The sequence below is a fragment of the Botryllus schlosseri genome, chromosome 5 (genome assembly GCF_051294905.1).
Source record: "Botryllus schlosseri isolate E-star chromosome 5, Bs_hap1, whole genome shotgun sequence".
Classification (NCBI taxonomy): Eukaryota; Metazoa; Chordata; class Ascidiacea; order Stolidobranchia; family Styelidae; genus Botryllus; species Botryllus schlosseri.
Window position 1 is genome coordinate 28,132,360 of NC_137240.1, and position 72,089 is coordinate 28,204,448.

The following is a 72,089-nucleotide window of genomic DNA, read 5'->3' on the forward strand; positions in this document are numbered from 1 at the left end:
CAATAAAGTTTGGAAGGGACTCGTGTTTGTCGGAATCGGACTGACATCTATAGCAATGGCATTATCAAGATAATGGATGTTCGTATGTTTTGTCTCATGTATAATATTTTAAGAATAAAATTCTTCATCGTTTAATCGCATCCATTTTACTGTAGGATGTATACAGTTTCTTCTGAGAATACTCGAAGGATTGCGCCATATGGAAACCTTCTTTATACTTTTAATTTTTTCAAATTTCTACAGATATTGCAGTCGAATACCGACTTTTACGCAAATCTGTTTTGCGAGAACATAACAGAGACCTACACATAGTCAATTTTATTTAAATGCATTGCGACGCTGTCACTTGGCTCTTAATTGGGTTGCTTCATCTGAAAGAACTAATTTTGTCTGTTATAATACTTTATTAGACTTGTATGGCGAGGCGTCTGGTATCGAGAAGTGAGATCGCAAGCAATCATTGAGTCAGTCGTGATGTCTGATTGGGAGTGTCGACCTCTTATATCCAGCAAGTGTAATGTGCCATATTAGCCCATAAGTATCGTAGGCCCCGCGTGAAGTATACAAATTTCGATGTTGCGCAAATACCACAAACTTTGCTTGCTTTCAGAGCCGGCAACTAAATGCAAGACAGACTTTACGCAAAAGTTGCTATTCTGAAAATTTTGTCAAGGTAATGGTTTGAAAACTTATACTTGAGCACTCGTACTTCTTGAGAATACCCAAGTAGGTTTTTTGCCTAGATGCACCACATAGTCTCAAGTCCTTATGATATTGGAGTACATCAACTTCATGATAGCTAGAGTATTAAACAGTAATATACCTAGAGTACTAACGTTTTACTTACTCGGAAATGACTACTTCTACCTTATTTTAAAGGATACCTCGTTCGAAGCGAAATTGTATGTGGTTTTGGATAACATCCAAGATGTAGGCTCACTTTGAAGGTTACTTCGTAAAACTCAGATATTGCGCAGTGAGAGTTCGCAAATTCTCGAAGTAGTTTTGTTATTTTTATTGCGATAAGTCATTCTGCAGCGCGAAAATGCGTCGTAGGATATAGATGAAACTAGCACCACTCATCAAGACGCTGAAAACAGTACGTTTCAACATTTAGTAGCAGTAAATTTCTAGTAAAGTACAAGACGTGATGATTTCTGAGTGAGTTAAAAAGTATTGCAGGTATAGTTTAGTTGAAAACCGAATACTCTGAAATAGAAGTAGATGCAGTGTAAATAGTTAATCACTTGATTAAGTTTAGCGCAAGCAGATAAAACCTATACTTGAGTAGTACAAAATGCACGAGTACTTCGCTATCGCCTCCCTGCACGTAATGAGTGCTTTTACCGATACTCGTCGGTTTCAGTTTAGATCGAATTCAGAAACCAAATAATTTCATAAACATAAGCTAATTTAATGAATTTACTCGAATGTACTATGCCGCGCTGATAAGATTAATTATAATATACTTATCATGTTACAGCGATTTTTCTAGCGTAGAAAATCTTTAAAATGTAGTAAGCAGGCCAAATGAAGATATTCGTTGAGTTGAATAAACATAAAAAATACTCTAGACCACTTTATCGGTACTTTACAGTTTCAGTTTTAGATAAAATTTGTCCCTTTCACCTATAATTACAACTCCTCGCTATCTAAACATGTTTAGAATATATTATTTGCGATGATACGAACCCGTGAAGTACTCAAGTAGCTTTTCGTAGGATATAGATGAAACTGACAACACTCACCAAGACCGCTGGTCCACTGAAAAAAAGTACATTGTAGCAGTTAAGTCCTACTAAAGTACAAGAAGTAATGATTTCCCAGTTAGTTGAAAAGTAAGTATTGAAGGTATAGTTTGCTGGAAAAAGCGAAAAACTCTGAAATCGAAGTAGATGCAGTGTAAATAGGTAATCACTTCATTAAGTATAGCGCAAGCAGGTCAAACCTATACTTGAGTAGGCCTACTGCAACATGTACAAGTACTTCGCTATGTTCTCCCTCCACGTAAAAAGTGACTAGGTTTTAGACTACTTTATCGGTACTCGACAGTTTTAGATAAAATTTGGTAAGACTTTAAATTTTAAAGTATTTGAGCTTACGATTGTATCACCTTGACAAGTAACATTATCAGACATGAAAATGATACTATCACCTAATATAGAAGTTAACACGCGTCAATGTGCTTCGGAATTCACGAGAAATTGCTTACTAAGAGAAGTATATTCTTGTATACACAATAGTGAAGAGAATCTTTAAAATGTAGTAAGCAGGCCGATGGGTATTCGTTTAGTTGTATAGGCATAAAAAACATTCCCGCGCGCTCTTAAACAAAACACTTCCCAACCCTACCACCTAATACTAAGGCGCGCGGGAATGTTTTTTATGCCTATACAACTAAACGAATACCCATCGGCCTGCTTACTACATTTTAAAGATTCTCTTCACTATTGTGTATACAAGAATATACTTCTCTTAGTAAGCAATTTCTCGTGAATTCCGAAGCACATTGACGCGTGTTAACTTCTATATTAGGTGATAGTATCATTTTCATGTCTGATAATGTTACTTGTCAAGGTGATACAATCGTAAGCTCAAATACTTTAAAATTTAAAGTCTTACCAAATTTTATCTAAAACTGTCGAGTACCGATAAAGTAGTCTAAAACCTAGTCACTTTTTACGTGGAGGGAGAACATAGCGAAGTACTTGTACATGTTGCAGTAGGCCTACTCAAGTATAGGTTTGACCTGCTTGCGCTATACTTAATGAAGTGATTACCTATTTACACTGCATCTACTTCGATTTCAGAGTTTTTCGCTTTTTCCAGCAAACTATACCTTCAATACTTACTTTTCAACTAACTGGGAAATCATTACTTCTTGTACTTTAGTAGGACTTTACTGCTACAATGTACTTTTTTTCAGTGGACCAGCGGTCTTGGTGAGTGTTGTCAGTTTCATCTATATCCTACGAAAAGCTACTTGAGTACTTCACGGGTTCGTATCATCGCAAATAATATATTCTAAACATGTTTAGATAGCGAGGAGTTGTAATTATAGGTGAAAGGGACAAATTTTATCTAAAACTGAAACTGTAAAGTACCGATAAAGTGGTCTAGAGTATTTTTTATGTTTATTCAACTCAACGAATATCTTCATTTGGCCTGCTTACTACATTTTAAAGATTTTCTACGCTAGAAAAATCGCTGTAACATGATAAGTATATTATAATTAATCTTATCAGCGCGGCATAGTACATTCGAGTAAATTCATTAAATTAGCTTATGTTTATGAAATTATTTGGTTTCTGAATTCTATCTAAACTGAAACCGACGAGTATCGGTAAAAGCACTTATTACGTGCAGGGAGGCGATAGCGAAGTACTCGTGCATTTTGTACTACTCAAGTATAGGTTTTATCTGCTTGCGCTAAACTTAATCAAGTGATTAACTATTTACACTGCATCTACTTCTATTTCAGAGTATTCGGTTTTCAACTAAACTATACCTGCAATACTTTTTAACTCACTCAGAAATCATCACGTCTTGTACTTTACTAGAAATTTACTGCTACTAAATGTTGAAACGTACTGTTTTCAGCGTCTTGATGAGTGGTGCTAGTTTCATCTATATCCTACGACGCATTTTCGCGCTGAAGAATGACTTATCGCAATAAAAATAACAAAACTACTTCGAGAATTTGCGAACTCTCACTGCGCAATATTTGAGTTTTACGAAGTAACCTTCAAAGTGAGCCTACATCTTGGATGTTATCCAAAACCACATACAATTTCGCTTCGAACGAGGTATCCTTTAAAATAAGGTAGAAGTAGTCATTTCCGAGTAAGTAAAACGTTAGTACTCTAGGTATATTACTGTTTAATACTCTAGCTATCATGAAGTTGATGTACTCCAATATCATAAGGACTTGAGACTATGTGGTGCATCTAGGCAAAAAACCTACTTGGGTATTCTCAAGAAGTACGAGTGCTCAAGTATAAGTTTTCAAACCATTACCTTGACAAAATTTTCAGAATAGCAACTTTTGCGTAAAGTCTGTCTTGCATTTAGTTGCCGGCTCTGAAAGCAAGCAAAGTTTGTGGTATTTGCGCAACATCGAAATTTGTATACTTCACGCGGGGCCTACGATACTTATGGGCTAATATGGCACATTACACTTACTGGATATAAGAGGTCGACACTCCCAATAAGACATCACGACTGACTCAATGATTGCTTGCGATCTCACTTCTCGATACCAGACGCCTCGCCATACAAGTCTAATAAAGTATTATAACAGACAAAATTAGTTCTTTCAGATGAAGCAATCCAATTAAGAGCCAAGTGACAGCGTCGCAATGCATTTAAATAAAATTGACTATGTGTAGGTCTCTGTTATGTTCTCGCAAAACAGATTTGCGTAAAAGTCGGTATTCGACTGCGTTATCTGTAGAAATTTGAAAAAATTAAAAGTATAAAGAAGGTTTCCATATGGCGCAATCCTTCGAGTATTCTCAGAAGAAACTGTATACATCCTACAGTAAAATGGATGCGATTAAACGATGAAGAATTTTATTCTTAAAATATTATACATGAGACAAAACATACGAACATCCATTATCTTGATAATGCCATTGCTATAGATGTCAGTCCGATTCCGACAAACACGAGTCCCTTCCAAACTTTATTGTAGTCGAGAGCGGTATTATCAAAGAATCCTACAAAGCCATCCTGCAACAAAAATAGAAGCCCTAATGATCGTACGGAGGAAAGTTATCGTGTCGGGAACCGAATTGGAGGGTAAAGCTGAGTTTCATCATCGAGAGATGATATGGGCTCTGGAGAGCAGATACACTATATATCCATGCTAAAAGATAATTTATAATTCCTAAGCAAAGCATGTAAATCACCTACCCATCCTCCATTTTTCATAATCCACTTTAGTCTTCTGCTAGCAATGTAATTTCCGACTGTCTGTATGATAGCTTCTATATGGTCCCCGTGATGTTCATCCTCGTTCTTGCGAGCAAGAATGCTACCGAGCACAAAAAGGGAGACAATCCTTCCCCAATTTTCTTTGGTATCTTTGTAAATTTCATCAGCTATCATCAGGAACATTCGCTCATCGGGTAAATATTCTTTGTATTTTTCATTGACTTCGACATCACCATAGCGGAGACGTTTGGAGACTGCGTTTAGGACAGTTCGATGTCGCTCGAACATTTCATCCCCAACTCGACGTAAGGTTCTCTCTGCTTTCGTATTTACCTTAACGCATGAGCCGTCGAGTTCGTACATGATAAAATTCCTGGTCAAGGAATATGCTTCGGATATAATTTCATACTTTTCTTCAGTGACCGAAGGTGATACTCGTGATAATTCCATGCTTTGAGGAGAATAGCGAGTCAGAGCTTATTTCGAGATCTAAGCTACTTTGAAAATGAGTATCCTAGGATTTGCATAAGTTTCATCTATATCGTACAATGCGTTTTCGCGGTCCAGAATGACTTATGGCGATGAAAAATAGTAAAAATGGTCTCTTAAGCATTGATCACGGTTTTGTTTTCGAAAGATGTCGGGATGTCGGTATCATATTTTCTAAAACTTAAACTAGGACCCGGATCCGGAAATCAACTCTGAATCGACAAACCAATGAACAATATTCAAACATATTACACCCCCATGTTTCCATGAAAATAACAAGACATTACACATCCAGTATACTTCACGATTGTTCATAGATACCAAGTATTCGCGTAAACGAGGTGTGTGACATTACATACATCATGGATAACATCATGGTCGGCACTACAAGCATCATGGATTACAAATTCATGTTCTGAAGTCTCATACATGCACCGACTCTGTACATTCAATGTGGGGGTAGCTGACTTGGAGACAGAAAAACACACATATTTGACCGTGACATGGTCTTAGTATGAAGCGACATGCATTCGACTTGTGGAAAAATGTGTCGCACACTATTTCACCGAGATTACAACCCTTTCACGGTTCACAACTTGATATATCAACTTCACAGGGTGGTTCGGATTCTCAGGTAGACTTGAATCGTGATCCGGATCTCGGAATATAGTAAAATCGGGGTATGTAGGATAATTACTCACTCACTACTCTATATGTTGGTGGTGGTCATACCCTGCAAACTTTTTTGCTGCGAACGTAGTGTTTCACCTTACATCAGTTGGTTCAATGTATGTATCGGGTTGTGAAAACTGTCGCTGTTTTGACTATGTGTCACAATCAATACCAAATACGAGAATTCGTTACTCGTCGAAACGCCGCAGTCAGACATCGTTAACAGCGATTCCGTGTATGGCAATCTTGAGTTCAATTGCGGTTTTGTGATGTTAACCAAGCGGCTGTGTTTCTGCGGTGTGAAGACTGAATTCGTGTTGTTTCCCCGCAAGAGTGCGATGTCTATTTCACACCTAGAGCAATTATAAAACACATCTTCGAAACTTTTGGTCTAGTTCATCCGCTTGCATTTCGAAACGGACCATCACGACAAGACTCTAACCCACCACATCCGTGGTTTCAGTTGATCATATCGAAGAATATCATGTCCATCCGTGTTACCACCCATAGATTTCGCTATCCTCACACGGTAGTGCTAAGACACAGACAAGACGCGGTGGTGGAAATATTGAAAATGAGAAAGCAGACCTTGGTGTCATTTGATTTGGATTTTACACCCGATGAACCCACCATTCGTACTGCGCATTGGGATGAGGATTCTATCATTGATGTCGAGGGAAAGGAGATGTACAGATTTGTTGGTGTCGTGAATATTCAACGAAAGTCTGGGTATATGGTTGTGCATGGTTCGCGTATTTGACTGATGTGGGTGTGGTTCCAATACGAGAGAGGTTTTGGTTGTGTGAGAGATGACATAGTTCCAGTCCAGTAACGCTGAGATATTTATTACGTCATTGCGTAAGTTGATTACTTTCAATTGCGTATTGCAGCATGTTCATGATTACGTCACATGCGATTACTTTAGATATTACGAGAGCGACTTTGCTTAGTTCCAGTAACGCTGAGATATGATTACGTCAACATTGCAGTTGAAGCAAGTGCAAGGCAATATATAACGTATAATATTTATTACATGATTATTCGCTGTACGCTGTAGATTGAATATGTCAAAGATTACTGCTAATGATATATACGTCATAATGGATCGAATTGACCTGATGAACTGGTATAGGTTTGCACGCGAAAAACTTGAGCTATCTGACAATGAAATTGCCGAATGTCAATACATGGATTGCTATAACTTAACCGAGCAACGATATCAAATGATACAGTTATGGATTCGTAAAAATGGTCGTTACGCCACAATGAACAAACTTGAAGAATTAGTTCACAGTTGTCAGATACTTTCAAATAGCAATTCAAATGCTCTGTTGAAAGACATAACGTACTAAGAGGGAAATTGCGTGGACTAGAGAATAATGACGATGCTCTCAGAAGACTTCAATATCGGTTTATTCGTAATCATATGCTCATGTATGCGAAACTGTTATTGCTTTTACATCGCAAATCAAAAAAGGGATTCTGATATCAAAAAAGTGTGTCAAGATCTCAAAGAAGCTCTATGACTTGTTCTGAACGATTAGTAAATGTGCTTGTTCGTTATTAATAAACTGCACATGTGTATTTGATTGTGTAAAATGTGTTATAAAAGTCACTCAACGGAAGTGAATAGACAAGTCTGAACCTGTCTATATTGCAGCTCATTGGTTTGTCGATTCAGAGTTGATATCTCAAAAGTTGCTATTCTGAAAATTTTGTTAAGGTGATGGTTTGAAAACTTATACTTGAGCACTACGAAATGTACAAGTACTTTATCTTTACACGGCGTTTTTTGTAAAATGAATACTAATTTTATTGAAAAAATAAAAAAGAGCGAAAAAAATTACATTTTATCCCGGAGCGCTTAAAGTCTGTCTTGCATTTAGTTGCCAGCTCTGAAAGCAAGCAAAGTTTGTGGTATTTGCGCAACATTGAAAATCGATAAAGTAGTCTAAAACCTAGTCACTTTTTTCGTGGAGGGAGTACATAGCGAAGTACTTGTACATTTTGGGGCACTCAATTATAGGTTTGGTCTGCTTGCGATATACTTAATGAATCATTCCTGTGTCATAACTACTTGAGTTGTTGGTGCGTGTAGACAAAAACCTACTTGAGAACATAATTTTTATTGGGAGACAATCCTACCCCAATTTTCTTTGGTATCTTTGTAAATTTCATCAGCTATCATCAGGAACATTCGCTCATCGGGTAAATATTCTTTATATTTTTCATTGACTTCGACATCACCATAGCGGAGACGTTTGGAGACTGCGTTTAGGACAGTTCGATGTCGCTCGAACATTTCATCCCCAACTCGACGTAAGGTTCTCTCTGCTTTCGTAGTTACCTTAACGCATGAGCCGTCGAGTTCGTACATGATAAAATTCCTGGTCAAGGAATATGCTTCGGATATAATTTCATACTTTTCTTCAGTGACCGAAGGTGATGCTCGTGATAATTCCATGCTTTGAGGAGAATAGCGAGTCAGAGCTTATTTCGAGATCTAAGCTACTTTGAAAATGAGTATCCTAGGATTTGCATAAGTTTCATCTATATCGTACAATGCGTTTTCGCGGTTCAGAATGACTTATGGCGATGAAAAATATACGATTAGTTTTACTTTTCAACTAACTTGTTGTCTGTCGTTATATTCATTAGACTCGCTTTCATGCGGCTAATTTGTCCCTATCATTATAACGTCGGTGATCGCGTACCTGCGGCGAAGGTGTTCGTTTAATTATAGCAACGAGAACCGGGTCCCTGCGGCTATTCCGTTGGCATTTTAGTGCCGAGTTAAATACCCTTATACTCGACATGCAAACATTATACAGGTAGCGGTTATACTGCGAGCTGATGAATTCGTCATCTATTCGCCTAGCGTAGTTGTTCATAATCCCGACCTTCCGCTCGTATCGTATATACTACAAGCCAGTGATCGCTACATCAAACAAAACGGTCAGATCGAACGCAAGAACTCGGATCGCAGTGTCGGACGGCAGCAAAGCGGTGTACCTCGAAACATCAACCGATCTGGAGGATTTCAGCTAGTGAATCGACGCAATAACGATCAACGATATCATTGATATGCTCTTTTTTCGAAATAAAATGAACTCGTACACTATACAATGCTATTTCAAGGAGACTGAGTAAAGTGCCAATGTAAGTTTTGACGCGGCAATCAGAAGTCGTAAAATGTGGAAACTGCAGAAACCGTAACTTGTACACATAAAATCAAGTTTAAAAAATATGGATGGATGATATTAGTCCTAAATACACATAATGCAATATCTGAGAAAAGTATCAAGATGCGGCAATCAATGCAGCGATGATATAGCAATGGATGGATGATGTGGCACTATAGGCGTGGCGCTTGATGATGTGGCACAGATGACGTAGCAGATGAATGTACCCTTAGGGTATGAAAATGGGCGTGGCAATTAGGATGACGTGGCGCTCTCTGATTGGACGGTACCAACTAAGGATCCCCTTACTACTGAGGAGGTAGAAATAGAATACGTGCCGAACCTGTCTTTTGATGGCTCGGACACAGACGAGGGAGAGAAAGAGGAGAAGGGAAGTAAACAGGCTGAAAACGAATGTGACAGCCCCGTGGTAAAAAAATTCACTGCGGAAGAAAAAGAACAAATCTTGCAGAGGTGGCAACAGTCCACCTCAAAGCGAGGAAGCACAGGAACAGAAATAATCGGCAACCGAAATTTAGGCATCAAGATCAAACAACGCCAACGCAGAACAGATTCACCCCTCTTACCAAATAAATAAATTCAAGATCGTAACAATCAACATAAATGGTATGCACAGAAGTTGGAAGAAGCTAAAATTAATACTAGAAAAGAGAAAATTAGACATACTGTGTATACAAGAAACGCATAAATTAGACAAGGAATCGATAAAAAAGGGATGCGACCAATTGAACTATATAACATATTTTAACTGCTTGAATAAAAATGAAACTTGGAACGCTGCGACAAACGACAAAAAGCTGTACTTCCAAGGCACAGCAATATTAATCAGAAAAGAGCTAGCAGAGAAGTACCAGATAAAAGAGAAAACAATAGTCAAGCATAGAGCACAAAAAGTAAGCTTAAAGAACCAAGACAACAATACAGAAATCTGGAACGTGTATGCTCCCGCAGAGGTAGGCAAGCAACAGACAGATTTCTTTAAAACGATTAATAGAAAAATGAAAACAAAAATAAATAGAAAGGTCATATGCGGCGACTTCAACATGATCTGCCACAAGCTAGATGCTCGATTTGTTGATAAATACAGACCTACCGCTGCAGCAAAAAGCTGGAAGGACACTTGTAGGGAACACAACCTCATAGATGTCTTCAGAACCAGACACCCCTTGAAAAAACTTTACACAATTAAAAGATTCCATCAAGAGAGAAGGATTGACAGGGTGTACTGCTCCAAAGAGATACAACAAGAAATACAAGGATTTGAATATAAAATTAATTTGATGTCAGACCACTTATACATGGGAATCTTGACAATTAGAAAACTTAAATCAAACAAATGGGGTCCAGGAATTTGGAAAAATAATGTTGAATTATACAAGAATAAAGCGGTTAGGTCTGAGATAACACAAATATACGAGTTATATGCAGAGCAAAAAAAAAACGAACAGTCACATCACTGAGTGGTGGGACGGAATAAAAACCGTTATAAAGAATGTATTAATAAGGAACGGGAAAGAACTAAGTACGGAAAGGAAAAAAAGAATGAGAATCCTAACAGCCAAGATAAATAACGTAGAAAGGAATTCGGCAGAATTTCACGAATTAGTTTCGGAACTAGGAGACCTAGAGAAAGAAGACTTCAAAAAATCATTAATACAAACAGGTATTGGTGATAGAGAGATAAATGAAAAACCAAGTAAAGAATTCTTCGAAAGACTGAGATCCAAGATAGAGAAACAAAACATAACACAATTAGTAGATGATGATCAGAACTTGCTAACAGATGAAAAAGAAATAATGGGAGAAGTAATGAACTTCTACCAAAATCTATGGGGTAGAAAACCAACAACAGATAGGCACAAACAATGCCAATTTGTAGAAGAAGTAAAGAACATAGAAATAACAAAAGAACAAAGGGATATCCTTAACGGTCCCATTTCTGAAGATGAAATAAAGGAGGCTATCGATAAAATGCAGAACGGGAAATCGCCGGGCAGCGATGGACTATCTGCTGAATTTTATAAAGCCTTCTGGAAATTTATTAAGACTGAACTAACAGAAGTCATGAATAATGCCTTTTTGTTTAATCAACTATGTGAATCCTGGACAAAGGGCATAGTTAAAATGATTTATAAAAAAGGAGATAACAAAGAACTTAGAAACTACCGTCCGTTGACACTACTCAACACGGACTATAAGATTTTATCTAAAATAATTAACAGAAGACTGTCAGAGATCATGCCTAACATCATTTACAAAAGCCAAAAATGCAGCGTGAACCAACGCTACATTCATGACGCCACCCTGAACATTAAAGCAGCCATCGATTGCACCAAGTATAAAAAGAAGCCCTTATTCATAGCCAGTTTCGACCAAGAGAAGGCTTTCGATATGGTAAATCATGAATATTTGATGAAATTGATCGAAACATTGAACCTTGGGACAAAATTCCACAGATATATCGAAACGACGTATAAAAAAGCAACCAGCAATGTAGTGGCAAATGGGAAGATATCGCAGACAATTAAAATCAAAAGAGGAATAAGGCAGGGCTGCCCAATGAGTATGTCACTGTACGCCATTGCGGCAGACCCCTTGATAAGAAAAATAATAAAAGACGAAAATATCAAAGGTGTTTCGATAGGCAATCAGGGCGAAATGAAAATGCAGCAGTACGCTGACGACCTGACAGCAACAGTAACGGACGAGGAATCTATAATAGAAGTCCTGCAACATCTGCAGGACTTTGAAAGAGCCACGGGCCAGAAAGTTAACAAAAAAAAAGACACAAATCCTTGCGACAAACAAGGAAGCGAAGAAAAGAAGGAGAAACCCAGAGATCAACGAGTTCTACCACGAACAAATTAAGGTACTGGGACTCCTCCTAGGGGAGAAGAACGTAGAGGAGATGTGGATGAGAAAAATAGCCAAAGTTAAAAACATACTTAACTTATGCAAAGGAAGAGACCTTATCTGGATTGGTAAAAAGAACGTGCTTAACAGCTTGGCAACCTCGCAGATTCTGTATGTGGCGCGAGTGTATCCACCTGGAAAACAACATACAAAAGCACTTAACAAACTGTTCTTTGAGTTTCTTTACTACCCAGAAAAGATGGAGACGATATCCAGGAATAAACTAGCCTCAAGTAAAGAAAAGGGAGGCATGGCAATTCCATTCCCAATATGGAAAGCCACTACTAGCGACATAATGAAGATGAGAGACCTAGCTAATATTGACACACCAGAAGAATTTTGGCAAAAACACGCATTATATCAATTAGGAACCAAAATCATCCAAATTAATCCGAAACTGTACACCAACAGCACCCCGCACAAAAATGTACCAAATAAAGATTGGGCCATAACATGGAAAAAATACAAAAATCTGAAGTGGGGAAGAGAACAGCTTCAAGAAGCTAACTTCAAAACAATATATACTACATTAACAGACATGCGGGAAGAAAAGGAAGACACGATCACAAACATCAATTGGCTAGGACTTAACAAATCAAAGAAAAACAGAGAGATACAACCAATAAATAAAGAAAAGATTATAAATTACAGAATAGCACAAGACGGATATAACTTTGGAACGAACAAAAAAAGACGTGGAATGCTAAAAATAATAAAAGGGAAAATGGAAGAACACAAATGCAAATACTGCAAAATAAAAGAGGAGACGGTAGACCACGTATTTGCCGAGTGCACAGTGACGCTAGCGGTTCTGAGAGGCGTGGAGAGAATCCTGGAATTGTCACCTGCAAAAAGAGAAATGATATTAATGAACAAGCTGAATTCAGATGGCTTGGTACTTACATTGTTATCAATCTACAAGAGAACGGTGTTGACACAAAAACAACACCTTGACATCGAAAATATGTACTTGAAGGAAGAAAAGAAATGGAGAAGAGACGCAATCAAGAAAATCATGGGGAAACTGTTGCAGAGATTCAAGCTGCACGAAAATACTCAGAAGAACAAAGAAATAAAGAGTTGGACGGAAAAAATAACAACTTTCCTGTCCAAAGAAGAATGAAAAATTGGACAGGAAATGTGAATGCCTTCCTGTCCAAAATGAACGAAAACGGACGGGAAAAGACAACATACCTGATGAGACGACGTCGACGCCTGATGAGGATTGACGAAAGGATGGGATGATGGGAAAGGATGGGATGATGGAAAAGAAGATGGAAATGAAAAGATGCGCGGCGATTTCATGTATTTCATGCATTTCATGTTATTTTGTGCCGCGCGCGTAAATTAATTTGCATTTTTTGTATTGAAATTATATGAATGTAATAAATATTCGGCGAAAAGCCAAAAAAAAAAAAAAAAAAAAACTTCGTCCGGGCGGGCTCGGATTTTTTGACAAATCATAACTGCAGCGTGAACTTCCTGGATAGCCGAGTTGCCTAGATAATTTTGAAAAATTATGTGTGGGTTATGGCCTGCAACGTAATTCGATTTTTAACATCACGCAAGATCCGCCCAAAACATATGTGATTATCAACTGAGCACTGATGGTTTTTTCAGCTTCTGTAGATTAGTTCAGACATTCGTCAGATTGCTGGCTTCCGAAAATTTCGCCGTGTCCAGTAAATGTACCTGCGACTCACGAACTACTTGGGTGCCATTAAACAATCACCTCACATACTGATTGTGTTTAAGGTAAGATCTCATTAAAACTTCGTCCGGGCGGGCTCGGATTTTTTGACAAATCATAACTGCGGAGTGAACTTGCTAGATAGCCTAGTTGGCTAGGTAATTTTGAAAACTAATGTGTGGGATATGGCCTGCAACGTCATTCGATTTTTAACATCACGCAAGATCCGCCCAAAACATATGTGATTATAAACTGAGCACTGGTGGTTTTTTCAGCTTCTGTAGATTAGTTCAAACATTCGTCAGATTGCTGGCTTCCAGAAATTTCGCCGTGTGCAGTAAATGTACATACGTCTCACGAACTACTTGGGCGCCAGTAAACAATCACCTCACAAACTGATTGTGTTTAAGGTAAGATCTCATTAAAACTTCGTCCGGGCGGGCTCGGATTTTTTGACAAATCATAACTGCGGCCTGAATTTCCTAGATAGCCGAGTTGGCAAGGTAATTTTGAATATAATGTGTGGGTTATGGCCTGCAACGTCTCTCGAATTTTTCCATCACCCAAAAACCGCCCTCAACAGAGGTGAATATCAGGGGGTCAATGATCGATTTCCAACGTGTATTGATAAGATCAAGCATTGGGGCGAATGCTGGCTTCCGAAAATTTCGCCGTGTCCAGTAAATGTACTCACGACTCACGAACTACTTGGGCGCCAGTAAACAAGCACCTTGTTTATTGATTGTAATAAGGTAAGATCTCATTGAAACTTTGTCCGGGCGGGCTCGGATTTTTTGGTAAATCATAACTGCGGAGTGAACTTCCTAGATAGCCTAGTTGGCTAGGTAATTTTGAAAAATAATGTGTGGGTTATGGTCTGCAACGTCATTCGATTTTTAACATCACGCAAGATCCGCCCAAAACATATGTGATTATCAACTGAGCACTGATGGTTTTTTCAGCTTCTGTAGATTAGTTCAAACATTCGTCAGATTGCTGGCTTTCGAAAATTTCGCCGTGTGCAGTAAATGTACATACGTCTCACGAACTACTTGGGCGCCAGTAAACAATCACCTCACATATTGATTGTGTTTAAGGTAAGATGTCATTGAAACTTCGTCCGGGCGGGCTCGGATTTTTTGGCAAATCATAACTGCGGCGTGAACTTCCTAGATAGCCTAGTTGGCTAGGTAATTTTGAAAAATAATGTGTGGGTTATGGTCTGCAACGTCATTCGATTTTTAACATCACGCAAGATCTGCACAAAACATATGTAATTATCAACTGAGCACTGATGGTTTTTTCAGCTTCTGTAGATTAGTTCAAACATTCGTCAGATTGCCGGCTTTCGAAAATTTCGCCGTGTCCAGTAAATGTACCTGCGACTCACGAACTACTTGGGTGCCATCAAACAATCACCTCATATACTGATTATGTTTAAGGTAAGATCTCATTAAAACTTCGTCCAGGCGGGCTCGGATTTTTTGACAAATCATAACTGCGGAGTGAACTTCCTAGATAGCCTAGTTGGCTAGGTAATTTTTGAAAAATATTGTGTGGGTTATGGTCTGCAACGTCATACGATTTTTAACATCACGCAAGATCCGCCCAAAACATATGTGATTATCAACTGAGCACTGATGGTTTTTTCAGCTTCTGTAGATTAGTTCAAACATTCGTCAGATTGCTGGCTTCAGAAAATTTCGCCGTGTCTAGTAAATGTACCTGCGACTCACGAACTACTTGGCTGCCATTAAACAATCACCTCACATACTGATTGTGTTTAAGGTAAGATCTCATTAAAACTTCGTCCCGGCGGGCTCGGATTTTTTGACAAATCATGACTGCGGAGTGAACTTCCTAAATAGCCTAGTTGGCTAGGTAATTTTGAAAAACAATGTTTGGGTTATGGTCTGCAACGTCATTCGATTTTTAACATCACGCAAGATCTGCCCAAAACGTATGTGATTATCAACTGAGCACTGATGGTTTTTTCAGCTTCTGTAGATTAGATCAAACATTCGTCAGATTGCTGGCTTCCGAAAATTTCGCCGTGTGCAGTAAATATAAATACGTCTCACGAACTACTTGTGCGCCTGTAAACAATCACCTCACATACTGAATGTGTTTAAGGTAAGATGTCATTGAAACTTCGTCCGGGCGGGCTCGGATTTTTTGACTAATCATAACTGCGGAGTGAACTTCCTAGATAGCCGAGTTGGCTAGATAATTTTTAAAAATAATGTGTTGGTTTTGGCCTGCAACGTCATTCGATTTTTAACATCACGCAAGATCCGCCCAAAACATATGTGATTATCAACTGAGCACTGATGGTTTTTTCAGCTTCTGTAGATTAGTTCAAACATTCGTCAGATTGCTGGCTTTCGAAAATTTCGCCGTGTGCAGTAAATGTACATACGTCTCACGGACTACTTGGGCGCCAGTAAACAATCACCTCACATATTGATTGTGTTTAAGGTAAGATGTCATTGAAACTTCGTCCGGGCGGGCTCGGATTTTTTGACTAATCATAACTGCGGAGTGAACTTCCTAGATATACTAGTTGGCTAGGTAATTTAAAAAAATAATGCGTGGGTTATGGTCTGCAACGTCATTCGATTTTTAACATCACGCAAGATCCGCCCCAAACATATGTGATTATCAACTGAGCACTGATGGTTTTTTCAGCTTCTGTAGATTAGTTCAAACATTCGTCAGATTGCTGGCTTTCGAAAATTACGCCGTGTGCAGTAAATGTACATACGTCTCACGAACTACTTGGGCGCCAGTAAACAATCACCTCACATATTGATTGCGTTTAAGGTAAGATGTCATTGAAACTTCGTCCGGGCGGGCTCGGATTTTTTGACTAATCATAACTGCGGAGTGAACTTCCTAGATATACTAGTTGGCTAGGTAATTTAAAAAAATAATGCGTGGGTTATGGTCTGCAACGTCATTCGATTTTTAACATCACGCAAGATCCGCCCAAAACAAATGTGATTATCAACTGAGCACTGATGGTTTTTTCAGCTTCTGTAGATTAGTTCAAACATACGTCAGATTGCTGTCTTCCGAAAATTTCGCCGTGTCTAGTAAATGTACCTGCGACTCACGAACTACTTGTGCGCCAGTAAACAATCACCTCACATACTGATTGTGTTTAAGGTAAGATCACATTAAAACTTCGTCCGGGCGGGCTCGGATTTTTTGACAAATCATAACTGCGGAGTGAACTTGCTAGATAGCCTAGTTGGCTAGGTAATTTTGAAAAATAATGTGTGGGATATGGTCTGCAACGTCATTCGATTTTTAACATCTCGCAAGATCCGCACAAAACATATGTGATTATTAACTGAGCACTGGTGGTTTTTTCAGCTTCTGTAGATTAGTTCAAACATTCGTCAGATTGCTGACTTCTGAAAATTTCGCCGTGTCCAGTAAATGTACCTACGACTCACGAACTACTTGTGCGCCAGTAAACAATCACCTCACATACTGATTGTGTTTAAGGTAAGATCTCATTAAAACTTCGTCCGGGCGGGCCCGGATTTTTTGACAAATCATAACTGCGGCGTGAACTTCCTAGATAGCCGAGTTGGCAAGGTAATTTTGAAAAATAATGTGTGGGTTATGGCCTGCAACGTCATTCGATTTTTAACATCACGCAAGATCCGCCCAAAACATATGTGAGTATCAACTGAGCACTGATGGTTTTTTCAGCTGCTGTAGATTAGTTCAACATTCGTCAGATTGCTGGCTTCCGAAAATTTCGCCGTGTGCCGTAAATGTACATACGTCTCACAAACTACTTGGGCGCCAGTAAACAATCACCTCACATACTGATTGTGTTCAAGGTAATATCTCATTGAAATTTCGTCCGGGCGGGCTCGGAATTTTTGACTAATCATAACTGCGGCGTGAACTTCCTAGATAGCCGAGTTGGCAAGGTAATTTTGAATATAATGTGTTGGTTATGGCCTGCAACGTCATTCGATTTTTAACATCACGCAAGATCCGCCCAAAACATATGTGATTATTAACTGAGCACTGGTGTTTTTTTCAGCTTCTGTAGATTAGTTCAAACATTCGTCAGATTGCTGGCTTCTGAAATTTTCGCCGTGTCCAGTAAATGTACCTACGACTCACGAACTACTTGTGCGCCAGTAAACAATCACCTCACATACTGATTGTGTTTAAGGTAAGATCTCATTAAAACTTCGTCCGGGCGGGCTCGGATTTTTTGACAAATCATAACTGCGGCGTGAACTTCCTAAATAGCCGAGTTGGCAAGGTAATTTTGAAAAATAATGTGTGGGTTATGGCCTGCAACGTCATTCGATTTTTAACATCACGCAAGATCCGCCCAAAACATATGTGATTATCAACTGAGCACTGATGGTTTTTTCAGCTTCTGTAGATTAGTTCAAACATTCGTAAGATTGCTGGCTTCTGAAAATTTCGCCGTGTCCAGTAAATGTACCTACGACTGACAAACTACTTGGGTGCCATTAAACAATCACCCTATCTTTTGATAGTGATCAGGTAAGATCTCATTAAAACTTCGTCCGGGCGTGTTCGGATTTTTGGACAAATCATAACTGCAGAGTGAACTTCCTAGATAGCCTAGGTTGCTAGGTAATTTTGAAAAATAATGTGAGGGTTATGGCCTGCAACGTCATTCGATTTTTAACATTACGCAAGATCCGCCCAAAACATATGTGATTATCAACTGAGCACTGGTGGTTTTTTCAGCTTCTGTAGATTAGTTCAAACATTCGTCAGATTGCTGGCTTCTGAAAATTTCGCCGTGTCCAGTAATTCTACCTACGACTCACGAACTACTTGTGCGCCAGGAAACAATCACCTTGTTTATTGATTGTAATAAGGTAAGATCTCATTAAAACTTTGTCCGGGTGGGCTCGGATTTTTGACAAATCATAACTGCGGAGAGAACATCCTAGATAGCCGAGTTGGCTAGGTAATTTTGAAAACTATTGTGTTGGTTTCTGCCTGCAACGTCATTCGATTTTTAACATCACGCAAGATCCGCCCAAAACATATGTGATTATCAACTGAGCACTGATGGTTTTTTCAGCTTCTGTAGATTAGATCAAACATTCGTCAGATTGCTGGCTTCCGAAAATTTCGCCGTGTACAGTAAATGTACATACGTCTCACGAACTACTTGGGCGCCTGTATACAATCACCTCACATACTGATTGTGTTTAAGGTAAGATCTCATTAAAACTTCGTCCGGGCGGGCTCGGATTTTTTGACAAATCATAACTGCGGAGTGAACTTCCTAGATAGCCGAGTTGGCTAGGTAATTTTGAAAAATAATGTGTGGGTTATGGTCTGCAACGTCATTCGATTTTTAACATCACGCAAGATCCGCCCAACACATATGTGATTATCAACTGAGCACTGGTGGTTTTTTCAGCTTCTGTAGATTAGTTCAAACATGCGTCAGATTGCTGGCTTCCGAAAATTTCGTCGTGTCTAGTAAATGTACCTGCGACTCACGAACTACTTGGGTGCCATTATACAATCACCTCACATACTGATTGTGTTTAAGGTAAGATCTCATTAAAACTTCGTCCGGGCGGGCTCGGATTTTTTGACAAATCATACCTGCGGAGTGAACTTCCTAGATAGCCCATAGTTGGCTAGGTAATTTTGAAAAATAATGTATGGGTTATGGTCTGCAACGTCATTCGATTTTTAACATCACGCAAGATCCGCACAAAACATATGTGATCATCAACTGAGCACTGGTGGTTTTTTCAGCTTCTGTAGATTAGTTCAAACATTCGTCAGATTGCTGGCTTCTGAAAATTTCGCCGTGTCCAGTAAATGTACCTACGACTCACGAACTAATTGGGCGCCAGTAAACAATCACCTCGTTTATTGATTGTAATAAGGTAAGATCTCATTAAAACTTCGTCCGGGCGGGCTCGGATTTTTGACAAATCATAACTGCGGAGTAAACTTCCTAGATAGCCGAGTTGGCTAGGTAATTTTGAAAACTATTGTGTTGGTTTTGGCCTGCAACGTCATTCGATTTTTTACATCAAGCAAGATCCGCCCAAAACATATGTGATTATCAACTGAGCACTGATAGTTTTTTCAGCTTCTGTAGATTAGATCAAACATTCGTCAGATTGCTGGCTTCCGAAAATTTCGCCGTGTGCAGTAAATGTACATACGTCTCACGAACTACTTGGGCGCCTGTATACAATCACCTCACAAACTGATTATGTATAAGGTAAGATCTTATTAAAATTTCGTCCGGGTGGGCTCGGATATTTTGACAAATCATAACTGCGGAGTGAACTTCCTAGATAGCCGAGTTGGCTAGGTAATTTTGAAAAATAATGTGTTGGTTTTGGCCTATAACGTTGCTCGAATTTTTCCATCACCCAAAAACCGCCCTCAACAGAGGTGAATATCAGGGGGTCAATGATCGATTTCCAACGTGTATTGATAAGATCAAGCATTGGGGCGAATGCTGGCTTCCGAAAATTTCGCCGTGTCCAGTAAATGTACTCACGACTCACGAACTACTTGGGCGCCAGTAAACAATCACCTTGTTTATTGATTGTAATAAGGTGATCTCATTGAAACTTCGTCCGGGCGGGCTCGGATTTTTTGACAAATCATAACTGCAGCGTGAACTTCCTGGATAGCCGAGTTGCCTAGATAATTTTGAAAAATTATGTGTGGGTTATGGCCTGCATCGTAATTCGATTTTTAACATCACGCAAGATCCACCCAAAACATGTGTGATTATCAACTGAGCACTGGTGGTTTTTTCAGCTTCTGTAGATTAGTTCAAACATTCGTCAGATTGCTGGCTTCTGAAAATTTCGCCGTGTCCAGTAAATGTACATACGTCTCACGAACTACTTGGGCGCCTGTATACAATCACCTCACATACTGATTGTGTTTAAGGTAAGATCTCATTAAAACTTCGTCCGGGCGGGCTCGGATTTTTTGACAAATCATAACTGCGGAGTGAACTTCCTAGATAGCCTAGTTGGCTAGGTAATTTTGAAAAATAATGTGTGGGTTATGGTCTGCAACGTCATTCGATTTTTAACATCACGCAAGATCCGCCCAAAACATATGTGATTATCAACTGAGCACTGATGGTTTTTTCAGCTTCTGTAGATTAGTTCAAACATGCGTCAGATTGCTGGCTTCCGAAAATTTCGCCGTGTCTAGTAAATGTACCTGCGACTCACGAACTACTTGGGTGCCATTAAACAATCACCTCACATACTGATTGTGTTTAAGGTAAGATCTCATTAAAACTTCGTCCGGGCGGGCTCGGATTTTTTGACAAATCATACCTGCGGAGTGAACTTCCTAGAGAGCCTATAGTTGGCTAGGTAATTTTGAAAAATAATGTGTGGGTTATGGTCTGCAACGTCATTCGATTTTTAACATCACGCAAGATCCGCACAAAACATATGTGATCATCAACTGAGCACTGGTGGTTTTTTCAGCTTCTGTAGATTAGTTCAAACATTCGTCAGATTGCTGGCTTCTGAAAATTTCGCCGTGTCCAGTAAATGTACCTACGACTGACGAACTACTTGGGTGCCATTAAACAATCCCCCTATCTATTGATAGTGATCAGGTAAGATCTCATTAAAACTTCGTCCGGGCGTGCTCGGATTTTTGGACAAATCATAACTGCGGAGTGAACTTCCTAGATAGCCGAGTTGGCTAGGTAATTTTGAAAAATAATGTGTGGGTTATGGCCTGCAACGTCATTCGATTTTTAACATCACGCAAGATCCGACCAAAACATATGTGATTATCAACTGAGCACTGGTGGTTTTTTCAGCTTCTGTAGATTAGTTCAAACATGCGTCAGATTGCTGGCTTCCGAAAATTTCGCCGTGTCCAGTAAATGTACCTACGACTGACGAACTACTTGGGTGCCATTAAACAATCACCCTATCTATTGATAGTGATCAGGTAAGATCTCATTAAAACTTCGTCCGGGCGTGCTCGTATTTTAGGACGAATCATAACTGCGGAGTGAACTTCCTAGATAGCCGAGTTGGCTAGGTAATTTTGAAAAATGATGTGTGGGCTATGGCCTGCAACGTCATTCGATTTTTAACATCACGCAAGATCTGCCCAAAACATATTTGATTATCAACTGAGCACTGGTGGTTTTTTCAGCTTCTGTAGATTAGTTCAAACATTCGTCAGATTGCTGGCTTCCGAAAATTTCGCCGTGTGCAGTAAATGTACATACGTCTCACGAACTACTTGGGCGCCTGTATACAATCACCTCACATACTGATTGTGTTTAAGGTAAGATCTCATTAAAACTTCGTCCGGGCGGGCTCGGATTTTTTGACAAATCATAACTGCGGAGTGAACTTCCTAGATAGCCTAGTTGGCTAGGTAATTTTGAAAAATAATGTGTGGGTTATGGTCTGCAACGTCATTCGATTTTTAACATCACGCAAGATCCGCCCAAAACATGTGTGATTATCAACTGAGCACTGATGGTTTTTTCAGCTTCTGTAGATTAGTTCAAACATGCGTCAGATTGCTGGCTTCCGAAAATTTCGCCGTGTCTGGTAAATGTACCTGCGACTCACGAACTACTTGGGTGCCATTAAACAATCACCTCACATACTGATTGTGTTTAAGGTAAGATCTCATTAAAACTTCGTCCGGGCGGTCTCGGATTTTTTGACAAATCATACCTGCGGAGTGAACTTCCTAGATAGCCTATAGTTGGCTAGGTAATTTTGAAAAATAATGTGTGGGTTATGGTCTGCAACGTCATTCGATTTTTAACATCACGCAAGATCCGCACAAAACATATGTGATCATCATTTGAGCACTGGTGGTTTTTTCAGCTTCTGTCGATTAGTTCAAACATTCGTCAGATTGCTGGCTTCTGAAAATTTCGCCGTGTCCAGTGAATGTACCTACGACTCACGAACTAATTGGGCGCCAGTAAACAATCACCTCGTTTATTGATTGTAATAAGGTAAGATCTCATTAAAACTTCGTCCGGGTGGGCTCGGATTTTTGACGAATCATAACTGCGGAGTGAACTTCCTAGATAGCCGAGTTGGCTAGGTAATTTTGAAAACTATTGTGTTGGTTTTGGCCTGCAACGTCATTCGATTTTTAACATCAAGCAAGATCCGCCCAAAACATATGTGATTATCAACTGAGCACTGATGGTTTTTTCAGCTTCTGTAGATTAGATCAAACATTCGTCAGATTGCTGGTTTCCGAAAATTTCGCCATGTGCAGTAAATGTACATACGTCTCACGAACTACTTGGGCGCCTGTATACAATCCCCTCACATACTGATTGTGTTTAAGGTAAGATCTCATTAAAATTTCGTCCGGGCGGGCTCGGATATTTTGTCAAATCATAACTGCGGAGTGAACTTCGTAGATAGCCGAGTTGGCTGGGTAATTTTGAAAAATAATGTGTTGGTTTTGGCCTATAACGTTGCTCGAATTTTTCCATCACCCAAAATCCGCCCTCAACAGAGGTGAATATCAGGGGGTCAATGATCGATTTCCAACGTGTATTGATAAGATCAAGCATTGAGGCGAATGCTGGCTTCCGAAAATTTCGCCGTGTCCAGTAAATGTACTCACGACTCACGAACTACTTGGGTGCCAGTAAACAATCACCTTGTTTATTGATTGTAATAAGGTGATCTCATTGAAACTTCGTCCGGGCGGGCTCGGATTTTTTGACAAATCATAACTGCAGCGTGAACTTCCTGGATAGCCGAGTTGCCTAGATAATTTTGAAAAATTATGTGTAGGTTATGGCCTGCAACGTAATTCGATTTTTAACATCACGCAAGATCCACCCAAAACATGTGTGATTATCAACTGAGCACTGGTGGTTTTTTCAGCTTCTGTAGATTAGTTCAAACATTCGTCAGATTGCTGGCTTCTGAAAATTTCGCCGTGTCCAGTAAATGTACCTACGACTGACGAACTACTTGGGTGCCATTAAACAATCACCCTATCTATTGATAGTGATCAGGTAAGATCTCATTAAAACTTCGTCCGGGCGTGCTCGGATTTTTGGACAAATCATAACTGCGGAGTGAACTTCCTAGATAGCCTAGTTGGCTAGGTAATTTTGAAAAATAATGTGTGGGTTATGGCCTGCAATGTCATTCGATTTTTAACATCACGCAAGATCCGCCCAAAACATATGTTATTATCAACTGAGCACTGGTGGTTTTTTCAGCTTCTGTAGATTAGTTCAAACATGCGTCAGATTGCTGGCTTCCGAAAATTTCGCCGTGTCCAGTAAATGTACCTACGACTGACGAACTACTTGGGTGCCATTAAACAATCACCCTATCTCTTGATAGTGATCAGGTAAGATCTCATTAAAACTTCGTCCGGGCGTGCTCGGATTTTTGGACAAATCATACCTGCGGAGTGGACTTCCTAGATAGCCTAGTTGGCTAGGTAATTTTGAAAAATAATGTGTGGGCTATGGCCTGCAACGTCATTTGATTTTTAACATCACGCAAGATCTGCCCAAAACATATGTGATTATCAACTGAGCACTGGTGGTTTTTTCAGCTTCTGTAGATTAGTTCAAACATGCGTCAGATTGCTGGCTTCCGAAAATTTCGCCGTGTCTAGTAAATGTACCTGCGACTCACGAACTACTTGGGTGCCATTAAACAATCACCTCACATACTGATTGTGTTTAAGGTAAGATCTCATTAAAACTTCGTCCGGGCGGGCTCGGATTTTTTGACAAATCATACCTGCGCAGTGAACTTCCTAGATAGCCTATAGTTGGCTAGGTAATTTTGAAAAATAATGTGTGGGTTATGGCCTGCAACGTCATTCGATTTTTAACATCACGCAAGATCCGCACAAAACATTTGTGATCATCAACTGAGCACTGGTGGTTTTTTCAGCTTCTGTAGATTAGTTCAAACATTCGTCAGATTGCTGGCTGCTGAAAATTTCGCCGAGTCCAATAAATGTACCTACGACTCACGAACTAATTGGGCGCCAGTAAACAATCACCTCGTTTATTGATTGTAATAAGGTAAGATCTCATTAAAACTTCGTCCGGGCGGGCTCGGATTTTTGACAAATCATAACTGCGGAGTGAACTTCCTAGATAGCCGAGTTGGCTAGGTAATTTTGAAAACTATTGTGTTGGTTTTGGCCTGCAACGTCATTCGATTTTTAACATCAAGCAAGATCCGCCCAAAACATATGTGATTATCAACTGAGCACTGATGGTTTTTTCAGCTTCTGTAGATTAGATCAAACATTCGTCAGATTGCTGGTTTCCGAAAATTTCGCCGTGTGCAGTAAATGTACACACGTCTCACGAACTACTTGGGCGCCTGTATACAATCACCTCACACACTGATTGTGTTTAAGGTAAGATCTCATTAAAATTTCGTCCGTGCGGGCTCGGATATTTTGACAAATCATAACTGCGGAGTGAACTTCCTAGATAGCCGAGTTGGCTAGATAATTTTGAAAAATAATGTGTTGGTTTTGGCCTGCAACGACTCTCGAATTTTTCCATCACCCAAAAACCGCCCTCAACAGAGGTGAATATCAGGGGGTCAATGATCGATTTCCAACGTGTATTGATAAGATCAAGCATTGGGGCGAATGCTGGCTTCCGAAAATTTCGCCGTGTCCAGTAAATGTACTCACGACTCACGAACTACTTGGGCGCCAGTAAACAATCACCTTGTTTATTGATTGTAATAAGGTAAGATCTCATTGAAACTTCGTCCGGGCGGGCTCGGATATTTTGACAAATCATAACTGCAGCGTGAACTTCCTGGATAGCCGAGTTGCCCAGATAATTTTGAAAAATAATGTGTGGGTTATGGTCTGCAACGTCATTCGATTTTTAACATCACGCAAGATCCGCCCAAAACATATGTGATTATCAACTGAGCACTGATGGTTTTTTTCAGCTTCTGTAGATTAGTTCAAACATTCGTCAGATTGCTGGCTTCCGAAAATTTCGCCGTGTCCAGTAAATGTACCTGCGACTCACGAACTACTTGGGTGCCATTAAACAATCACCTCACATACTGATTGTGTTTAAGGTAAGATCTCATTATAACTTCGTCCGGGCGGGCTCGGATTTTTTGACAAATCATAACTGCGGAGTGAACTTGCTAGATAGCCTAGTTGGCTAGGTAATTTTGAAAAATAATGTGTGGGATATGTTCTGCAACGTCATTCGATTTTTAACATCTCGCAAGATCCGCCTAAAACACATGTGATTATCAACTGAGCACTGATGGTTTTGTCAGCTTCTGTAGATTAGTTCAAACATTCGTCAGATTGCTGGCTTCTGAAAATTTCGCCGTGTGCAGTAAATGTACATACGTCTCACGAACTACTTGGGCGCCAGTAAACAATCACCTCACATACTGATTGTGTTTAAGGTAAGATGTCATTGAAACTTCGTCCGGGCGGGCTCGGATTTTTTGACTAATCATAACTGCGGCGTGAACTTCCTAGATAGCCTAGTTGGCTGGGTAATTTTGAAAAATAATATGTGGGTTATGGTCTGCAACGTCATTCGATTTTAACATCACGCAAGATCCGCAAAAAACATATGTGATTATCAACTGAGCACTGATGGTTTTTTCAGCTTCTGTAGATTAGTTCAAACATTCGTCAGATTGCTGGCTTCCGAAAATTTCGCCGTGTGCAGTAAATGTACATACGTCTCACGAACTACTTGGGCGCCAGTAAACAATCACCTCACATACTGATTGTGTTTAAGGTAAGATGTCATTGAAACTTCGTCCGGGCGGGCTCGGATTTTTTGGCAAATCATAACTGCGGAGTGAACTTCCTAGATAGCCTAGTTGGCTAGGTAATTTTGAAAAATAATGTGCGGGTTATGGTCTGCAACGTCATTCGATTTTAACATCACGCAAGATCCGCACAAAACATATGTAATTATCAACTGAGCACTGATAGTTTTTTCAGCTTCTGTAGATTAGTTCAAACATTCGTCAGATTGCTGGCTTCTGAAAATTTCGCCGTGTGCAGTAAATGTACATACGTCTCACGAACTACTTGGGCGCCAGTAAACAATCACCTCACATACTGATTGTGTTTAAGGTAAGATGTCATTGAAACTTCGTCCGGGCGGGCTCGGATTTTTTGACTAATCATAACTGCGGCGTGAACTTCCTAGATAGCCGAGTTGGCAAGGTAATTTTGAATATAATGTGTGGGTTATGGCCTGCAACGTCATTCGATTTTTAACATCACGCAAGATCCGCCCAAAACATATGTGATTATCAACTGAGCACTCATGGTTTTTTCAGCTTCTGTAGATTAGATCAAACATTCGTCAGATTGCTGGCTTCCGAAAATTTCGCCGTGTTCAGTAAATGTTCATACGTCTCACGAACTACTTGGGCGCCTGTAAACAATCACCTAGCATACTGATTGTGTTTAAGGTAAGATCTCATTAAAACTTCGTCCGGTCGGGCTCGGATTTTTGACAGATCATAACTGCGGAGTGAACTTCCTAGATAGCCGAGTTGGCTAGATAATTTTGAAAAATAATGTGTTGGTTTTGGCCTGCAACGTCTCTCGAATTTTTCCATCACTCAAAAACCGCCCTCAACAGAGGTGAATATCAGGGGGTCAATGATCGATTTCCAACGTGTATTGATAAGATCAAGCATTGGGGCGAATGCTGGCTTCCGAAAATTTCGCCGTGTCCGGTAAATGTACTCACGACTAGGGCTGGGCACAATGATTCGAGTACTCGAATCTGAATCGAGTATTAATTTTAATGATTCGATATGAGTAGTAAAATACGATTTTTTCGAGTACTGAAATTATACGCTCCTCGCAACTGAAAGTTAATTTACAAACGAGAATTATAGTTTTGATACTATTTTTCACTGAGGAAGCCTTGAAACCTTGATTGGCCGTGTCGCAGCATAATAGACATAGTACAAAGCTACGAACGTTACTGAAAGTAACACATTTCCGAAGTCATGATCGTTCCATAACATTGTCAAGAAGTGCAATGAAGTCGGTATGGTCGAAAAAATACCGAATTATCATTAATGTGACGGGTAACAGGCATTATGTTATTCGTGGTGTCATAAAATGTAGATATTTGAACTTTGACGTAGTGTATTCTTTTGTGACGTCATAATGGGTGATACTCGAATACTCGACTCGACTCGAAGCGTTTCACGTGATTCAGAATCGAATCACTCAGGTACTCGATTTTGCCCACCCCTACTCACGACTCACGAACTACTGGGGCGCCAGTAAACAATCACCTTGTTTATTGATTGTAATAAGGTAAGATCTCATTGAAACTTCGTCCGGGCGGGCTCGGATATTTTGACAAATCATAACTGCAGCGTGAACTTCCTGGATAGCCGAGTTGCCCAGATAATTTTGAAAAATAATGTGTGGGTTATGGTCTGCAACGTCATTCGATTTTTAACATCACGCAAGATCCGCCCAAAACATATGTGATTATCAACTGAGCACTGATGGTTTTTTCAGCTTCTGTAGATTAGTTCAAACATTCGTCAGATTGCTGGCTTCTGAAAATTTCGCCGTGTGCAGTAAATGTACATACGTCTCACGAACTACTTGGGCGCCAGTAAACAATCACCTCACATACTGATTGTGTTTAAGGTAAGATGTCATTGAAACTTCGTCCGGGCGGGCTCGGATTTTTTGACTAATCATAACTGCGGCGTGAACTTCCTAGATAGCCTAGTTGGCTAGGTAATTTTGAAAAATAATATGTGGGTTATGGTCTGCAACGTCATTCGATTTTAACATCACGCAAGATCCGCAAAAAACATATGTGATTATCAACTGAGCACTGATGGTTTTTTCAGCTTCTGTAGATTAGTTCAAACATTCGTCAGATTGCTGGCTTCCGAAAATTTCGCCGTGTGCAGTAAATGTACATACGTCTCACGAACTACTTGGGCGCCAGTTAACAATCACCTCACATACTGATTGTGTTTAAGGTAAGATGTCATTGAAACTTCGTCCGGGCGGGCTCGGATTTTTTGGCAAATCATAACTGCGGAGTGAACTTCCTAGATAGCCTAGTTGGCTAGGTAATTTTGAAAAATAATGTGCGGGTTATGGTCTGCAACGTCATTCGATTTTTAACATCACGCAAGATCCGCACAAAACATGTAATTATCAACTGAGCACTGATAGTTTTTTCAGCTTATGTAGATTAGTTCAAACATTCGTCAGATTGCTGGCTTCTGAAAATTTCGCCGTGTGCAGTAAATGTACATACGTCTCACGAACTACTTGGGCGCCAGTAAACAATCACCTCACATACTGATTGTGTTTAAGGTAAGATGTCATTGAAACTTCGTCCGGGCGGGCTCGGATTTTTTGACTAATCATAACTGCGGCTTGAACTTCCTAGATAGCCGAGTTGGAAAGGTAATTTTGAATATAATGTGTGGGTTATGGCCTGCAACGTCATTCGATTTTTAACATCACGCAAGATCCGCTCAAAACATATGTGATTATCAACTGAGCACTCATGGTTTTTTCAGCTTCTGTAGATTAGATCAAACATTCGTCAGATTGCTGGCTTCCGAAAATTTCGCCGTGTGCAGTAAATGTACATACGTCTCACGAACTACTTGGGCGCCAGTAAACAATCACCTCACATACTGATTGTGTTTAAGGTAAGATCTCATTAAAACTTCGTCCGGGCGGGCTCGGATTTTTGACAGATCATAACTGCGGAGTGAACATCCTAGATAGCCGAGTTGGCTAGATAATTTTGAAAAATAATGTGTTGGTTTTGGCCTGCAACGTCTCTCGAATTTTTCCATCACTCAAAAACCGCCCTCAACAGAGGTGAATATCAGGGGGTCAATGATCGATTTCCAACGTGTATTGATAAGATCAAGCATTGGGGCGAATGCTGGCTTCCGAAAATTTCGCCGTGTCCGGTAAATGTACTCACGACTAGGGCTGGGCACAATGATTCGAGTACTCGAATCTGAATCGAGTATTAATTTTAATGATTCGAGTCGAGTAGTAAAATACGATTTTTTCGAGTACTGAAATTATACGCTCCTCGCAACTGAAAGCTAATTTACAAACGAGAATTATAGTTTTGATACTATTTTTCACTGAGGAAGCCTTGAAACCTTGATTGGCAGTGTCGCAGCATAATAGACATAGTACAAAGCTACGAACGTTACTGAAAGTAACACATTTCCGAAGTCATGATCGTTCCATAACATTGTCAAGAAGTGCAATGAAGTCGGTATGGTCGAAAAAATACCGAATTATCATTAATGTGACGGGTAACAGGCATTATGTTATTCGTGGTGTCATAAAATGTAGATATTTGAACTTTGACATAGTATATTCTTTTGTGACGTCATAATGGGTGATACTCGAATACTCGACTCGACTCGAAGCGTTTCACGTGATTCAGAATCGAATCACTCAGGTACTCGATTTTGCCCACCCCTACTCACGACTCACGAACTACTGGGGCGCCAGTAAACAATCACCTTGTTTATTGATTGTAGTAAGGTAAGATCTCATCGAAACTTCGTCCGGGCGGGCTCGGATTTTTTGACAAATCATAACTGCAGCGTGAACTTCCTGGATAGCCGAGTTGCCTAGATAATTTTGAAAAATAATGTGTGGGTTATGGCCTGCAACGTAATTCAAATTTTAACATCACGCAAGATCCGCCAAAAACACATGTGATTATCAACTGAGCACTGATGGTTTTGTCAGCTTCTGTAGATTAGTTCAAACATTCGTCAGATTGCTGGCTTCCGAAAATTTCGCCGTGTGCAGTAAATGTACATACGTCTCACGAACTACTTGGGCGCCAGTAAACAATCACCTCACATACTGATTGTGTTTTAGGTAAGATCTCATTGAAACTTTGTCCGGGCGGGCTCGGATTTTTTGACTAATCATAACTGCGGCGTGAACTTCCTAGATAGCCGAGTTGGCAAGGTGATTTTGAATATAATGTGTGGGTTATGGCCTGCAACGTCATTCGATTTTTAACATCACGCAAGATCCGCCCAAAACATATGTGATTATCAACTGAGCAGTGATGGTTTTTTCAGCTTTTGTAGATTAGTTCAAACATTCGTCAGATTGCTGGCTTCCGGAAATTTCGCCGTGTGCAGTAAATGTACCTGCGACTCACGAACTACTTGGGTGCCATTAAACAATCACCTCACATACTGATTGTGTTTAAGGTAAGATCTCATTACAACTTCGTCCGGGCGGGCTCGGATTTTTTGACAAATCAAAACTGCGGAGTGAACTTCCTAGATAGCCTAGTTGGCTAGGTAATTTTGAAAAATAATGTGTGGGTTATGGTCTGCAACGTCATTTGATTTTTAACATCACGCAAGATCCACACAAAACATATGTAATTATCAACTGAGCACACATGGTTTTTTCAGCTTCTGTAGATTAGATCAAATATTCGTCAGATTGCTGGCTTCCGAAAATTTCGCCGTGTGCAGTATATGTACATAGGGGAGATGTGGTACCGATGGATCACTGGGACCGAAAATACTTTGAAAATTCTCTATGATCATTTCATGATTACACTTCGCGAGCCTGTCTACAATTCCATGCTGGCAAAATCTTTCCTCACATACAAAAAAATTCGACTTGCGCGGGCTCTGGGGTCTCTCACAGATGTTTTTTGTTTTGGGGGGTGTAAACTAAATTTAGATCGACATATACATTTTTCTTTGTAACCTTCAGCACGAACAAACCAGCAATCGTTTTCATTGTGAAGTGTAGGGCTTGTATCAGGCTATATAATGGCACCTATTATTTTTTTCAGTACCTTCCTAGAGTGGAATTTTTTTCGAATCGTGTATAAAGTTCGTAGGGTGGGGACCGATGATACAATAGCCAAATTGAGCAAAATAATCAAGCATACTAGTCACGAAACAAATGAAACATGCCTACGTACAGAATATATTTATGTAATAATTGCATATGATGTTTTATCGCTATAACGAGGTAATTGTAAGTCACACTGTCGATTTTCGGGCAATATGTATGTACCATCAAATTTATAAGTTCGAGCCTAAATCGAAACGCGATTTTATGGCAACATTTGAGTTAATATTTATTGTATTTTTTGACGGTTGCCAAAAAACATTCTTCTTTGGCTTGCTGTAGCTTAGATTATAATACTGAGCACGAAAAGTTGCCACATCTGAGTTTTTAAGGTATATGTCTCATAGGTCCCCGGGTCGTGTGCCATTGGACCCACCGGGTGGGGACCAATGATACGTTCGAGCAACAAATTTTGAACGTCCATAAATATTTTTTGAAAAGACGGATATTCATGCAAATGTCCGCGATAGGTAGGGCTTGTATCAAAGTGCTGAGTCAGCAAAAGATCTGCTGTTTTCAGCTGAACATTTCGGGGCCAGCGATCATTTTCCAATTTTTGATCCATCGGTACCACATCTCCCCTACGTCTCACGAACTACTTGGGCGACTGTAAACAATCACCTCGCATACTGATTGTGTTTAAGGTAAGATCTCATTAAAACTTCGTCTGGGCGGGCTCGGATTTTTTGACTAATCATAACTGCGGAGTGAACTTCCTAGATAGCCTAGTTGGCTAGGTAATTTTGAAAAATAATGTGTGGGTTATGGTCTGCAACGTCATTCGATTTTTAACATCACGCAAGATCCGCACAAAACATATGTGATTATAAACTGAGCACTGGTGGTTTTTTCAGCTTCTGTAGATTAGTTCAAACTTTCGTCAGATTGCTGGCTTCTGAAAATTTCGCCGTGTCCAGTAAATGTACCTACGAATCACGAACTACTTAGGCGCCAGTAAACAATCACCTCGTTTATTGATTGTAATAAGGTAAGATCTCATTAAAACTTTGTCCGGGCGGGCTCGGATTTTTGACAAATCATAAATGCGGAGTGAACTTCCTAGATAGCCGAGTTGGCTAGGTAATTTTGAAAACTATTGGGTTGGTTTTGGCCTGCAACGTCATTCGATTTTTAACATCATGCAAGATCCGCCCAAAACATATGTGATTATCAACTGAGCACTGATGGTTTTTTCAGCTTCTGTAAATTAGATCAAACATTCGTCAGATTGCTGGCTTCCGAAAATTTCGCCGTGTGCAGTAAATGTACATACGTCTCACGAACTACTTGGGCGCCTGTAAACAATCACCTCACATACTGATTGTGTTCAAGGTAAGACCTCATTAAAACTTCGTCCGGGCGGGCTCGGATTTTTTGACAAATCATAACTGCGGAGTGAACTTCCTAGATAGCCTAGTTTGCTAGGTAATTTTTGAAAAATAATGTGTGGGTTATGGTCTGCAACGTCATTCGATTTTTAACATCACGTAAGATCCGCCCAAAACATATGTGATTATCAACTGAGCACTGATGGTTTTTTCAGCTTCTGTAGATTAGTTCAAACATTCGTCAGATTGCTGGCTTCAGAAAATTTCGCCGTGTCTAGTAAATGTACCTGCGACTCACGAACTACTTGGGTGCCATTAAACAATCACCTCACATACTGATTGTGTTTAAGGTAAGATCTCATTAAAACTTCGTCCGGGCGGGCTCGGATTTTTTGACAAATCATAACTGCGGAGTGAACTTCCTAAATAGCCTAGTTGACTAGGTAATTTTGAAAAATAATGTGTGGGTTATGGTCAGCAACGTCATTCGATTTTTAACATCACGCAAGATCCGCACAAAACATATGTAATTATTAACTGAGCACTGATGGTTTTTTCAGCTTCTGGAGATTAGATCAAACATTCGTCAGATTGCTGGCTTCCGAAAATTTCGCCGTGTGAGTAGTGTAGTTACCTGAAATTGTTACGCACCAATCCCAGAAGGCCCGTCGCCCTAATTGCCACGCCTACATTGCCACATCATCCGCCCAATGCCGCACCTATAGGACCCCCCTTGCCACATCATCCGCCCATTGCCGCACGTATTAGTGAAATGCGTCTTGATAATATTAGTGCGTTAACTTTCGAGAAATAATTTTTGTATATTTCGGACTAGGTATGTTCGCAAAGACTGTAATTAATTAATATAAAATGGGATTTCGCCTATTCCTACTTCCAAACTTTTATTTTACACTCGCGGTTTTATTGTTATATATTAAAATTATACGTACATTTCGCATGATCAACTACGCATGATTTTATGTGAATTTCATCGATAGTGTCCGAGTTCTATGTGACATAAGTACAATTCCAGCATCGGTATTTGCAATAAAGCCGAAAAATTAGAGTCGCAGCTTTTCGCAATTTATGCAGCTATTCGCGCAGACTTTGCCGCATTTGCTGTATCTGAAGTAGAGTTTCAGCGTCGTTATTCGCTATAAGCCGAGAAATGCACCTTCGCGCAATTTATATAGCCAAACGCATTACCTTTACCGCATCTGAAGTAGAATTTCAGCGTCGTTATTTGTTATAAGCCGAGAAATGTACCTTCGCGCAATTTTTACAGGCGGTCTCACACACTTTGCTGCGTCTGAAGTAAAATTTCAGCGTCGTTGTTTGCTATAAGCCGGGAAATTGAAGTCGCTGCTTCGCACCATTTTTACAGGCAGTCTCAGACACTTTGCTGCATCTGAGCTTCATACTAATACATGCATAATTTTTGCATGACGAGAATACGAGTAATACGGTCAATAAACGCCGGAGGCGACTCATTTAAACCTTGTTGCCAGATAATACCGCTTTCGGCTACAACAAAGTTGCCCTGCAACAAAAAATAGAAGCCCTAATGATCATGCAGAGGAAAGTTCAATTATACATCGAATTATTTGAATAGACTATCTACATTGTGTAGGTATGAAGTGAAATAGAACGGAGTTCACGCAAAAGTTGCTATTGATCATAGACCAAGCTTGCTTTCAGATCTGGAAACTAAATGCATATGAAAATTTACCTAGGTTTTCCCCACACGCATCAAATGTAGGCCTACTCAAGTGTTTATGAGGTGGCGAATAGTTCGAAGGTTGTTGGCATGCAAGGACGTCACATAGAATTGTGGAGTTTTCTGTAAACTATAATCCAGTGATCTATTTTCAATCTCTATATTTTTCATTAATCTAAACTAAGTACTGTTAGTAGGCAAACCCTAAGAAAGTATCCTCTGATAAAAGCAGGAGTAATTTGTTATCCGTGAAATAAATAGATGGTGCGCAATATGAGCGGTGCTGCGATGACTGACAAATACTTTGAATTAATGTATAGAAGTAGCGATTTCGAACTACGTAAAAAGTTAGTCCAGCTCACGCATTTTCCATTTTAAATTTATGTTCTCAAGTAGGTTTTTGTCTACACGCACCAACAACTCAAGTATTTATGACACAGGAATGATTCATTAAGTATAGCGCAAGCAGGCCAAACCTATAATTGAGTGCTCCAAAACGTACAAGTACTTCGCTATGTACTCCCTCCACGTAAAAAGTGACAGATTTAGGGAAAAGTTGCTATAGAACTGCGTTAGTTTTAAAGTTGTTCCATCATGCAATGTGTGATGAAGTTTGGTATGCTGCATAATCACAATGCCCTGGAGCTCATTTAGATACGTTTTTTAATGTAGTTACACATTCTAGTTGTTTTGATGTAAGGAAAAAATCATTCGATAACTCGATAGTTAACACGCGTTGATGTAACTTTCCTCATTTGTATGCATAGCCTACGCGAAATTATTATTATGTCATGAATAAGTAGTTTACAAATTCATACGATTTTTCTTGTTGCGCTCCGGGATAAAATGTAATTTTTCGCTCTTTTTTATTTTTTCAATAAAATTAGTATTCATTTTACAAAAAACGCCGTGTAAAGATAAAGTACTTGTACATTTCGTAGTGCTCAAGTATAAGTTTTCAAACCATTACCTTGACAAAATTTTCAGAATAGCAACTTTTGCGTAAAGTCTGTCTTACATTTAGTTGCCGGCTCTGAAAGCAAGCAAAGTTTGTGGTATTTGCGCAACATCGAAATTTGTACACTTCACGCGGGGCCTACGATACTTACGGCCTAATATGGCACATTACACTTGCTGGATATAAGAGGCCGACACTCCCAACCAGACATCACGACTAACTCAATGATTGCTTGCGATCTCACTTCTCGATACCAGACGCCTCGCCATACAAGTCTAATAAAGTATTATAACAGACAAAATTAGTTCTTTCAGATGAAACAACCCAATTAAGAGCCAAGTGACAGCGTCGCAATGTATTTAATCACCAACACACAAGAAGACAATGTAACGAGAATCCCCCAACTTGGGCATGTAAAAGTATTTTACAGTATGGTAAAACGAATTCAAGCACGTGAAAATGAAATTCATTCATTTGGAACTACTCTGAAACACACACGTGGAGCTTGGCCATAGAAGTTCTGCAAGTGAAATGAATTACTGCAGTCGATCGCATCTATATCAACGGTTAACCACATGAAATAACAATATGCTCTTGTATATCGAAATGTATGCTTTGGAAATCGACGGATATTGTGTGTCCTGGTGTGTGTGTGTCTGTGAGTGTCCCGGTTCGTGCTTTAGCCTCCCACAGAGTCAATATGTTGAAATTAGCAACCTCCATGACTTTGGTAACTGCTTGGTACACGGATAATGGTTGAATTTATGTCCCCGTCGCGCTAACAAATCCGGGTTACTTGTGAGTTTCCTCACACATGTTTACTATATTGTGTCACTCTTTATTGGTCAATACATATCCCACCGTTCAGTTTGAAATCGGAAACCCGAGAAAGTATTAACCGGATCCGGATATCAACTCTGAATCGACAAACCAATGAACAATATTCAAACATGTTACACCCCCATGTTTCCATGAAAATAACAAGACATTACACATCCAGTATACTTCACGATTGTTCATACATACCAAGTATTCGCGTAAACGAGGTGTGTGACATTACATACATCATGGATAACATCATGGCCGGCACTACAAGCATCATGGATTACAAATTCATGTTCTGAAGTCTCATACATGCACCGACTCTGTACATTCAATGTGGGGTAGCTGACTTGGAGACAGAAAAACACACATATTTGATCGTAACATGGTCTTAGTATGAACCGACATGCATTCGACTTGTGGAAAAATGTGTCGCACACTATTTCACCGAGATTACAACCCTTTCACGGTTCACAACTTGATATATCAACTTCACAGGGTAGTTCGGATTCTCAGGTAGACTTGAATCGTGATCCGGATCTCGGAATATAGTAAAATCGGGGTATGTAGTTTAATTACTCACTCACTACTCTATATGTTGGTGGTGGTCATACCCTGCAAACTTTTTTGCTGCGAACGTAGTGTTTCACCTTACATCAGTTGGTTCAATGTATGTACCGGGTTGTGAAAACTGTCGCTGTTTTGACTATGTGTCACAATCAATACTAAATACGAGAATTCGTTACTCGTCGAAACGCCGCAGTCAGACATCGTTAACAGCGATTCCGTGTATGGCAATCTTGAGTTCAATTGCGGTTTTGTGATGTTAACCAAGCGGCTGTGTTTCTGCGGTGTGAAGACTGAATTCGTGTTGTTTCCCCGCAAGAGTGCGATGTCTATTTCACACCTAGAGCAATTATAAAACGCATCTTCGAAACTTTTGGTCTAGGTTATCCGCTTGCATTTCGAAACGGACCATCACGACAAGACTCTAACCCACCACATCCGTGGTTTCAGTTGATCATATCGAAGAATATCATGTCCATCCGTGTTACCACCCACAGATTTCACCATCCTCACACGGTAGTGCTAAGACACAGACAAGATGCGGTGGTGGAAATATTGAAAATGAGAAAGCAGACCTTGGTGTCATTTGATTTGGATTTTACACCCGATGAACCCACCATTCGTACTGCGCATTGGGATGAGGATTCTATCATTGATGTCGAGGGAAAGGAGATGTACAGATTTGTTGGTGTCGTGAATATTCAACGAAAGTTGGGGTATATGGTTGTGCATGGTTCGCGTATTTGACTGTGGGGATATCGCTATACATAACGTGCTGTTCACCGTATCGATAGCACCAACGAATATCCGTGACAGGGTTGTAATCTCGGTGAAATAGTGTGCGACACATTTTTCCACAAGTCGAATGCATGTCGGTTCATACTAAGACCATGTTACGGTCAAATATGTGTGTTTTTCTGTCTCCAAGTCAGCTACCCCCACATTGAATGTACAGAGTCGGTGCATGTATGAGACTTCAGAACATTTGAAAGTTATGCAAATTCTAGGATCCTCATTTTCAAAGTAGCTTAGATCTCGAAATAAGCTCTGACTCGCTATTTTCCTCAAAGCATGGAATTATCACGAGTATCACCTTCGATCGCTGAAGAAAAGGATGAGATTATATCCGAAGCATATTCCTTGACCAGGAATTTTATCATGTACGAACTCGATGGCTCATGCGTTAAGGTAAATACGAAAGCAGAGAGAACCTTACGTCGAGTTGGGGATGAAATGTTCGAGCAACATCGAACTGTCCTAAACGCAGTCTCCAAACGTCTCCGCTATAGCGATGTCGAAGTCAATGAAAAATATGAAGAATATTTACCCAATGAGCGAATGTTCCTGATGATAGCTGATGAAATTTGCAAAGATACCAAAGAAAATTGGGGTAGGATTGTCTCCCTTTTTGTGCTCGGTAGCATTCTTGCTCGCAAGAACGAGGATGAACATCATGGGGAGCATATAGAAGCTATCATACAGACAGTCGGAAATTACATTGCTAGCAGAAGACTAAAGTGGATAGTGCGAAATGGAGGATGGGTGGGTGATTTACATGCTTTGCTTATGATTTATAAATTATCTTTTAGCATGAGATATATAGTGTATCCGCTCCCCAGAGCCCATATCATCTCTCGATGATGAAACTCAGCTTTACCTTCCAATTCGGTTCCCGATACGATAACTTTCATCCGTATGATCATTAAGGCTTTTATTTTTGTTGTAGGATGGCTTTGTAGAATTCTTTGATAATACCGCTTTCGACTACAATAAAGTTTGGCAGGGACTCGTGTTTGTCGGGATCGGACTGACATCTATTGCAATGGCATTATCAAGATAATGGATGTTCGCGTGTTTTGTCTCATGTAATATTTTAAGAATAAAATTCTTCATCGTTTAATCGCATCCATTTTACTGTAGGACCTATACAGTTTCTTCTGAGAATACTCGAAGGATTGCCCCATATGGAAACCTTCTTTATACTTTTAATTTTTCAAATTTCTACAGCTACGTAAGGAAATTGTTAGGATTACCCAGAATACATTGCAGATCAAATTTGATTCGATTACGAGCATTATAGCGACAGAGATTTACGATAGTGTAAAATGACCTACCTTACGACATCAAATTTCGTCTTCTCTCCAAGTGGGTATATCATGTTCTATAATATTGTCCATACCGAACAAATATAAATTTGCCTGTGCTGTTGCTTTGCAAGAATACTTCGCTCACATAGTAACCAATTTCTGGTGGATCCCGAATCGATATAGACAGAAATGCGAAAAGTTACATTGACATGTCTTAACTTCTGCCATAGAAGTTGCGTTTCTGACTACTTAAAAGTTGCTAGAGCTCACGCTGTTTTATCGTCGTATTGATGTTCGTTTTGAAAAGTAGCATGCTCAATGGTTCATGTTCACATTATTCAGTTTAATTAGGTTTTGCGCAAAGAAAAATAAAATTCACGCAAAAGTCGGTATTGCTCCGCGATGATTTTGATGTTGTTCCATACCGATTTGGGAGGTAGTACACTTAATTTCGAAAAGTACGCAGATAACTACTTCTACTAAATTCTTACACTTCTAAGCTTCTACACTGAATCTTGTGAAGTATATAGAAAAGGAAAACTAACGAATAATTCATGAAGTTCCGATAGGCTATATTTGAGGTAATGATTCCCATGCGAATGAAAAGTAAGAACAGAAGGTTAGTATATCAACGATATCGTTACCCGTCATTGCGTCGATTCGCTGCTTGAAATCCTCCAGATCGATTGATGTTTCGAGGTTTCGTGGTTTCGCTTTGCTGTCATCCGTACGAGCAGAATGTCTGGATTAGGAACAACTACACCAGGACCATTGAAGCTTTCGGTACAGCGCAATATGAATAGCGCTACGTTGATCAATTCAAATTCAACAATGGCTCCCCCGCACGATTATGTAGCCGGATTTTCGTTGAATATTGACGACACCCACAAACCGAAAGATCTCTTCCCCCCTTCACATCTATGATAGAGTTATCACTAGGGCCATTTAAAGTCATTAAAGTCATATTTTTTTCTATGCATCAGTAAGTCGTGAAATCAATTTTAACGCAAAAATCGCATCCATATGGGGTATATTAAGAAAGTTATAAAGTCATATAAAGTCATATTTTCCTGGTTAGGTCATATTTGAGTTATAAAGTCATATTGTTGTATACTTTAAATAAAATGTGTCAATTGAAGCAATTACGCACTAAGAAAGTAAGGCAATGTCTGATTGAACGAAGGCAAACTGTAAGGTTAGCCTACATAACATTACAGTCGCAGACCTATGAGGTCACACATTGCATTGTGTTGCTACACAATCTGTTTTACTTCTGTGCACTGAAGTGGGACGTAATTTGAAGTTCAGAGCCTTCCACAAGTGTAAGAAATAGTCAACGCATGGGAAGCTGAAGGAGTTATTGTAAAGAGCGTCAAAGATTCAGTGAACGATCCAAAGTTGACGAGTCAGTTAACAGAAATATGCCTCCACTATAACAATATTTCAAACTTGATACTGAAAATGGAGTTGTACGTACACTATCAAAGAGGCTCATGCTGATCAAAATTCCCTTGATTTCGGAAAAGATCCGCTTGAGCTCAAAAATTACATTAAGAAGCGATTGAAAAAAAACAACGTGAAACAAATTATGGAGCTACAAAGACACGACATTTCACCAGCGCTTTATGCAAATCTGCAGAAGTGTCAACAAACATCTGCGTCTGTGGAGCGCTCATTTTCCTTACAAAACTCATTTTTACGTCCAAATAGTAACTTAAAAGACTTCAACATTCCACACTATACATGAAACTGTACTACCAAACTGGTTAAAATAAAAATGGAAGTGTATTACTGTTATGTTGTTCATGTTTTACTCGTCAGTTCCATGAGTGACGTTGGTTACATGTAAAAATACACGATTTTCGCATAAAGTCATATAAAGTCATATTTTCCCAAAAATAAAGTCATATAATTGATTTTTTAAGGTCATATAAAAATGGCCCTAGTTATCACTCATCGTAAAACTCAAATATCGCGCAGTGAGAGTTCGCAAATTCTCGAAGTATTTTTGTTATTTTTATTGCGATAAGTCATTCTGCAGCGCGAAAATGCGTCGAAGGATATAGATGAAACTAGCACCACTCATGAAGACCGCTGAAAACAGTACATTCCAACATTTAGTAGCAGTAAATTTCTAGTAAAGTACAAGACGTGATGATTTCCGAGTGAGTTAAAAAGTCCGAGTGAGTTAAAAAGTAAGTATTGCAGGTATAGTTTACCTGAAAACCGAATACTCTGAAATAGAATTAGATGCAGTGTAGATAGTTAATCACTTGATTAAGTTTAGTGCAAGCAGATAAAACCTATACTTGAGTAGTACAAAATGCACGAGTACTTCGCTATCGCCTCTCTCCACGTAATAAGTGACTACGGTTTAAGACTGCTTTTACCGATACTCGTCGGTTTCAGTTTTAGATAGAATTCGGAAACCAAATAATTTCATAAACATAAGCTAATTTAATGAATTTACTCGAATGTACTGTGCCGCGCTGATAAGATTAATTATAATATACTTATCATGTTACAGCGATTTTTCTAGCATAGAAAATCTTTAAAATGTAGTAAGCAGGCCAAATGAAGATATTCATTGAGCTGAATAAACATAAAAAATACTCTAGACTACTTTATCGGTACTTTACAGTTTCAGTTTTAGATAAAATTTATCCCTTTCACCTATAATTACAACTCCTCGCTATCTAAACATGTTTAGAATATATTATTTGCGATGATACGAACCCGTGAAGTACTCAAGTAGCTTTTCGTAGGATAGAGATGAAACTGACAACACTCACCAAGACCACTGGTCCACTGAAAAAAGTACATTGTAGCACTAAAGTCCTACTAAAGTACAAGAAGTAATGATTTCCCAGTTAGTTAAAAAGTAAGTATTGAAGGTATAGTTTGGTCGAAAAAGCGAAAAACTCTGAAATAGAAGTAGATGCAGTGTAAATAGGTAATCACTTCATTAAGTATAGCGCAAGCAGGCCAAACCTATACTTGAGTACTGCAAAATGTACAAGTACTTCTCCATGTTCTCCCTCCGCGTAAATAGTGACTAGGTTTTAGACTACTTTATCGGTACTCGACAGTTTCAGTTTTAGATAAAATTTGGTAAGACTTTAAATTTCAAAGTAGTTTGAGCTTACGTTTGTATCACCTTGACAAGTAACATTATCTGACATGAAAATGATACTATCACCTAATATAGAAGGTAACACGCGTCAATGTGCTTCGGAATTCACGAGAAATTGCTTACTAAGAGAACTATATTCTAGTATACACAATAGTGGAGAGAATATTTAAAATGTAGTAAGCAGGCCGATGGGTATTCGTTTAGTTGTATAGGCATAAAAAACATTCCCGCGCGCTCTTAAACAAAACACTTCCTAACCCTACCACCTAATACTAAGACGCGCGCGGGAATGTTTTTTATGCCTATACAACTAAACGAATACCCATCGGCCTGCTTACTACATTTTAAATAATCTAATCTATTCTAATTCATCTAATTCTATTTCAGAGTATTCGGTTTTCAACTAAACTATACCTGCAATACTTACTTTTTAACTCACTCGGAAATCATCACGTCTTGTACTTTACTAGAAATTTACTGCTACTAAATGTTGGAATGTACTGTTTTCAGCGGTCTTCATGAGTGGTGCTAGTTTCATCTATATCCTACGACGCATTTTCGCGCTGCAGAATGACTTATCGCAATAAAAATAACAAAAATACTTCGAGAATTTGCGAACTCTCACTGCGCGATATTTGAGTTTTACGATGAGTGATAACTCTATCATAGATGTGAAGGGGGGAAGAGATCTTTCGGTTTGTGGGTGTCGTCAATATTCAACGAAAATCCGGCTACATAATCGTGCGGGGGAGCCATTGTTGAATTTGAATTGATCAACGTAGCGCTATTCATATTGCGCTGTACCGAAAGCTTCAATGGTCCTGGTGTAGTTGTTCCTAATCCAGACATTCTGCTCGTACGGATGACAGCAAAGCGAAACCACGAAACCTCGAAACATCAATCGATCTGGAGGATTTCAAGCAGCGAATCGACGCAATGACGGGTAACGATATCGTTGATATACTAACCTTCTGTACTTACTTTTCATTCGCATGGGAATCATTACCTCAAATATAGCCTATCGGAACTTCATGAATTATTCGTTAGTTTTCCTTTTCTATATACTTCACAAGATTCAGTGTAGAAGCTTAGAAGTGTAAGAATTTAGTAGAAGTAGTTATCTGCGTACTTTTCGAAATTAAGTGTACTACCTCCCAAATCGGTATGGAACAACATCAAAATCATCGCGGAGCAATACCGACTTTTGCGTGAATTTTATTTTTCTTTGCGCAAAACCTAATTAAACTGAATAATGTGAACATGAACCATTGAGCATGCTACTTTTCAAAACGAACATCAATACGACGATAAAACAGCGTGAGCTCTAGCAACTTTTAAGTAGTCAGAAACGCAACTTCTATGGCAGAAGTTAAGACATGTCAATGTAACTTTTCGCATTTCTGTCTATATCGATTCGGGATCCACCAGAAATTGGTTACTATGTGAGCGAAGTATTCTTGCAAAGCAACAGCACAGGCAAATTTATATTTGTTCGGTATGGACAATATTATAGAACATGATATACCCACTTGGAGAGAAGACGAAATTTGATGTCGTAAGGTAGGTCATTTTACACTATCGTAAATCTCTGTCGCTATAATGCTCGTAATCGAATCAAATTTGATCTGCAATGTATTCTGGGTAATCCTAACAATTTCCTTACGTAGCTGTAGAAATTTGAAAAATTAAAAGTATAAAGAAGGTTTCCATATGGGGCAATCCTTCGAGTATTCTCAGAAGAAACTGTATAGGTCCTACAGTAAAATGGATGCGATTAAACGATGAAGAATTTTATTCTTAAAATATTACATGAGACAAAACACGCGAACATCCATTATCTTGATAATGCCATTGCAATAGATGTCAGTCCGATCCCGACAAACACGAGTCCCTGCCAAACTTTATTGTAGTCGAAAGCGGTATTATCAAAGAATTCTACAAAGCCATCCTACAACAAAAATAAAAGCCTTAATGATCATACGGATGAAAATTATCGTATCGGGAACCGAATTGGAAGGTAAAGCTGAGTTTCATCATCGAGAGATGATATGGGCTCTGGGGAGCGGATACACTATATATCTCATGCTAAAAGATAATTTATAAATCATAAGCAAAGCATGTAAATCACCCACCCATCCTCCATTTCGCACTATCCACTTTAGTCTTCTGCTAGCAATGTAATTTCCGACTGTCTGTATGATAGCTTCTATATGCTCCCCATGATGTTCATCCTCGTTCTTGCGAGCAAGAATGCTACCGAGCACAAAAAGGGAGACAATCCTACCCCAATTTTCTTTGGTATCTTTGCAAATTTCATCAGCTATCATCAGGAACATTCGCTCATTGGGTAAATATTCTTCATATTTTTCATTGACTTCGACATCGCTATAGCGGAGACGTTTGGAGACTGCGTTTAGGACAGTTCGATGTTGCTCGAACATTTCATCCCCAACTCGACGTAAGGTTCTCTCTGCTTTCGTATTTACCTTAACGCATGAGCCATCGAGTTCGTACATGATAAAATTCCTGGTCAAGGAATATGCTTCGGATATAATCTCATCCTTTTCTTCAGCGATCGAAGGTGATACTCGTGATAATTCCATGCTTTGAGGAAAATAGCGAGTCAGAGCTTATTTCGAGATCTAAGCTACTTTGAAAATGAGGATCCTAGAATTTGCATAACTTTCAAATGTTCTGAAGTCTCATACATGCACCGACTCTGTACATTCAATGTGGGGGTAGCTGACTTGGAGACAGAAAAACACACATATTTGACCGTAACATGGTCTTAGTATGAACCGACATGCATTCGACTTGTGGAAAAATGTGTCGCACACTATTTCACCGAGATTACAACCCTGTCACGGATATTCGTTGGTGCTATCGATACGGTGAACAGCACGTTATGTATAGCGATATCCCCACAGTCAAATACGCGAACCATGCACAACCATATACCCCAACTTTCGTTGAATATTCACGACACCAACAAATCTGTACATCTCCTTTCCCTCGACATCAATGATAGAATCCTCATCCCAATGCGCAGTACGAATGGTGGGTTCATCGGGTGTAAAATCCAAATCAAATGACACCAAGGTCTGCTTTCTCATTTTCAATATTTCCACCACCGCATCTTGTCTGTGTCTTAGCACTACCGTGTGAGGATGGTGAAATCTGTGGGTGGTAACACGGATGGACATGATATTCTTCGATATGATCAACTGAAACCACGGATGTGGTGGGTTAGAGTCTTGTCGTGATGGTCCGTTTCGAAATGCAAGCGGATAAACTAGACCAAAAGTTTCGAAGATGCGTTTTATAATTGCTCTAGGTGTGAAATAGACATCGCACTCTTGCGGGGAAACAACACGAATTCAGTCTTCACACCGCAGAAACACAGCCGCTTGGTTAACATCACAAAACCGCAATTGAACTCAAGATTGCCATACACGGAATCGCTGTTAACGATGTCTGACTGCGGCGTTTCGACGAGTAACGAATTCTCGTATTTAGTATTGATTGTGACACATAGTCAAAACAGCGACAGTTTTCACAACCCGGTACATACATTGAACCAACTGATGTAAGGTGAAACACTACGTTCGCAGCAAAAAAGTTTGCAGGGTATGACCACCACCAACATATAGAGTAGTGAGTGAGTAATTAAACTACATACCCCGATTTTACTATATTCCGAGATCCGGATCACGATTCAAGTCTACCTGAGAATCCGAACTACCCTGTGAAGTTGATATATCAAGTTGTGAACCGTGAAAGGGTTGTAATCTCGGTGAAATAGTGTGCGACACATTTTTCCACAAGTCGAATGCATGTCGGTTCATACTAAGACCATGTTACGATCAAATATGTGTGTTTTTCTGTCTCCAAGTCAGCTACCCCACATTGAATGTACAGAGTCGGTGCATGTATGAGACTTCAGAACATGAATTTGTAATCCATGATGCTTGTAGTGCCGGCCATGATGTTATCCATGATGTATGTAATGTCACACACCTCGTTTACGCGAATACTTGGTATGTATGAACAATCGTGAAGTATACTGGATGTGTAATGTCTTGTTATTTTCATGGAAACATGGGGGTGTAACATGTTTGAATATTGTTCATTGGTTTGTCGATTCAGAGTTGATATCCGGATCCGGTTAATACTTTCTCGGGTTTCCGATTTCAAACTGAACGGTGGGATATGTATTGACCAATAAAGAGTGACACAATATAGTAAACATGTGTGAGGAAACTCACAAGTAACCCGGATTTGTTAGCGCGACGGGGACATAAATTCAACCATTATCCGTGTACCAAGCAGTTACCAAAGTCATGGAGGTTGCTAATTTCAACATATTGACTCTGTGGGAGGCTAAAGCACGAACCGGGACACTCACAGACACACACACACCAGGACACACAATATCCGTCGATTTCCAAAGCATACATTTCGATATACAAGAGCATATTGTTATTTCATGTGGTTAACCGTTGATATAGATGCGATGCGATCGACTGCAGTAATTCATTTTACTTGCAGAACTTCTATGGCCAAGCTCCACGTGTGTGTTTCAGAGTAGTTCCAAATGAATGAATTTCATTTTCACGTGCTTGAATTCGTTTTACCATACTGTAAAATACTTTTACATGCCCAAGTTGGGGGATTCTCGTTACATTGTCTTCTTGTGTGTTGGTGATTAAATACATTGCGACGCTGTCACTTGGCTCTTAATTGGGTTGTTTCATCTGAAAGAACTAATTTTGTCTGTTATAATACTTTATTAGACTTGTATGGCGAGGCGTCTGGTATCGAGAAGTGAGATCGCAAGCAATCATTGAGTTAGTCGTGATGTCTGGTTGGGAGTGTCGGCCTCTTATATCCAGCAAGTGTAATGTGCCATATTAGGCCGTAAGTATCGTAGGCCCCGCGTGAAGTGTACAAATTTCGATGTTGCGCAAATACCACAAACTTTGCTTGCTTTCAGAGCCGGCAACTAAATGTAAGACAGACTTTACGCAAAAGTTGCTATTCTGAAAATTTTGTCAAGGTAATGGTTTGAAAACTTATACTTGAGCACTACGAAATGTACAAGTACTTTATCTTTACACGGCGTTTTTTGTAAAATGAATACTAATTTTATTGAAAAAATAAAAAAGAGCGAAAAATTACATTTTATCCCGGAGCGCAACAAGAAAAATCGTATGAATTTGTAAACTACTTATTCATGACATAATAATAATTTCGCGTAGGCTATGCATACAAATGAGGAAAGTTACATCAACGCGTGTTAACTATCGAGTTATCGAATGATTTTTTCCTTACATCAAAACAACTAGAATGTGTAACTACATTAAAAAACGTATCTAAATGAGCTCCAGGGCATTGTGATTATGCAGCATACCAAATTTCATCACACATTGCATGATGGAACAACTTTAAAACTAACGCAGTTCTATAGCAACTTTTCCCTAAATCTGTCACTTTTTACGTGGAGGGAGTACATAGCGAAGTACTTGTACGTTTTGGAGCACTCAATTATAGGTTTGGCCTGCTTGCGCTATACTTAATGAATCATTCCTGTGTCATAAATACTTGAGTTGTTGGTGCGTGTAGACAAAAACCTACTTGAGAACATAAATTTAAAATGGAAAATGCGTGAGCTGGACTAACTTTTTACGTAGTTCGAAATCGCTACTTCTATACATTAATTCAAAGTATTTGTCAGTCATCGCAGCACCGCTCATATTGCGCACCATCTATTTATTTCACGGATAACAAATTACTCCTGCTTTTATCAGAGGATACTTTCTTAGGGTTTGCCTACTAACAGTACTTAGTTTAGATTAATGAAAAATATAGAGATTGAAAATAGATCACTGGATTATAGTTTACAGAAAACTCCACAATTCTATGTGACGTCCTTGCATGCCAACAACCTTCGAACTATTCGCCACCTCATAAACACTTGAGTAGGCCTACATTTGATGCGTGTGGGGAAAACCTAGGTAAATTTTCATATGCATTTAGTTTCCAGATCTGAAAGCAAGCTTTGTCTATGATCAATAGCAACTTTTGCGTGAACTCCGTTCTATTTCACTTCATACCTACACAATGTAGATAGTCTATTCAAATAATTCGATGTATAATTGAACTTTCCTCTGCATGATCATTAGGGTTTCTATTTTTTGTTGCAGGGCAACTTTGTTGTAGCCGAAAGCGGTATTATCTAGCAACAAGGTTTAAATGAGTCGCCTCCGGCGTTTATTGACCGTATTACTCGTATTCTCGTCATGCAAAAATTATGCATGTATTAGTATGAAGCTCAGATGCAGCGAAGTGTCTGAGACTGCCTGTAAAAATGGTGCGAAGCAGCGACTTTAATTTCCCGGCTTATAGCAAACAACGACGCTGAAATTTTACTTCAGACGCAGCAAAGTGTGTGAGACCGCCTGTAAAAATTGCGCGAAGGTACATTTCTCGGCTTATAACAAATAACGACGCTGAAATTCTACTTCAGATGCGGTAAAGGTAATGCGTTTGGCTATATAAATTGCGCGAAGGTGCATTTCTCGGCTTATAGCGAATAACGACGCTGAAACTCTACTTCAGATACAGCAAATGCGGCAAAGTCTGCGCGAATAGCTGCATAAATTGCGAAAAGCTGCGACTCTAATTTTTCGGCTTTATTGCAAATAGCGATGCTGGAATTGTACTTATGTCACATAGAACTCGGACACTATCGATGAAATTCACATAAAATCATGCGTAGTTGATCATGCGAAATGTACGTATAATTTTAATATATAACAATAAAACCGCGAGTGTAAAATAAAAGTTTGGAAGTAGGAATAGGCGAAATCCCATTTTATATTAATTAATTACAGTCTTTGCGAACATACCTAGTCCGAAATATACAAAAATTATTTCTCGAAAGTTAACGCACTAATATTATCAAGACGCATTTCACTAATACGTGCGGCAATGGGCGGATGATGTGCCAAGGGGTGTCCCATAGGTGCGGCAATGGGCGGATGATGTGGCAATGTAGGCGTGGCAATTAGGGCGACGTGGCCTTCTGGGATTGGTGCGTAACAATTTCAGGTAACTACATTACTCGTGTGCAGTAAATGTAAATACGTCTCACGAACTACTTGCGCGCCTGTAAACAATCACCTCACATACTGAATGTGTTTAAGGTAAGATCTCATTAAAACTTCGTCCGGGCGGGCTCGGATTTTTTGAATAATCATAACTGCGGAGTGAACTTCCTAGATAGCCGAGTTGGCTAGATAATTTTGAAAAATAATGTGTTGGTTTTGGCCTGCAACGTCTCTCGAATTTTTCCATCACCCAGAGACCGCCCTCGACAGAGGTGAATATCAGGGGGTCAATGATCGATTTCCAACGTGTATTGATAAGATCAAGCATTGGGGCGAATGCTGGCTTCCGAAAATTTGGCCGTGTGCAGTAAATGTACTCACGACTCACGAACTACTTGGGCGCCAGTAAACAATCACCTTGTTTATTGATTGTAATAAGGTAAGATCTCATTGAAACTTCCTCCGGGCGGGCTCAGATTTTTTGACAAATCATAACTGCAGCGTGAACTTCCTGTATAGCCGAGTTGCCTAGATAATTTTGATAAATAATGTGTGGGTTATGGCCTGCAACGTAATTCGATTTTTAACATCACGCAAGATCCGCCCAAAACATATGTGATTATCAACTGAGCACTGATGGTTTTTTCAGCTTTTGTAGATTAGTTCAAACATTCGTCAGATTGCTGGCTTCCGAAAATTTCGCCGTGTCCAGTAAATGTACCTGCGACTCACGAACTACTTGGGTGCCATTAAACAATCACCTCACATACTGATTGTGTTTAAGGTAAGATCTCATTAAAACTTCGTCCGGGCGGGCCCGGATTTTTTGACAAATCATAACTGCGGAGTGAACTTGCTAGATAGCCTAGTTGGCTAGGTAATTTTAAAAAATAATGTGTGGGATATGGTCTGCAACGTCATTCGATTTTTAACATCTCGCAAGATCCGCCTAAAACACATGTGATTATCAACTGAGCACTGATGGTTTTGTCAGCTTCTGTAGATTAGTTCAAACATTCGTCAGATTGCTGGCTTCCGAAAATTTCGCCGTGTGCAGGAAATGTACATACGTCTCACGAACTACTTGGGCGCCAGTAAACAATCACCTCACAAACTGATTGTGTTCAAGGTTAGATCTCATTGAAACTTCGTCCGGGCGGGCTCGGATTTTTTGACTAATCATAACTGCGGCGTGAACTTCCTAGATAGCCGAGTTGGCAAGGTAATTTTGAATATAATGTGTGGGTTATGGCCTGCAACGTCATTCGATTTTTAACATCACGCAAGATCCGCCCGAAAAATATGTGATTATCCACTGAGCACTGATGGTTTTTTCAGCTTCTGTAGATTAGTTCAAACATTCGTCAGATTGCTGGCTTCCGAAAACTTCACCGTGTCCAGTAAATGTACCTGCGACTCACGAACTACTTGGGTGCCATTAAACAATCACCTCACATACTGATTGTGTTTAAGGTAAGATCTCAATAAAACTTCGTCCGGGCGGGCTCGGATTTTTTGACAAATCATAACTGCGGAATGAAATTCCTAGATAGCCTAGTTGGCTAGGCAATTTTGAAAAATAATGTGTGGGTAATGGTCTGCAACGTCATTCGATTTTTAACATCACGCAAGATCCGCACAAAACATATGTAATTATCAACTGAGCACTGATGGTTTTTTCAGCTTCTGTAGATTAGATCAAACATTCGTCAGATTGCTGGCTTCCGAAAATTTCGCCGTGTGCAGTAAATCTACATACGTCTCACGAACTACTTGGGCGCCTGTAAACAATCACCTCACATACTGATTGTGTTTAAGGTAAGATCTCATTAAAACTTCGTCCGGGCGGGCTCGGATTTTTTGACAAATCATAAATGCGGAGTGAACTTCCTAGACAGCCGAGTTGGCTAGATAATTTTGAAAAATAATGTGTTGGTTATGGCCTGCAACGTCATTCGATTTTTAACATCACGCAAGATCCGCCCGACACATATGTGATTATCAACTGAGCACTGATGGTTTTTTCAGCTTCTGTAGATTAGATCAAACATTCGTCAGATTGCTGGCTTCCGAAAATTTCGCCGTGTCCAGTAAATGTACCTGCGACTCACGAACTACTTGGGTGCCATTAAACAATCACCTCACATACTAATTGTGTTTAAGGTAAGATCTCATTAAAACTTCGTCCGGGCGGGCTCGGATTTTTTGACAAATCATAACTGCGGAGTGAAATTCCTAGAAAGCCTAGTCGGCTAGGTAATTTTGAAAAATAATGTGTTGGTTATGGTCTGCAACGTCATTCGATTTTTAACATCACGCAAGATCCGCACAAAACATATGTAATTATTAACTGAGCACTCATGGCTTTTTCAACTTCTGTAGATTAGATCAAACATTCGTCAGATTGCTGGCTTCCGAAAACTTCGCCATGTGCAGTAAATGTACATACGTCTCACGAACTACTTGGGCGCCTGTAAACGATCACCTCGCATACTGATTGTGTTTAAGGTAAGATCTCATTAAAACTTCGTCCGGGCAGGCTCGGAGTTTTGACTAATCATAAATGCGGCGTGAACTTCCTAGATAGCCGAGTTGGCAAGGTAATTATGAATACAATGTGTGGGTTATGGCTTGCAACGTCATTCGATTTTTAACATCACGCAAGATCCGCCCAAAACATATGTGATTATCAACTGAGCACTGATGGTTTTTTCAGCTTCTGTAGATTAGTTCAAACATTCTTCAGATTGCTGGTTTCCGAAAATTTCGCCGTGTCCAGTAAATGTACCTGCGTCTCACGAACTACTTGGGTGCCATTAAACAATCACTTCACATACTGTTTGTGTTTAAGGTAAGATCTCACTAAAACTTCGTCCGGGCGGGCTCGGATTTTTTGACAAATCATAACTGCGGAGTGAACTTCCTAGATAGCCGAGTTGGCTAGATAATTTTGAAAAATAATGTGCTGGTTTTGGCCTGCAACGTCTCTCGAATTTTTCCATCACCCAAAAACCGCCCTCAACAGAGGTGAATATCAGGTGGTCAATGATCGATTTCCAACGTGTATTGATATGATCAAGCATTGGGGCGAATGCTGGCTTCCGAAAATTTCGCCGTGTCCGGTAAATGTACTCACGACTCACGAACTACTTTGGCGCCAGTAAACAATCACCTTGTTTATTGATTGTAATAAGGTAAGATCTCATTGAAACTTCGTCCGGGCGGGCTCGGATTTTTTGACAAATCATAACTGCAGCGTGAACTTCCTGGATAGCCGAGTGGCCCAGATAATTTTGAAAAATAATGTGTGGGTTATGGCCTGCAACGTAATTCGATTTTTAACATCACGCAAGATCCGCCTAAAACACATGTTATTATCAACTGAGCACTGATGGTTTCGTCAGCTTCTGTAGATTAGTTCAAACATTCGTTAGATTGCTGGCATCCGAAAATTTCGCCGTGTGCAGTAAATGTACATACGTCTCACGAACTACTTGGACGCCAGTAAACAATCACCTCAAATACTGATTGTGATTAAGGTAAGATCTCATTAAAACTTCGTCCGGGCGGGCTCGGAGTTTTTGACTAATCATAACTGCGGCGTGAACTTCCTAGATAGCCGAGTTGGCAAGGTAATTTTGAATATAATGTGTGGGTTATGGCCTGCAACGTCATTCGATTTTTAACATCACGCAAGATCCGCCCAAAACATTTGTGATTATCAACTGAGCACTGATGGTTTTTTCAGCTTCTGTAGATTAGTTCAAACATTCGTCAGATTGCTGGCTTCCGGAAATTTCGCCGTGTGCAGTAAATGTACATACGTCCCACGAACTACTTGGGCGCCAGTAAACAATCACATCACATACTGATCGTGTTCAAGGTAAGATCTCATTAAAACTTCGTCCGGGCGGGCTCGGATTTTTTGACAAATCATAACTGCGGCGTGAACTTCCTAGATAGCCGAGTTGGCAAGGTAATTATGAATATAATGTGTGGGTTATGGCCTGTAACGTCATTCGATTTTTAACATCACGCAAGATCCGCCCAAAACATATGTGATTATCAATTGAGCACTGATGGTTTTTTCAGCTTCTGTAGATTAGTTCAAACATTCGTCAGATTGCTGGTTTCTGAAAATTTCGCCGTGTCCAGTAAATGTACCTGCGACTCACGAACTACTTGGGTGCCATTAAACAATCACCTCACATACTGATTGTGTTTAAGGTAAGATCTCATTAAAACTTCGTCCGGGCGGGCTCGGATTTTTTGACAAATCATAACTGTGGAGTGAACTTCCTAGATAGCCTAGTTGGCTAGGTAATTTTGAATATAATGTGTGGGTTATGGCCTGCAACGTCATTCGATTTTTAACATCACGCAAGATCCGCACAAAACATATGTAATTATCAACTGAGCACTGATGGTTTTTTCAGCTTCTGTAGATTAGATCAAACATTCGTCAGATTGCTGGCTTCCGAAAATTTCGCCGTGTGCAGTAAATGTACATACGTCTCACGAACTACTTGTGCGCCTGTAAACAATCACCTCACATAATGATTGTGTTTAAGGTAAGATCTCATTAAAACTTCGTCCGGGCGGGCTCGGATTTTTTGACAAATCATAACTGCGGAGTGAACTTCCTAGATAGCCGAGTTGGCTGGATAATTTTGAAAAATAATGTGTTGGTTTTGGCCTGCAACGTCTCTCGAATTTTTCCATCACCCAAAAACCGCCCTCAAAAGAGGTGAATATCAGGGGGTCAATGATCGATTTCCAACGTGTATTGATAAGATCAAGCATTGGTGCGAATGCTGGCTTCCGAAAATTTCGCCGTGTCCAGTAAATGTACCTACGACTCACGAACTACATGGGAGCCCGTAACACAATCAACTTACATATTGATTGTGTGAAGGTGAGTTCGCAATACAAACTACGCCGGGTATTGCTCGGTTTTTTCAATTAATCATATCTAATAAGCAGACTTCCTAGTAACCGAATTTGCTATGTTACTTTGAATAATAATGTGTGACTTTTGGTCTGCACCGTGATTCGATTTTCCACATTTCCTTAGAAACGCCCTAAACAGATGTGAATATCAGCCGGCGAATGATGGTTTGTTCAGAGTCTGTGGATTAGATTGGTTCGATTGCTTACTTCTGATGATTGCGCCGTGTCCAGTAAATGTGCATACGACTCACGAACTACTTAGCAGCCCGTAATACAATCACTTGTCATATTGATCGTGTTAAGGTGAATTTCCATCACAATCTACCCTGGTGCGCCCGGTATTTTGATAAATTATGACTGATAAGTGTGCTTCGCAGACAGCCGAGTTTGCTAAGTAATTTTGAAAAATAATGTGTTGGTTTAGGTCTGCAACGTCAGTCGAATTTTTCCATCACCCCAAAACAGCCCTCAACAGAGGTGAATATCAGGGAGTCAATGATTGATTTCCAACTAGATAGATAAGATCAAGCACTGGTGCGAATGCTGGCTTCCGAAAATTTCGCCGTGTCCAGTAAATGTACCTACGACTCACGAACTACTTGGGCGCCAGTAAACAATCACCTTATCTATTGATAGTGATAAGGTTAAATCTCATTAAAACTTCGTCTGGGCGGGCTCGGATTTTTGACAAATCATAACTGCGGAGTCAACTTCCTAGATAGCCGAGTTGGCTGAATAATTTTGAAAAATAATGTGTTGGTTTTGGTCTGCTACGTCATTCGAATTTTTCCATCACCCAATAACCGCCCTCAACAGAGGTGAATATCAGTGAGTCAATGATCGATTTCCAACTAGATAGATAAGATCAAGCATTGGTTTGAATGCTGGCTTCCGAAAATTTCGCCGTGCCCAGTAAATGTACCTACGACTCACGAACTACTTGGGAGCCCGTAATACAATCAACTTACATATTGATTGTGTGAAGGTGAGTTCGCAATACAAACTACGCCGGGTATCGCTCGGGTTTTTCAGTTATTCATATCTAATAAGCAGGCTTCCTAGTTGCCGAATTTGCTAGGGTACTTTGAAAAATAATGTGTGACTTTTGGTCTGCACCGTGATTCGATTTTCCACATTTCCCAAGAAACGCCCTAAACAGATGTGATTATCAGCCGGCGAATGATGGTTTGATCATGGTCTGTAGATTAGATTGGTTCGATTGCTGACTTCTGATGATTGCGCTGTGTCCAGTAAATGTACCTACGACTCACGAACTACTTAGCAGCCCGTAATACAATCACTTGACATATTGATCGTGTTAAGGTGAGTTTCCATCACAATCTACCCGGGTGCGCCCGGTTTTTTGATAAATTATAACTGGGAGATTTTGGTCAAAATAGCTCCATGGCTTGTCGAAACAACCAGAGGGAATTTGAAAAAAACCAAGGTCACATTCGGAATCAGTGCCTTTCAAAACCCCCAAAACCACTCTTACTTTGTCAGCCTAAAAATATGTGTGGACCAGTGTTATGAATCACGCGATATGCTTCAAGTTAAGTAATCGAGTATCACTCATCGTGAAATCACATCAATGAACATGAAAAAAAGATTTGCTAAATATCCTTCCTTTCTCAAGTTTTTATAACATGGACTCTGTAATATCCTGAAATGTATGAATCATTCAAATATGGCAGATATCCAATCCTGTATAATAAAAATGTAGATAAAAAATCCAAGTGTAGCTCTTGTGTATGAGTCATCAACTAGTAATAAGAGATTGAACTTACTAATTTTGTCATTGCACACTATCCTGATTACAAGCACACATACTCTTACTACTAATAGCCATTGGTCATAAATGGAATTTAGTTAAGTAGTCAAACACCATAGCCTATACCTAGTCTACATGTACCTAATCAAGTATTCAAGGATTGGGACTTGCAGTCTTTCTTAATCATTTGTTGGACCCAAACAGCTAAGCTACACTACAAATACTTTTAATTTTGTCGAGTGGGAAGCATCGTTTGGTCATATTTACATCATTTTTACAATTTTATAAAATCAGCCGATGCATTTGCTCTGTCACAGTATCATGGTATAATTTCAAAAATTGCATCAATTTTGACTGCATCGCGAAAACGCATATTGCGAGTTTCTTCACCTGTGCAACTGAGTTGTGATTTGCAAGTGATGTCTAATTTTATCTATATCAAGGGTGGGCAACTTTTTCGGCCAAAGGGACACATGAGATTTACGAACCATTGCGCGGGCAACTGGAATGTTGATAACCTTTTTCTAGTCGTCCGATAGGAGCGAACCGAATTAGGTAACATTGCAAACAAGACTTATATTAGTACGCTCTAAAATTGATAACAATATGTCATGCAACTGCGAAGTGCGCAATCAGGCCCTGGTCGCGTAAAGCGCGAAATTTTTTTGCAAGATAATGATTGAATTATATCAATAAATATGTTGCTAACATACATTTCGGGTCGCATCTGTATACCACTGGGCTCATTTGGCACGGACAGGATTATTCGACGTTTAGGCATAGCAAAATCGATGGTATCAGTGTACATGCCTCTATCATTTTGTGCAAATGTTTTGTCGACGATCTCGCTGCGAGTGCACAAGCGAAGCCGCATGTTGGACAACACGTTATCTTCTAATTGGGAATATAGTTAGACTCAATTCTGTGGATAATATGTATTTATGATTTTCAGAAGGGGGCTCAAATACGGAATGCAAGAAATCTAGTGACAATGAATCATGCGAAGTACCAAGAAAAATTTCAAGTCAAATAAATATGCTATGAAATATTCTACTTTATGGTCATATACGAAGATCTGGGATAAATGTGGCTGGCCCCTGGATACGTCAATGCGTCAGAACTGTTGTTTTAGTCATCATCAAATTTCGCGGTCATGCTAATCAAATTTTGGTTGGCCTTGCAATCGTACCTGATGTCATAAATAATTTCGAGAATTACCTCGCAGGCCACACCTAACCTTCTCGTGTGCCAAATTTGGCCTGCGTACCACGGGCTGGCCGCACCTGATCTGTATGATTATTAATAACAGTGATTGGTGGTACATAAAAATTCGATTGAAAATTCTTTGAAAGCATATTGTTTTCATGATAGAGAAGTTGGAGTCGGAGTCGAAGTCAGGGTCATTTTCACAAACTCCGACTCCAGTCAGTATTTTCCCCACGACTCCGACTCAGGCTATTATAGTTTTCACGACTCCGACTTCCACTCCGTCAAGCGAAAACTACCCCGACTCCGACTCCACAGCTCTGGCTATACCTGCCACCAGAGTGCTGAGTCCGATGATATCACTGATACTTGATATATAATTATAGATTACTAACCTAACCTACGTATAGATACGCAACTCCCGGCGGTTACGCATGGGCAAACAGTACCTCTTCTTGCTGAGTAATCTAAAAGTATCATAATTGGTAGTGGCGTAATGCTATATCTGGCGACCTGAGCGCTGAAATTTACTATATCTGGCGACCTGAGCGCTGAAATTAAATGTAATTGGTCTTGATCGAAAGCTAGTGTCGCAGTGATTTCGAAAATACAAATTAAAATCTCGTCAGTGCAATTGAACCACCTCAAAACAGCCTTCGAAGTCTGAAAACCGGCATTGCTCAAGCAATGACACCGCCGCAACACAATAAACATGTCAATGACCAATTTCGTCCAGCGATTGTTCGGATCAATGCCGATTTTCAGACTTGCGGGCTGTTTTGAGGTCGTTCCATTGTCTTGACAAGAATTTAATTCATATTGTCGTAATCAGTGCGACACTAAAGCTTTCGTTTAAGACCAGTTTTATCAAATTTCATACCCCGGGTTGGTCCTTGGATTATTTTCATAAGGTCTCTAGACTCTCTACTTATAGTGGCAGGCAAACCCGGTTCAAGTCGTGTTGTGTCGGGTGAAGTCGCATGTCGTGTACAAGTGTATCAAGTCGCATGTCGTGCTCAAGTACTCCAACACAGTTTAGAGAGGTCAAGTGCATTTCTACGGTACATCGCATCACGTATTCACGGACGCACCGAGCAAGGCACGCTTATATAGTGAGCGCTTATGCCTGCAAAGTGCAAACCTGGTCACGCAGAGTGATCATGGCGCAAAGCGATCTGCTTTATCGAAATGCACTTCATTTTCTTGTCACGCTTAGAGATGACTCTTACGTGTTATGAACTAGAAATATGATGAGGGACTTTGGCCCAGACGACTAAAATATAGCTGAGAAGAATGTATTGATATGATGGTTCAATTTAACACCTTCAGCTGTCAACGCAGATTTAGCGCTATTTTTTAGCGCGTTTTTCTCAATCTTTAGCGACATCTAGCGATTTTTGACACCAGTTTTAGCGATTTTCTTCCATCCAGGGTTGGCAACACTGGCGTATCTATCTCGGTAGGTGAGATGAGCGGATTTGAAATTTCTATGTCCTAATCCAATCCAAATCCAAACCTTCAAATCCAAATCCTAATCCATAACTTTTTCATATTCAAGTCCATGTCCAATCCTAATCCGATTCCAACTGGAAATTCAGAAAAAATACTAATTTATGCAATGGAGGGATTCGAAAATTTTCTTTCACAACCAACGATTCATTTGATTCAAGATGACTTAGTAACCATAAGTACATTAATACCTGATCTGAATAAAGTTTGTCGCCATTCGCAACACGACATTTCAATGTCCCAGAAAATAAGTAAATCCAATCCAAATCCTAATCCGTTCTGAAAAAAATGTCTAATCCAAATCCAATCCAAATCCGACAAAATTTCACAAATCCTGTTTTTTCAAAACCTAATCCTAATCCATGCTCATCTCTGGTAGGTTAGTAATCCATACTACCACACAGTGTTGGGATCAAGTCACTACCTTCGAGTCACGAGTCATTTCGAGTCATTGCACATTTTGACTCGAGTCAAGTCAAGTCAATCGATTTTCGAAGGTGACTCGAGTCAAGTCAAGTCACTCGATTTTTGGAGGTGACTCGAGTCAAGTCAAGTCAAGTCACGAGTCAAGTCACAATTCAAGTCAAGTTGCCTATTTGAAGTATTAGGAATGATTACGTCATTGCGTTTTACTAGCTGTCTGATATACAGATTGAGTGGCCATTAATTCTGAACCAATGAACGATATGTGAGCGCTGCATCGCTCACATATACCTACAGCCTCAGTTTATAGTTACCAGCAAAAATAGAGAATAAAGAAATGAATAACATGCAATACATTGCCCATTTAGAAATTGATATGATACAATTCGAGCCTGCGCCAGTGGTTGGGGACTATATAAAGTATATTTGAATTCAATTTCAATCAAGCAATATGTTTTGTTAAGGTAAGAACAGAGAATAGAAATATACATTTTTCTATTAAATTTCATTACTATACTAGTTTACGACAACGATCACTTCGTTTGCGGTCAATTTATTTGTGAGAGAACAATGGAGGCTCAGTAAAACGCACGACTATTGAATGATTGGTCGCTATCACGGGTTACACCAGCATTTCGCTAGAAATCCGACCTTGCAAGATACGTTGATTTTTATCGACGCCGATTACTTGATGACTTGAAATTGACTCGTGAATTTTGCTCCGAGTCATGAGTCAATCCACATTTCTGATACGCCGAGTCAAGTCAAGTCAAGTCATTTTAGCGAAGTGACTCGAGTCAAGTCAAGTCATACGGAAAAATGACTCGAGTCAAGTCATGACTCGAGTCATCCCAACACTGCTACCACATACTAGTGGTAAACTTACCACTGTTTGGGAACCACTGATTTATACCGTCATAATGAGTGTTATTCGAATACTCGAAGTCTACATGACCCAGAATCAAATCACTTGGGCACAGGATTTTGCCTGGCCAGACCTGTGACGCGACGCAGTGTTTGCATCAAGTACAAATATCTCACTGTTCAGATTCTGCAGTGGACGTCTCTGTTGTAGTTGGCTTTCCAAGAACCTGGACGCCATGGTCAAGCAGGTTGTGGGCAGTTTCTGTGGAATGTAGCCGTTGAAAAATCTTGCTGGCCAGCACTTCCTTTACAGAGGGTCGTTGGGGCAGATCGCTCGCCAACATTCTAGTGATTAAACCACAGATATTAGGTCACATTTTAAAAAGATGGTTTGAGAATCAGGATTTTTGGATAAAAAACTATATAACAAATAAAGATTTGAATTAAATATATCAAAACAGATAAGAAGAGGTTCATGTATCAGGATAAGCCTATTTTCACACTTGGAAAACTCGAAATTGTCAGCTATTCCAAATTACATTTGTGGAGCAAGATTGGCTTGTTTCACACTATACAGTTCTCCTGTGGTAACTGTGATATCTAGACTTCAGATTAGAATCGAAATAAGAGCATGGAAACATTTCACGAATCAGATAAGAGTTAGAGCAAAGAAATATTTCAAATTAGATCAGAATTATATTACCGGCATTTTGTTCTAATTAGACAACTAGAATTATAAAGTTGTCCAAGTCTGCCTATTTGGATTCGAAATTCTTATAGATTGATGAACTTGACGCTACTCCACAAGTAAATCTATTCTTGCACGAAATCTGTGCTTTATCTTGCACGTTTACCGCTTGAAAACGTTGCTCACAACTTCCAACTTCTACAGGAAAAGGGGAAAAGACTATCCACAAATTTCTGATACTGCTGGAAACGACCTTACCATACTATACAATCCCTTAATTTATAGCCTGCTCATCGTTGTACAATAGCAATACACTAGAGATTGCAACAGCATTAATCGAGTGTCAAGTGTACCTGTCTGATGCTGATGTGATCAGACTAGTTGACCTTCACGTTAGTATCGATCATTTCTATCGGATACCGAATAATGTGCATGTATATTTTCTGTACCACCAACATTGCCGTCTGTTTTTTATGCATTTTGGTCTCTCAAGTAATCATCACGCTACCTACATAGACGCTTTGAGCCTCGTCATCATATTGCTTACGCACAGTGCGCGAATATATCCAAATCTAAGATATAATTGCAAAGAAAGAATGTAAATACGGACGCCTGGACGTACATCTTAAACTGACGAAAATCAGATAGAATCAACGGCAAGGAAATGTCGCACACAGATTGTAAACGCATTAAACAAGAACCATGAAACATTGAATGTCGGAGTGCGTCACATATACTGTGCAATACAAATTTTGTGCAGCAGAAAACAGCCAACTAGTGCCGATTGACTTAGGTGATAGTAATGCAACTGATAAGATTAAAGGTATTCGAGAATGATAGTAGCACTGCTCTAATACACCTCAATCTTACTGACATGAATTTTCCATTAAACGGTTCTTAGGCCCCTTTCTTGCGTCTCCAAGTGACACTTCCATTGCTAGTTTTCTTTTTTATCCAACAGACATATTAAGAATAATCAGTTCAAAATGGCTAGTAGGTCTCGGCACAACGATTCGGATCGAGTAGTGAGAGTCGCTTTTCAAGTACTCCAATTATATGCTTCTTTCCACTAATAACTACAGCTTCCAGACTTTTTCTCTTCATGGAAGCCTCGATTGAAGCTCATAGAGCCAATCTAATCATGTTAGTCGAAACGAATTCCTGCCAAGTCTTAATTAATCCGGAGCACCGTCAAAAAGATGCAACAAGATAGATTTTGTCAAAAAAATACCGAATTTCTTTATTGCTGTGTAGAATTGGCATCATTTTATTTTTGGTTCCTAATCACTGGGGTAGTCTATTTTGTCCATCTCTACGCTCTATGCATACCGATAAGGAAAAGAGCACGAGTCGATTCTGCCAATTTGGACCAATTAAGACCACAAATGTCCATCCCAACTCTGCAATAGATTCAAACCGCTTCATTGCTGAACATTCTTTTCATTTCCCCGCTATACCTGTTTCGGTCAGTTTAGTAGAACATATTGCAGGCAGCATATTCTACTCGTCGCTGATCAGGAGTCAGAGGAGAGAAGTATTTGTTTTTCTCTTTTTGAAAGTAAATCTCCCACCGCGACCTTGACCGCCCCATGACGGAAGATTTCTCTTTTGATTTGAACCCTGAATAAAAATGTTCAAATTAAAGGAATGGTAGACCAATTCGAGTGCCCGTAGTAGAATTCTAGTCACATTTGTGAAATGTTTCTACTTTTAAATCTAATCTCTGCTTTTCCTGAAAATGCAACAGGAGATCTGTATGAGAATCAACTCTGATTTGATATGAAGCGAACTGACATTTTATTCCATTTCTCTACAAATTCAGTGACTCGAATCAAATTTGAAAACACTGTGTAGCTATAATTCAAACAAAATCTAATCTAATATGGAAAGCTGAAAATGATCTAGTTGCCCAACTCTGCCCATGTCACCTACACTTTTCCATTGCACGAGTATCGGGCATACGTACCTGCGAGATAGCAGTTGCTGCTGTCGTCAATTTTTGATGCGCTGAAATTTCGACGGTGTTAGGTTTGAGAAAGTGCCTCGACGATAATTTCTCTTAGCCTTTGGCGACGTTTTGCAATTGAGATAACGGCAGTAGGCCGAGCCCTGCAGGTCTATGGAAAAAGGGAAACCAGTGTTTATTGAAAAAAAAAATATGAAGCAAAACTGGTCCCGAGTCAGCAATTAAGACTTAGTTAACTGTACCAATCTAGTTAGTTAACTAACAACTAGAATTGTTCTATTTCTAGTTGCGGACTTAAAATAAAATTGTTCTGTTGTGTAATGTTCTTGCAGCAATTGCTAGCTCAGAGCCAGTGGCGTAGCCAGGGGTGGGTTTTGGGGTCGAAACCCACCCCATTTCAAACTCAAAACCCCGTCTTTCCAAAGTTTGGATTTTATTTCAAATAATACTTGACTCATTTGCAATTCGGTAACTCATAATATCAGTTATTAGTTGGTTCCGTTTTAATTAGATAGTTGCAGATTTTTCAAGGTCGATAGTTCTAGTTCTAGAATGTGCCAGTTTTAAAATGCAAGTTGTTTATTTTTAAATGCACAACTGGAACTACCCGCTTTTCAGAAACACGACTAGAGTTAGAACTACTAATAAAACATTAGTTTGGTAATTTGTACCAATCTGCACAGGCACACAGATGGTTGATCACATTCGCAGATATTGCAAATAGGCCTTTTGCAGGACTTCGATCACATGACTAGGTCGCATAGCAACCACAAATTGGTTAGCAAGCTACTTTCTCGCGCACCTGCTTCAGTGCTAAATATCGCATATTGTACTGTTGATTTCTGGTTGTAAACGTTTCGGAAATTTGTTGTAGAAGTCATCAGAGATTCACCTATGCTAGATGCCAATCATGTACAAAGCATTTAGAATGATATCGTCAGAATTACGCAGAAATCCATCGGTAACGTAGTCGTATTACGGTACTCAACTCTGATCATATGTACTTAAATTTATGCATTTGAAGTAAAGCGATTGGTTTATATTCTGGTAAGAGTATTTGTTAGTTCAAGCAGAACTATTTGTCTGTTGTGGAGCCTGATTTTGGATGGAAGATATGACTGAAGCAGCCGGGACCCGCAAGGATCAGGATATACTGTCTGGTGTCTGCTGGTTTAGGTGCTGGAGTGCTGCTATAAAACCGCTGAACACATCGGAAGTATCTTTAGGGAGAACCTGCCATCAAGACTAAGCAAAGCAGTGCACTTTATTATTGCCTTATACAATGCCGATCTTATTAGCACTACTTCACAACTGCGATTGAAGTGGATTTGGCAAATCACACGCGATTTTGATAAATAGTTGATGTCACATATGTGCGCTATTTAGCGAACTAAGGGAAGTAACTATCAAATAACTGTTAGAGCAGCTCAAACGCAGTGACAAGATCGGTCATCCTATACCCCGAGGTGGTCAACGTGGTCATTTTTGGGAACCGAGTACAAGTAATGCCTCAATTTATACTCCAGTACAAGTAGCACTAATTACTTCCAGGACATGTCCAAAGTACTTCAAGTGGAAGTAGAAATGAATTTCTGAAAAGTAGTCAAGAAATTCGTTACATGAAGTAGATTTGGTTGAGGGTCCCTTAGTTTTAGAAATTCATGCCACGTGACAACTGTAAACATTTCATGTTGCATCTTCTTGATCAACGCAAAAGGGTGATGACACCACAAATATGTGCAATTTTCAAAAATTAATTTAGTTACCGTGGTACTGGGGCTATTTTGCCCAGTTGTTATGACAACCTCACGCTTGAAGGGGATGCAATCATGCGCCAAAGCTACTTTCTAGTTGACATGGGCAAAATGCCTATACTTGCTCGGATCGGTTCCAAACTTCGTGTGCGGGGCCTCTAGGGGACCTTTTGGCCGGCAAAAAAGTTCGACTTTTTCCGAGGAAAATTTTGGACTTGGTCGTTTTTCGACCCCCGCCTATACCTTAGCATAGGGGCCTATACCTTAACATAGGCAAAATGCCTATACTTGCTCGGATCGGTTCCAAACTTCGTGTGCGGGGCCTATAGGGGGCCTTTTGGCCGGCGTAAAAGATCGACTTTTTCCGAGGAAAATTTTGGACTTAGTCGTTTTTCGACCCCCGCCCATACCTTAACATAGGGCCTATACCTCAGCATAGGGGCCCATACCTTAACATAGGCAAAATGCCTATACTTGCTCGGATCGGTTCCAAACTTCGTGTGCGGGGTCTATAGGGGGCCTTTTGGCCGGCGTAAAAGATCGACTTTTTCCGAGGAAAATTTTGGACTTGGTCGTTTTTCGACCCCCGCCTATACCTTAACATAGGGCCTATACCTTAGCATAGGGGCCTATACCTTAACATGGGCGGGCGCGCCAGACTTGCTCGGATCGGTTCCAAACTTCGTGTGCGGGGCCTATAGGGATACTTTTGGCCGGCGTAAAAGATCGACTTTTTCCGAGGAAAATTTTGGACTTGGTCGTTTTTCGACCCCCGCCTATACCTTAGCATAGGACCTATACCTCAGCATAGGGGCCTATACCTTAACATAGGCGGGCGCGCCAGACTTGCTCGGATCGGCTCCAAACTTCGTGTGCGGGGCCTATAGGGATACTTTTGGCCGGCGAAAAAGTTCGACTTTTTCCGAGGAAGATTCCGGACTTGGTCGATTTTCGACCCCCGCCTATACCTTAGCATAGGGCCCATACCTTAGCATAGGGGCCTATACCTTAACATAGGCAAAATGCCTATACTTGCTCGGATCGGTTCCAAACTTCGTGTGGGGGGCCTCTAGGGGGCCTTTTGGCCGGCGTAAAAGATCGACTTTTTCCGAGGAAAATTTTGGACTTAGTCGTTTTTCGACCCCCGCCCATACCTTAACATAGGGCCTATACCTCAGCATAGGGGCCCATACCAAAACATAGGCAAAATGCCTATACTTGCTCGGATCGACTCCAAACTTCGTGTGGGGGGTCCCGTGGGAGGGATTTTTGAAAAGTTTTTTTTTTATTTTTTTTTTATTTTTTCGGAAAAAAAAATTATTTTCCGGGAAAAAATTTTTTTCTGGTCGGCGAAAATTTTCCGGCCCCCCGGCCTTGGAGCGACCCTGAAAAACGACTAAGTAGAAAAAAGTCACCAGGGTTTCTGAAAAAAGACTACTATAGAAGGGGCGCGCGCCCGGCGCCTGACACAGGAGGCCGGGCTCGCAACGTTGAATCTGCCGGCGAGAGGGGCTGTCGGCGCGGCGGAATTGATCCGTCGTCACCGGTTGGAGCGAAAGCATATGGGGGTGCGAAGCCAGCACTAATCACGGGTCGGCGAACCTCGAGTCGCGGGTGAAGACGTTGTCCTTCGGGCTTAAAACCCCGGCCCTTCCTACGTAGCCTTGCGGCGTCCCGGAGGAGAGAATCCGGCGTCGAGAAACGGTCGTCAAATGCCTCGTCCCTGCGTCTCGGACGCGTTGCAACGTCGTCGAATGCCTCGTCCCCGCGTCTCGGACGCGTCGAACAGTCGTCAAATGCCTCGTCCCCGCGTCTCGGACGCGTCGAACAGTCGTCGAATGCCTCGTCTCCGCGTCTCGGACGCGTCGAATGCCTCGTCCCCGCGTCTCGGACGCGTCGAATGCCTCGTCCCCGCGTCTCGGACGCGTCGAATGCCTCGTCCCCGCGTCTCGGACGCGTAGAACAGTCGACAAATGCCTCGTCCCACGCTGGGCCTCGCGGCCCTTGCCTCCGACGCTGGGCCTCGCGGCCCTTGCCTCCGACGCTGGGCCTCGCGGCCCTTGCCTCCAACGCTGGGCCACGCGGCCCTTGCCTCCGGAGCGGACGGAAGTCGCGTCCCGGCGTTTCGAACGCCATCGCCGTCGCTAGCGAGCTTGCCCGATATGTCGTTGACGGCGGGAACAGGTCGGTCGTAGAACATCGCACCTCTCTTGGCCACGAGGCTTATCGGATAGCGGACTCACCGAGACGCGGCGTGGACGCGACGCTCCTCCGTCGAGTCAGCGGGACGGCTCGCTATAGAAACACGACGTCCTCGGTCCGCCGCGGCGGCCTCGGGCGCTTATCCGTGCATCGCGTCGCGGCAGCGCAGCGCCCGAGCCCCGGCGGCAGGCCTCGCGTCCGTCTCGGATTCGGTTCCGTGCGGCGAAGACTCTATTAAGCGGTGAACGAGCGGGCGTCCGCGTCCCACGAGACGACGGCGGGCGACCCGAGAACGGTCCCACGATCGGGAGAGCGAAAGAAAGCAAGCAAGCAAGCTACGGGCGCCGAGAGCGGCGGCGCCGGTGCCGAAGAGCCGCGGCACCTTGGTCCCGACGTCCGACCCCCGGCCCAGGGGCGGACCTTGCAGTGCGCGAGAGATATCTGGTTGATCCTGCCAGTAGTGATATGCTTGTCTCAAATATTAAGCCATGCAGGTGTAAGTACGAACCGAACGTAAAGTGAAACTGCGAACGGCTCATTAAATCAGTCTTGGTTTATTTGGTCCTTGCGAGAGCTAACGTGGATAACTGTGGCAATTCCAGAGCTAATACATGCGACCGAGCGCCGACTCCGGGAGGCGCGCTTTTATTGGTTCGAACCCGACCGGGCCTTCGCGGGCCCGTCTCTTTCGATGACTCTGGATAACCTCGCGGATCGCACGCCTCGGCGGCGGCGACGCACCATTCAAGTGTCTGACCTATCAACTTTCGAAGGTAGGCTACGGGCTTACCTTTGTGATAACGGGTGACGGGGAATCAGGGTTCGATTCAGGAGAGGGAGCCCGAGAAACGGCTACCACATCCAAGGAAGGCAGCAGGCGCGCAAATTACCCATTCCCGACACGGGGAGGTAGTGACGAAAAATAACGATGCGGGACTCTAACGAGGCCCCGCAATCGGAATGAGCGCATTCTAAAACTCTCGTCGAGTATCCATCGGAGGGCAAGTCTGGTGCCAGCAGCCGCGGTAATTCCAGCTCCGAAAGTGTATGCTAAAGTTGTTGCGGTTGAAAAGCTCGTAGTTGGATGTAGAGCGCGCGGCGCCGGTCCGTCGCAGGGCGTGCACCGGCGTCGCGGGTTCCGCCTGTCGGCGCCGCCCGCGGTGCTCTTGACCGGGTGCCGGGGGCCGGGCCGACGAGTTTACTTTGAAAAAATTAGAGTGTTCAAAGCAGGCCGGCCGCCTGCATAGTGTCGCATGGAATAACGGAAGAGGACCTCGGTCTCGTTTCGTTGGCGTTCGCGAGAGCGAGGTAATGATTTAGAGGGACGGCCAGGGGCGTCCGTACTCTGCATTCAGAGGTGAAATTCTTGGACCGGCGGAAGACGAGCTGCTGCGAAAGCGTTCGCCAAGAACGTTTTCTTTAATCAAGAGCGAAAGTCAGAGGTTCGAAGACGATCAGATACCGTCCTAGTTCTGACTGTAAACGATGCCAACTGGCGATCGGCGGGCGTTACCATGACGACCTCGCCGGCAGCCTCCGGGAAACCAAAGTCTTTGGGTTCCGGGGGAAGTATGGTTGCAAAGCTGAAACTTAAAGGAATTGACGGAAGGGCACCACCAGGAGTGGAGCCTGCGGCTTAATTTGACTCAACACGGGTAAACTCACCCGGCCCGGACACGGGATTAGGGTCGTATTCGGTACACTAGGGATCTTTAAAAGGCTCATGCAGTGTCTCACGACCAATTCGGTGGCTTCGTGAGTTCGTGGAGCCGTTCATTAGCGCTTTTGCGACTTGATAGCATTTTATATGGAGAAATCGTGATTTGATGTGTAGACAGTATCACGTTGGGCGCCTAGATTGATGACGCGTGTTGGATATCTGGCTCTGGCGACCTTAAACGAGGTCCCAAGAGGTCGATTTTGGTGTTCGAGTGATCGTCTCGAGTAGAAGAACGCAACGATGGGTCTTTCGTCTCGATCGGACAAGGGAAAGGCGTGTTATGGCCCGAAAACCAACGATTTTAGACACGGTATAAATTGAAAAATAATTAAATTAATATTTTTTCCGGCACGTTTGGTCGAATATCTGGGCTCGTGAATGTGGCAGACCATTCAACGACCCCTCGCTGGAATCAGCGCAAAGAGAAGAACGCTGGAAAAAAAGAATTTTCCGAATCGGAGTTACCAGAGCTGAGATATCTCCGTTTGGAGGAAAATAATATAATTAAATTTGAATTTTTTTTTATTTGATCCCCGATTTTTTGCCATCGTTCGAAGCGGCGCGCGCTCCGCAACCCAGCGGTACTTTTTTCGGCTCGACCCGACAATCGGGAGGCGAGTAATAGGCGGAAAAGCAACGATTTCGGAACCGACAAATTCGCCAGAAATCTGATATTGGGGGGTCCCTAGCGTCCCCCCACGACGGCCCACGATGTCGAATCCGGTGTTCGAGTGACCGACTCGCGAAGCAGAACGCAACGGTACCATTTTCGTCTCGATCAGACAAGAGGGAGGCGAGTTATGGCCGGAAAAGGCCGCATATGCATTCCTTATGGGAGTTTTCGCCGAATGTGACGTCACAGAGAAACAAAGCCGACTCTGGAGGCCGCCAGCGGTCCCCCCCTAAGTCGGATCGTGTGAAATCGCACATCGACGTGACCAAGGCGCGATTACGAACACATCGGTTGGTCGTTCGTTATTCTGGGCCGTCCTAGAGAGGAGATACTGGCCGAAAACCAGGCAATGCATTCCTTACGGGAATTTGTACTTTGACAAAATTCGCCGCGCCACGTTAAAGTATAGGCATTTTTTTCGGTACGTTTAGTCGAATATCTCGGCTCGTGAATGCAGCAGACACAGGAACAACCCCTCGCTGGAATCAGCGCAAAGAGTAGAATGCTCGAAAAAAAGAATTTTCCGAATCGGAGTTACCAGAGCTGAGATATCTTCGTTTAAATAAAATTTCTTGCGGGGGCTCCAAGGACCCCAAACGAGGTCCCAAGAGGTCGATTTTGGTGTTCGAGTGATCGTCTCGAGTAGAAGAACGCAACGATGGGTCTTTCGTCTCGATCGGACAAGGGAAAAGCGTGTTATGGCCCGAAAACCAACGATTTTAGACACGGTATGAATTGAAAAATAATTAAATTAATATTTTTTCCGGCACGTTTGGTCGAATATCTGGGCTCGTGAATGTGGCAGACAATTCAACGACCCCTCGCTGGAATCAGCGCAAAGAGTAGAACGCTCAAAAAAAAGAATTTCTTGAATCGAAGTTACCAGACCTGAGATATGTCCGGTTGAAGGAAAATAATATAATTAAATTTTAATTTTTTTTTATTCGATCCCCGATTTTTTGCCATCGTTCGAAGCGGCGCGCGCTCCGGAACCCAACGGTACCTTTTTCGGCTCGACCCGACAATCGGGAGGCGAGTAATAGGCGGAAAAGCAACGATTTCGGAACCGACAAATTCGCCAGAAATGTGATATTGGGGGGTCCCTAGCGTCCCCCCACGACGGCCCACGATGTCGAATCCGGTGTTCGAGTGACGGACTCGAGTAGAAGAACGCAACGATGGGTCGTTCGTCTCGATCGGACAAGGGAAAGGCGTGTTATGGCCCGAAAACCAACGATTTTAGACACGGTATAAATTGAAAAATAATTAAATTAATATTTTTTCCGGCACGTTTGGTCGAATATCTGGGCTCGTGAATGTGGCAGACAATTCAACGACCCCTCGCTGGAATCAGCGCAAAGAGTAGAACGCTCGAAAAAAAGAATTTCTTGAATCGAAGTTACCAGACCTGAGATATGTCCGGTTGAAGGAAAATAATATAATTAAATTTTAATTTTTTTTTATTCGATCCCCGATTTTTTGCCATCGTTCGAAGCGGCGCGCGCTCCGGAACCCAACGGTACCTTTTTCGGCTCGACCCGACAATCGGGAGGCGAGTAATAGGCGGAAAAGCAACGATTTCGGAACCGACAAATTCGCCAGAAATGTGATATTGGGGGGTCCCTAGCGTCCCCCCACGACGGCCCACGATGTCGAATCCGGTGTTCGAGTGACCGACTCGAGTAGAAGAACGCAACGATGGGTCGTTCGTCTCGATCGGACAAGGGAAAGGCGTGTTATGGCCCGAAAACCAACGATTTTAGACACGGTATAAATTGAAAAATAATTAAATTAAAATTTTTTCCGGCACGTTTGGTCGAATATCTGGGCTCGTGAATGTGGCAGACAATTAAACGACCCCTCGCTGGAATCAGCGCAAAGAGTAGAACGCTCGAAAAAAAGAATTTCCTTAATCGGAGTTACCAGAGCTGAGATATATCCGGTTGAAGGAAAATATTATATTTAAATTTTAATTTTTTTTTTCGATTCCGATTTCCCGCACACCGATGGACTCGGGGGAGCCCGTAGAACGCCAAAACACCGTTTTCCGGGCGCCTGGAGGCCGCACGAGAAAGAAAAATTTTCACCCCCGCTTTGGCATCACGAGTCCATTGCGACTATGCACGTAGCTCTAGGACGCACAGGAGCCGAGATACGAGTTTTTCGCGAATAGCTCGGCCCCTGTTGGGGCCAGAGCCACGCGCGACCCCTCGTTAGAAGCGGCGCAGCGAGACGAATCCGGGAAAAAAAATTGTCGAATTCGGACCCATCGAAGCCGAGATATCCCCGGTTAAAGCCCGCCTAAAACGGACCTTTTACCGGCTCTGGAGGCCGCGTGAATTGAAGGATCGATATAATTCCTTCACCGACCGTCTCTACGGAGTCTAAAGAACAGCCCCAGGTGGTTTAGAGGCAAAAAAAAAAATTCGGACTTTAACTTTTTTACGATTTTCGCCTAATGCATTCCTTACGGGAGTTCGGACTTAGTCGTTTTTCGCACCTCGCCCATACTTTAACACGGGGCCTTACGGTAGATCAGCCGGACTTGCTCGGATCGGCTCCAGACTTCGTGTGTGTGGTCTCTTGAGGGACTTTTGGCCGGCAAAAAATATCAACTTTTTCCGAGGAAAATTTCGGACTTGATCGTTTTTCGCATTGGCGCCCCATGCATTTCTTACGGGAGTTCGGACTTGTGCGTTTTTGGCACCTCGCCCATAGCTTAACACAGCGCCTTACGCCCGGACCGGGCAAAGTTGGTCGGATCGGCCTCAAACCTCGTGTG

General features: G+C 41.0%; 2 protein-coding genes, 1 long non-coding RNA gene and 1 pseudogene across 3 annotated transcripts; 3 read left to right on the forward strand and 1 right to left on the reverse strand.

The window, feature by feature from the left end:
• The first annotated feature begins 36,533 nt into the window (after positions 1-36,533).
• Positions 36,534-40,269, forward strand: LOC145439580 (induced myeloid leukemia cell differentiation protein Mcl-1 homolog). Its single transcript, XM_080317078.1, has 2 exons — positions 36,534-38,794; positions 38,979-40,269. The coding sequence occupies exons 1-2, from the start codon at positions 38,324-38,326 to the stop codon at positions 39,090-39,092; spliced, it is 585 nt and encodes a 194-aa protein (XP_080173204.1). The 5' UTR covers positions 36,534-38,323; the 3' UTR covers positions 39,093-40,269.
• A 2,596-nt stretch (positions 40,270-42,865) lies between these two features.
• LOC145439581 (induced myeloid leukemia cell differentiation protein Mcl-1 homolog) lies at positions 42,866-49,166 on the reverse strand. Its single transcript, XM_080317079.1, has 2 exons — positions 44,605-49,166; positions 42,866-44,420 (listed from the first exon to the last, which is right to left on the reverse strand). The coding sequence occupies exons 1-2, from the start codon at positions 45,073-45,075 to the stop codon at positions 44,307-44,309; spliced, it is 585 nt and encodes a 194-aa protein (XP_080173205.1). The 5' UTR covers positions 45,076-49,166; the 3' UTR covers positions 42,866-44,306.
• A 5,418-nt stretch (positions 49,167-54,584) lies between these two features.
• Positions 54,585-55,788, forward strand: LOC145440026 (uncharacterized). Its single transcript, XR_013915403.1, has 2 exons — positions 54,585-54,925; positions 55,610-55,788. It is a non-coding gene; the product is annotated as an uncharacterized LOC145440026 (long non-coding RNA).
• An 11,567-nt stretch (positions 55,789-67,355) lies between these two features.
• LOC145440043 (small subunit ribosomal RNA) lies at positions 67,356-68,477 on the forward strand (annotated as a pseudogene).
• The last annotated feature ends 3,612 nt before the right edge of the window (positions 68,478-72,089 follow it).

Coding starts and splice junctions, on each gene's coding strand:
- LOC145439580 (XM_080317078.1), top strand. CDS start 38,324: ATGGAATTATCACGAGTATCACCTTCGATCGCTGAAGAAAAGGATGAG. Junction 38,795..38,978: donor TAGTGCGAAATGGAGGATGG/GTGGGTGATTTA, acceptor TTTTTGTTGTAG/GATGGCTTTGTAGAATTCTT.
- LOC145439581 (XM_080317079.1), bottom strand. CDS start 45,075: ATGGAATTATCACGAGTATCACCTTCGATCGCTGAAGAAAAGGATGAG. Junction 44,421..44,604: donor TAGTGCGAAATGGAGGATGG/GTGGGTGATTTA, acceptor TTTTTGTTGTAG/GATGGCTTTGTAGAATTCTT.